Source organism: Numenius arquata, chromosome 12 (genome assembly GCF_964106895.1).
Source record: "Numenius arquata chromosome 12, bNumArq3.hap1.1, whole genome shotgun sequence".
NCBI lineage: Eukaryota > Metazoa > Chordata > Aves > Charadriiformes > Scolopacidae > Numenius > Numenius arquata.
Genome location: NC_133587.1, coordinates 112,209 through 182,541, shown reverse-complemented (window position 1 = coordinate 182,541; position 70,333 = coordinate 112,209). Strand labels below are relative to the sequence as shown.

The following is a 70,333-nucleotide window of genomic DNA, read 5'->3' as shown; positions in this document are numbered from 1 at the left end:
AGGAAGACACTGCAATAATTCATGCCTGCTACAAATGATAGGAGGCCGCCTGCTCGCAAAAGAATATCCTGATCTTTTTGTCAGTAATAAGAAAATATAGTCTCTGTTCCTGCATTAAGGCAAATAAGGCCTGTAAAAACTGTGAACAAGGGAACCATGGGTTTTTGGGTTTTTTTTTCAGTTTCCAAAATGTAACTTCTGTTGCAGTGACACAGCCTGTGCTGTTGAAAGTGCTGCCACCATGATACCAATGCGAGGGTGTCCTCGCTCACAGGGGAGTGAATTGGTGTCTGGGATAGGTACACGGAGCGTTAAATACCTGCTGCTAAACATGTATGAAACAGAGGGCTCACAGAACAGTGGAGGTTTGGGATGTTGTGTTTGAGACTTTTTTTTGTTTACAACTTTAGTTTTGAATACTTGCTTAGTTTTGTAAGATGAACTTAGTTGTTTTTAACATGTTACCTCTGATTTTGAACTCACGGTGAAAATAGGCTCATTGAAGACCTCGGTAACGGTGTTCAGGAATGTGATCTGTACATTTTAATGGACATTATGGAAATGGGAGCTGCAGACCCCCCAAAACACATTAGGGTGGAATAGAGAGAAAGAAGACCTGAGCCCATCACGCTGCAATGTAACAGCAGGGCTGACATGCAGCTCACCTTCTGCTTTTTCATGTGCAGCAGGTAACTGCAAAACTGGCATCTGCCAGAAGAATTTGTTAGCATACCTGAATACTTGCACCGCTGGTTCCCCCCGTTGTGCTCCTGTCAGGAGAGGTACAAACAGGTTCACGCCTGCTGTATGGCTCCAGGTGGAAGGAATGCACGTGCAAATTTGGCAGGTAGAAATTGCACTCTTTAAATTAGACTCCACTTCTTGAAACCTGAGCTCTCTGCTTTCCCTGCCTGCTGTTCTATTTTTCACTTTCTTCTTGCAATGCCCATATTAAAATGAAGATTTTTTTTTTTTCTTAATGTTTTTAGTTCACTTTCATGGTGGAGCTGTAACCGAATCCAAAAATCACGCTTTTGGGAATCCAGCACCAATGTTGTATGAAGGTTTTAAAGGTGCGCGCAGTCTTTTCTATTGCTCCTCTAATTTTACTTTCTCAGTAATTTTTTTGAAGTGGGTTTGGGCTTGACACAACGGGCACAGTTTGGGATGTCATGACTTCTGGTTTATTTGGGTGGTGTTTAACCATTTGCTCACCTTTCTCAAGTTGTAGGTTCACTTTTAACTGAAAAATCTCATTTTGAAACAAAAAGCCCTGAAAATCTTTTGATTCAGTATCACTTAAATGCAGTGCTTTATTTCCCTATTTTTTTTTCAACTGTTTTTCTTGGCTTAAACCACTCACCAGATTTTTTTCCAATTTAATGAAAAATTTTGGCATTCTGAAATGGCATCTTTTGCAGGACTAAGTGTTAACTGAATGTTTTGCCCTTGTAATGTTTACTACACTGAATTTGTCACGTCAGTGCAAACCATGGACAACTTTAGCTAGCCCTATATATTAGGGTAGTGAATTTTCAGTCCTCGTCAATATGCAGACCATTCAAAACTTTCCAGGGAAAAGTGTGGATCCCTGTGTTGCAAATTCCAGGCTGCTAACAGCTGAATACCTTTTCTCATGTCTCTGTGGACTCCTTGAAGTCCCCAGGTCCCCAGAAGTTCACAGAACACGGGTAGAAGCTGCTTCATGTTCGCTCCCACTTGCTCACATAACGTAGTAGTTTAGCAAATACGTGCTGCCCCACTGGTGTTTCTTCAGTGGAGGTAGTCTCAGACAGAAATAAAGGCAGGGTCTATTTTTTTTCTTCTGTAAGTATGTTCAAAACATGAATTTCCATGAGTTTCCAACATAAGACCTATATCTGCATGGTGAGTAGAGTCACTTTCACTTGCAAATGAGGTTGGATCTGCTAAAAAATCTGCTAATTTGCAATAAAAATAGCATACATCTTTGCTCTGCAAATATAGCCGCTTTGAAAACGGTCCCATTTTTCAGAACTGTAGCAGCTTGTAGGATGGGAGAAAGGGGAAGGAGGGAATACCTTGCATTTGAAGTCACTTCGTATTTCTCCAGGACTATTTCACACACCTTTAGCCATTATGTTGCCTTTTGCATTGTCACATTAATTTTCACAGCAACAGACTGATATGAACAGTGTGACTGTGCTGCAGAAGCAAGGGAAGCTGGACTGATTGGGAGGGAGAAGGATTTGTTCAGACATAAATATCTCCTGCCATATTGAGGGGAGTTTAAAAAAAAAAAAAAAAAAAAAAAAAAAAACGGCCAGCCAAGAAATTGCTTTTTTGTAGGAACGTTCTGTTTCTCTCTCTTATCTTTTTTTTTTTTTTCCTTTTTTTTTTTTTTTCTTGTGCACTTCAGTGTGAGAGACCAAGAACAAGGGGGAACCAAGTGGCTATTTAATGAGTCTGGGATGCTGAATTCAGTTGCTCTTTCAGGTGGGTGAAACTGCAAGGAATGGAAGACAAGGAAAGTGAACGTGTATGCAGAAGACAGTATTAAATAAGGAGGCCTGGTCATGTAAGGTCTTGTTGGGGAAACTGCTGACTTTCTGAAGGTTAAATGTTTGAAGGAATTGCAGAGTCAGGCTCCAGGAAAATGAGGGCATACATCAAAAAATGAGCACCTCAGCACAGAAACAGGTGAAAATACCAGGTGCAGAGAGGAAATCCAGAAAGCCTTCTATCCCAGTCTTCCTGCACCCAGTGAAGGATGCAGAGACTGCATAGAGAAGAGCAGGTATTGTTGTACCTATAGAGCAATGCCTACCTGGCAACCACTTTTATTCCTGATGTATTCAGTTGCTATATGCATGTCTCTAGGGCTCCAGGCTTTCAGAAACTTCCCATAAGGGCGGGATGAGATGGATTTCCTGCTATATAGTTTCCTGTCTCACCTGTTGGTGATGTTTCCAGTGAGGAACTCTGGGGACTAGGAAATGTGTGGCATGAATCTAGGATTTCAGGGTAGCACAGAAAAAGTCAGTAGTATCTTCTGAGGTCACATTTGTAGGACTAAGACCTTCCTCCTCCTAGTACCCAGGTCTGCCTTGTTTGGCAATGCTGCTTTTGGCTTGCTGTGGCCAGTGTGATGACACTTAGTGCAGGCTGGAAACATTCCCTGTGCTCCCATGGCTTTTTCTTTAAGGGAGGGGCTGAGAGACGCCTCAGCTTCCGAGCTGCTGATTTGAGTTCTCAGTTGGCACTATCATTCCTTGAATATTTTGGGCTACAGCTTGTGGACTGGTGCAAGAAAGTAAGTCTGCCACTAAAGAAGTGTGAGGAAAAGTCCCAATATCTGAGCAGAGGTTTTGCCAATAAGGATGGGGGGGTTGCAGCTCTGAATGCGTTATTCCTCCCACTTCTCCTGTGCTAAGGCCAGCTGTGATGGGTCACACTGTGCTTCACACAGCGTCTGAGCCTCGAACTGAGGTTTCCACTTGGTATGTCCAAGTTTCTGACACCAAAAACCGTGGGTGGAAACTTGCTTATGTCTGGATGGTTTGCAGCAGGCAAGGCTCTTGAAAGAACTGCTAATCGCATACTCATAATGGCACATAGAGTACTTGAGAGAAGGCCTTGATTTCTACTGTGGTTGATCTGGAAATTTACCTCTGGCCATGTTCAGCAGCATCTGTCCCCAGTCTCTGAAGAGCATGGATCATGAGGAGCTTTTTGGCCTTATTCCTCTGAGAAAGAATCACTAATGTCTTCAGTTTGAGCACATTGTTATTTTTTTAACAAAAGAATATGATACAGCTCTATATACCAGTTGGAAGCAACACGATTTGTGTCATGAATACTAATATGCATTTGACAGTATCCTAGAAATTCAACATGTTTTGAAGAGTATTAACAAGAGTTGTAGGAACCATACTTAAATTCTTCTCCTACTTTTTTATCAATTAAAAGAAAAGGAAGCTGGTGAGAGTCTGTATTTGTATCCAAAACAAATATGGCTTGGGTCATGGCAAGACTTCTGCACACTGTGCTAGACCTGGGTCTACAGCATATTCATTGATTTTTGTCTCCATGAATCACCCTAAAGCTATAGGCAACAAAAGCTGAAGCTATGTAAATGTGCTTTCTAGTTCATTTGTTGTTCATTAGAAAGATTTTCTTTCTTTTATTTGCGGCACCCCTGCTGCTGCATGTTCATTAGGAGAATGGAATGTATTCCAAATATTTCCTAGCTCTGGCAGGGCAGATGGTGGAAAGTAATTTTCCAAACTCTTCTGGAAAAGAGGGGAAAAACCCACTCAAATAACTTCAAGCCACCCCCTGCACACCAGAGGAATCCAGTATTTCTGAGTGCAGACGTGCTGTATGCGTTCTGTCTCTTTGGTTGTACAGTGCTGCGTGTCGGAGTGGTGGGAAGTGTATGAATGGGAATGTATCACATTACATGTGGGATGTTAGCAAGGCTGGGATTTTTTTCACAGGAAACTGCATTTGCAAAGAGCACACAGCAACATGCAGTATCCTAAAAGATGTGTGTGAAGGAGTGAGTGAGATCAATTTCCCTCAATCTTCTGGGCAACCCAATGCCTAAGGTAACCCCAGGGAGGGAAGCCAGAGCCTGAGCCATGCTCTAGTTTCTCCATCCAGCCCTGTGCAGAGGCTTGAGGCAAACTGGAAGCTCCTCAGACATGCTGTCCCCATCCCCTGCCCTTCACCGGCGCGGGCAGAAGGATGTCCAAGTGCACAGACAATGGTGGAGGAAGCAGCTCTGGCTGCGTTTCCCTTCTGCTCCCTGGGGAGTTGGGGGAGCACACAAGCCAGGGCCAGATTTAGCTCTTGGATCTACATGAAACATCTCTGTGCCGACTGCTCCCTTCCTTCGTGCTCAGCCTCTTGTCATGGGAGTGGAAGTCGCGCACACACACATGGGGAACAAAAAAGCCGAGTCAATATGCAGCAGGCAGAGCCAGGAACACAATGAGGGGGAAGCAAAGCACGGGGCTGTATTGACTGCCTTCCCGGTGGCATTCACCCCTTGTGCTTGGAGCTGGTTTCCTCTTTTCATGAGCCTCTTGACCTGCAGATCCCTCTTGTCAGCAGACAGACCCCAAAGCCCTGTGGCTGGATCCTTATTCCTCTTCAGATCAAACCAGCAAAACACTTTGGACATAGAGCCTGAACTGTGTGTTTGCATCAAGGCCTTAAGCTCCTTGGCGCTGGCACCTGGGGCTCCTTTTTGTTTTCCAGCTCCTGAGGACAGCAGTGGTGCTCTCTAAGTCAATACAAACAAACTAAGAGAGGCTTGAGGCAGCGCGGCAGAGCTTACCAAGTGCTGCCGTCCCTGGGGCTGTGACATGCTGTGGCCCATGGAAGGTGCCTGTGGCGCTGATTTGGGCCAGCACCCCCAAAACCTGGCAGAACAAGGAACTTCCTCAAAAGAAGGGCATCAATTGCCCTGTCTGTACTGCCTGGCTTTGGAGGGAGGCCCTTTGGCAGCTGCTGTAAAACCCCATCAGATGTTCAAAGCCTGCAATTAGCGACAGATTGTCAGTCCCCCTCTTTCTGCAGGCTCTCTGGCGTCGCAGAGCGCGTGGGTGCAGGTGGAGGTGTTGGTTTATTCTCACTTGGTTGATTTCCACAGCTGGGCCTTGGGGTGCAGGTGTATGAACAAGTGGTTGGAAAGGCAGGGAGAAGGGGAGGCCCCCCATGCCTGTGTGCAGCTTTCGGGCAGCTCTGTCCCCTAGCACCCGACCTTTCTGGGGGCGCAGTGAAGCGTTGGTGCAGTCACGCTGGGTGCGTTGTGCAACAGCTTTGCGGAAACAGCGTTGTGAAACGGATGCTTTCTGTAGCCGCTGTGACCTTAAAACCCATTGCTTGGTCACCCAGCAGAAAAAATCAGGAGAATTCCTTCTGAAGAGCCGAGTGCCGGTGCCGGGGCACCGTCCGTGTCACTGCCTCTGGGAGCTGGCTTTTCCCCTTTGGTGAGCCAGAGCTGCCGCCAGCCAGGACTGTCTCACCATAGCATGTCAGCTGAGATTCAGGAATTTGTCTAAGCTACATCTAATACTTAAAGACACATTTTTCACAGCCTGACAGAGTATTAAATTCATCTCTATCAGCTATGGCCGGTAGCCTTCACATATGAGCAGTGACTATAATTGATTCATCAAGACTCCTGTTCATTTGTTTTTGCTAAATTGTAGCAATATATTTGATTCCCAGTTATTATGCTCTTGGAGTCAATCTTCCTTTAGGTAATTTACAGTGTAGCCTACGTATTTGTAAAAAAATTTATCACAATCATGTTTTTAATTACAATGCATACGATAATATCAAAAGGAGAGAGGGGGAGGAAGGCAGGGAACCCAAACTAAGTTTTTAATTGTTTTAATAGTGAGATTTGGTTCAGTGAGAACAGGGCATATTGGTTTCCTTGGAAACACTGGCGATGTATTAACTGTATAAAATCTAGCATAAAAGATTTGTGAAAGTGAAGCCTTTAGGTTTTAACTGATATTACAACTCTTTTCATTTGGAAAATCAGATTCACACGTGGCCCCTGGAGTCCCAAAAAGGTGTATTTTTTGTCTTCTCTCTTAAGACTTAGAATTAATAATTTCATAGATTATCAGAATCATTAGAAATCTAAAGCTGCAATAACAACAACAATAAAAAAAGCCCTTCAAAAATTCAGTATCCCTGATTCATACGATTTAATTAGATGTGCCTGTAAGTTCTCTTTGTGCCAAGCAGTACCAGGCTCAGGCAAGACTCCACGTGATTTGAGAAAAGTACAAAAATTTGGCTTTTTAAACGTTCCAATAAAACTAGAGATTACTGGTAACAGACAGGGAATGGGGATTGCGGTCAGTCCATTACACGTTGTCTCTCCTGCTCCTTCCTCCTCAAGGGGAGGGCTCCTGCTTGGGCTCCTCTCTCTATGAGGGTGCAGGTCCCGCCAGGAGCCTGCTCTGGCATGGGCTATCCATGGGGTCACAGCCTCCCTCAGACGTGCACCTGCTCCACCCTGGACCTCCATGGGCTGCAGGGGACAGCCTGCCCCACCGTGGTCTTCACCACAGGCTGCAGGGGAATCTCTGCTCCGGTGCCTGGAGCACCTCCTCCCCTTCTTCTCCACTGACCTTGGTTTTCTATATAGTTGTTTCTCTCACTCCTTTCTCCTGGCTGTTGTCATGCATGTTTTCCCCCCCTTCTTAAACATGTTCTCCCAGAGGTGCTGCTGCTGTCACTGATGGGCTTGGCCTTGCCCAGCGTTGGGTCCTACTTGCTGGTGGCATTGGCTCTATTAGACACAGGGGAAGCTTCTGACAGCTTCTCACCGAAGCCACCCCTGTTGCCTCCCTCACCCTGCTACCAAACCCTTGCCACACAAACTCAATACATGGAGTCTTCCATACCTCTATTTTTCCTGGTGTAGGACCTAGGAAACAAGAGTACCCCCAGACAGCCTCATCCCATGGGTCTCGGGGGTACAAACACCCCAAAGCACCACAGGAGATCAAATGTATATTTTAAGGTTGTTCTTATCTAAAGTTAAAATATTTTCTTTTCATTCACTTTGAAAATCAGGCTCTCAAATTACCTATTTTGTCTCTTTTGTGTTAGAAAACAAAGACTTGTGAGCAAGGATTCAGCTCCTTGCAGTCAAGTGGGATTGAAACAACCAATTTTAATATCTGTGATTCACCTCTGAGCCCAAACTGTGATGATACAGTGCATCTGGGGATCAAATGCTGCAGAAACTCTCGCTGTTAAACAAAAGAAGGAAAAAAAGACTGCAGATAAGAGTACCAGATGTAGGATTTTGGACTATCAGAGAAGAGAATGGATGGTTTGGTTTTAGCATGTAAGACTAATCACTCAGTTGAAATCATTTCAGCAGCTGAGTAAATAGACTTACGGAAAAGGCATTTATGGGAGCACTGGTGTTCCAGGATCCTCCCTCTTTCCTAGTTCTCCTGTTTCTTTTTCTGTCTCTTTGGCGTCGAAGCTTCCCATTTAACAGGTTTATTAGCTAGCGATGACGATGTCAAATGTGCAGCCGGTGGAGTCCGAGTTCAGCAGCACCTCGCCCACGGGCCTCGGCCGGGACACGGCTCAGCTGCGCCCGGCTCCCACCGCCCGAAGCTGCGAGCCCCACCTCGGCCCGCACCGCGCACTCCCCAGCGGCAGCCCCGCCGCCTCCCAGGGCGTTCTTGGTGGGTGTTTTCCCAGGTGCCGCGGCAAGGCGCGGAGAGGGTGTGCAGTAACTGAGGTCCGAAGGAAGGCGGGGGTGCGGTGCCGGCAGCGGGGGTGCGGTGCCGGCAGCGGGGGTGCGGTGCCGGCAGCGGGGGTGCGGTGCCGGCAGCGGGGGTGCGGTGCCGGCAGCGGGGGTGCGGTGCCGGCAGCGGGGTGCGCCGGCAGCACCCCGTCGGGCCCCGCGCAGGGAGCGGGTGAGTTCACGGGCACTGGCCAGGCCCAGCCGCGGCTCCAGTGCGCCTGAGGGACGAGCTACTGCCCGGCCCAGGACCTCCGGCCCGACACCCGCGGCCCTCCGGGCGCACGCCGCCTCCGGGCCTGGCCCTTTAAGGCGGCGGCGCGGGAAGGCGCGAGCTGCGCCTTTATCGTGGGACCGGGTCACGGCGCGGTCACGGCCCCGCCCCACGTGGAGCTGGAGCCCACGCAGCCGTGCGCGCCCCGCCTCCCTCCGCTGATTGGCTGCTTCGCGCCCCGCTGCTCGGTTCCCCCGCCTCTGATTGGCTGGGCCCTCGCGTCGTTTACAGGCGGGGGGCGGGGCAACGCCGCTCTGTGACACTGGGCACCGCCCGCGGGGCTTTAAAGGGGCAGAGCCGTTGTTTTTCGCCCCCCTTTTCGCCCCCCCCCCCCCCGCCTCCATCTCAGCGTGGGCCGCCCGGTTCCCGGTATACGCCCCGGGCGTGGTCACGTATGCGTCCGTGGGTGCGCGCGGCATCACGTACTGGCGAGGCGACCCGCGCGCGGGCCGCCGCTCGGCCCGGAGTCGCGGGGGTGCCCGGTGCGGCGGGATGGGGGGGCCGGGCTTGTTTCGTGTTTGTGCGTTTAAAGCCACCCCCAGGCCCTGCCGTGTCCCCGCGCGCCGGGACGTGGCGCACCGCCAGCGGGGCAGCGGGTTCGCACGGTGGATTCCTGTTGCCGGCGGCTCCGCGGGGTGTGGGGCCGGTGGAGTCTGCCCAGGGACATCATCCAGGGCCGTTCCGGGCCCCGAATGACACAGAATGGGCTGGAATAACAATTCTGGTGCTTTCGGTAAAAATCTTCATCACAAACAAATACTCATTGACTTTTCAGCCCTCCCGGTTGGGGAGAAAACCCCCTAAAGGGGCCCAGTGCAGCCCTGGTCAGAGCTGGCGGGGAGCACCCGGGGTGCAGCTGAGAGATGCCCGGGGTGGTGACGGCAGCTCGGGCCTTGGGTCACCCTGGGGAGAGGGCAGGGGATTTTGGGGCCTTTTGGGCCGAATGTTGGTTGAGGCAGGTTATTGACTCTTAGCAAATGGGTTGAAGTCTCAGAAGGAAAATGCTGCTGCTGTTCCAAACAAGGATGAAGGCTTGCCTGCCTAAGACTTAATTCACGCTATCTGGTAGACTTTAAATCACATCTGAGACATTTAACAGGCAAACGAGCCCTTAGCTAAAACTGGTGAGCATCCTGGTCCCTGCGCAGCATTGTTCTCCTGTTGTGGCAGAGTTCGTTCCAATTGTCTGGGAGAAAACTCCAGTTTCTGGTATCAAACAGTTTTAAAAAATACACTTAATTTAAGAGGTTAGTCACCAGAAAGTGGAAAACATGTCTGGAATTGTTAGAAATAAGTCTTGCTTGAAAATAAATATAGAATTATTCACCATGGTGACTATTGCCCTATTGTATTAGTGCATATCGATTTAACATTAATCCAAAGACTAATGCTGTGAAATATTTGGTCTCTTTAATGGACAACTGTTTAGTTAACAAAGCTTTGGGGAGTTGTGGAGTTTTTTGTTTTGTTTTTCCTTAGATTGTCTCAACCACTTTTGGAAGAAAATGATGTGACTCTTAGGATTACTTGTTTCTCACATGGATCTCTCTTTCTAATTACATTTTATGAATCTACCCGTAGTGCTGCACTATAATGATTATGCGGAGTCGTTTGAATCTTTAACTAATGCTGAAGTGTTGCAGTGAGGAATAAAAGGAAAGATTGAATTGTGACTGCACAGGCAAGTGCCTGACTTCTCGTCTGGCCATGAGGGAAAGAAATTACATTATAGTCCAAAACCAGCCAGAGCAGACTGAAGCGTCCACATCGTTCAGTTTGTCTAGTTCCTCAGGTATTGCTGAAGCTCCCGTGTGGGCCCTGGTCACCCTGAAATTCTGTGGCAAAACCAGGAAGCGAAGGGAGATCTGGCAGTGCCAAAGTCATCCTGGAGCCATTGGAGGTGTCTCCAGGGAATATAAAAAGCAGCTGAAAAAAGCTGATCAGTGACAAAATACAGGAGCCAAAATCAACAAAAGTGTATTCTGGGAGAATCCCGCCAGCTGAGCTGTACTTGCTGCTGGTAGAGAAGAAACTCTGACAAACAGCAGTGGGCTGGAGGGTGGATAGCGTTATTACAAAGAAGAGGGTGAAGCATTTAAGTTAGCTGATGTACTTTTAATTTTTACAAGCCCACCTGGGATGACTTTAATTTTTTGTTCTTAAATCATGGTGGAAAAATGCTGATTGTTCTTAAAGCCACGAGTCGTTCAGATGAAATTGGGATGGTGGTGAACAGTGCATTTTTAAACCAGCATCAACTTGCAAACAGTTATTTTTCTTTTTTTTTTCTTTTCTTTTTTTTTTAAGGAAGGTTAGGGAGATGTGTGAACTTGCAGCAGCCTGCACCTGAAACTGGAGCCTTTATCCACCAAAGCTTTGCAAACTTGTAACCTGCCCCAGAAGAAGCTGCTGATTCATGGGGTGAGGGTGGATGCTCTTCCATGGCTGAGACGCAACTGGGTCACCGGATGCCCAGCCTGGGCCTGCATGGCCATTGCTGCTGTTGGGCTCTGACAGACGCCTCCACTGAGGCTGCCTCTGCCCCAGCGCCTGTCCTGCCCACCCCATGCCCCCCATCCCTGGCCCACAGGGGATGCTGTGCCCGGCGGCAAGAGGCAAAGCCACCCGTGCTGCCGCAAGGAGTGCTGAGACTGTCACCCACCAGTCAAGGACCCGGCCACAGAAGAATAAGCTGCGTTTACTTGCTTGAAGAGCATTTAAGGATGTACCATGTCTTAAAATACAAGAATTCTGAATTAAACACAAACTATGGCTGCCCCCATGCAGCCGAGGAGCCTGGGGCCTGGCAGCGGTGGCAGGGTGGCTGTCGGCTGTTATCTTGGACGACAGGAGGAAGAATGTAGTGTTCACCGTGACTCATTTATGGTGGTTGAAGTACAAAGGACTGTTAGTGGCAAGCTGGTGGGCTCACCTGAGCTTGCAGCCACCTTTTCTGGCAACTCAGGCAAGGTCCATTGGAAGAGGGTCTCTAATATTCAGCTGCCAAGTGTCTCAAAAAGAAAAAAAGTAGATTTCCAGCTAAATAATAATAAAAGTGGGTTGATTGATAAAGCTATCTGAGCTGGCATTTGCCTTCAGAGTTTTGACTATGCATGTGCCTTGCTTCAACTTTTGGGCTGGCCTTTCTGGGGCTTGTGGGCTCCCACGCGCCCAGGCCCGTGTCCCTGTAACGGGTAATGTTGCTCCACGTTTTCATGGAGCATTTCTAGGAATTTGCCTGGCACAAAAGAAACTGAGACTCCAGGACCAACCTGAAGGAGCAGGCCAGAAGGCAGGTAAGAATTACCCCTCCTGCGCTGCTGATGAGGAAACTGAGGCTGGGATCAAAATATAAAAAAAAGGACTGGAAATGCTTGATTTCCAGTTCTAGTGTAGGTATTTTTTCCAGGTAATTGTCCCTCCTCTCCCAGGCCTGTGTACTACCCCCATGCCCCTCCTGCGTTTGGGGAATGGCACTTGTAGAATAACTCAAGTCTGCTCAGCCCTGGGAGCACAAACTTTTCAAAGCTCGTTTCTGTCAGAGCCACAAGAGCCTCTTCCATGTTTCCTTTGGATTAGTAACTGTTGGGAGTTCCCATCTGTTGGGTGGCAAAGAGTAAACGATTAAACAACCCAGCGATTCCTTGTTCCTTCTCTTTGAGCATTTTCACAGGACTGGATGGGGCCACAGGAGTAAAGCGCAGGCGTGTATTTAGCATTAGTTTGGAAGTGGTCATGTACAAATAAATTCCGTTTTTTTGGGGAAAATAAAGGCGGCACACCTTACCACTGAGTGCCAGCATGACTGGCCCTGACTCTCGACACCATCCATCCTGTGTGGATTCTACAGCTCTGTACGTTTTGGGTTGGTTTTGGATCACCCCTCTCGGTGCAATCTCCCTGGCAGCATCTCTCAGGAGCACGGGCCATGCTGGGGACTCCAGATCCTTCCAAGTCCCAAACCGGAGCTATTGAGAATTATGGGAAAATATACTTTCTTAGAAGGTAACTGAAGCTGTCTTTATCTCCCAGTAACAGGATTCACCAAGTATTACAGCAGCTACTTCGCACCACTATAGTTAAGCTTGTTTAAGCATTTTTCATTATAAACCTCAGTTTTCACAGGTTTATTTCCCAGGAAAAAAAAAAAAATCTGTCTCGACTAAAACTTGGCACATTGAGCACTCGGGGAAGAGATCGGGTTTTTTCCTTTTACCTGACTAGAAAGCGAATGGGGTCGCTCCATTTTAAAGTGGGCGATTTGGGACAGAAATGGGAAATAGTTTCTGCGGTTTGTAGAGGCGGCGGCACCGGGCTCACCCGTGGCCGAACCGGCACCTGCAGGTCGTGTCGCCCCCTTCCCCCCCCCATTTATTTTCCAGTCTTTCCCGTTTTTTCTTTGAAATGCTGCATTTGGGCACGCTCCGTGCAAAGAAAGCCCAAAGCTCCGCGGCTCTTGTGCCGGCCGGGGCGGGGAGGGCGCCGCGGGACCGAGCCCGCCTGGCAAGCGGGTTTCCCGCAGACCGGGCAAATCCGGGCGCTTTTGGGGCTGTTTGCGGAGTCCCCACCGGGGCGGGACGGGGGCAGGGGGGTGCGGCGATCCCGACCCGGCGCCCGCCCCCCACCCCGGTCCTCGGCCCCAGCGGCCACGCGCGGGGCGGCCCTGGGCGCGCGCGGCGGCCGGTCCCGCCCCCGCCCGGCGGCGGCGCGAGGACAGGGCAGTCCCCGTCTGGCGCTGACGTCACGCAGCCCGCCCGCGGCGGGCGGCGGCGCGCGGCCGCGTCCCCGTGGCCGTGAATGAGCGCGGGGGGCGGGAGCGGAGCGGGCGGGCGGGCACCGCGCTCCCTCCGCGCTCCTCCGCGCTCCCGCCGCGCCGCGCCCCACAAAAGTGCGGGGCCGCCGCGGCCCGGCCCAGCCCAGCCCAGCCGCTTGCCGGGCCGAGGGGGCGCGGAGCAGCCGCCGCGCCCCGCTGAGCCCCGCGGATCCGAGCCCCGCCGCCCCGCTGCGGGGGGGCGCTGCGCCGCGCCGGGCTGGGTTTTTTATTTCCAATTTTTGATCGCAGCTGCATTTCCCTCCCCCCGCCCCCCCGCGCCGAGGAGGAGCCCCGGCTTTATGTGGTGCTGCCCGGAGAGCGCTCGGCGGCCGTGAAGTTCTTTGTGTCGCCGTCGCCTTTTTTTTTTTTTTCTCCTCCTTTTTCGTGTTTTTTTTTTTGTTTTTTTTTTTTTAAATGTATAACTTCATGGGTCTGAACAGCACGGCCGTAGCTATTCAGCCCAATGTGTCCTGCACATGCAACTGCAAAAGGTCTTTGTTCCAGAGCATGGAGATCAGTAAGTACTCCTCCTGCCGCTGAGCGGCCCGACGCCGCGGGTGCGGGTGCGGGAGCGGGGGGGGGGGGAACGGCGGCGCCCCGCGCCCCGCCGCGGGCGGGGAAGTTCCCGGGGGGGCGCGGGCGGCGCCGGGACCCTTCGCTGCGATGCGCCTTCTCCGAGCGATTTGGGTTCGATTTTTCCCCCCGCTGTGCTCGCTCATCTGTTGCCGTCGCGGTGTCCGGATCGGGTGTGACACGGCGCGACAGTGCCCGGGCCGGGCCGGCGGCTCCCGCGTTCTCCGGCCCCCCCGCGTCCTCCCGGCATCGCCCTGTGAAATCCTGGCTCGTCCCCGCCTCGGCTCCGTCGCCACCCGCATCTCGCCCCTTTAGCCCCCGCGGTGCTCCCGCCGGTGCGGCCGCCCCTGCCCCGCGCCCCCCCCCCCCCCCCCCCCCCCCCCCCTTCCGCCGCGGGGTGATGCTGGGGGGCTCCGGGCTCCGCTGGGGGTCTCCACTAGTCCCGTGTAAATCCCCCCTCCTCGCCTTACCGGGGGTGGGGAAGAACTGCGGCGTCCAAGTGGGGCTTGTATTTGGGAACCTGTTCCGCCCTGCCTCCAGCCCCTGGGGGCTTCTTGTTACGAAGGGCTGTTTGCCTTTTTTTAATAACATTTTTCAGCCCTCACGGAGTAGCAGTGAGTTCAGTGCCTGACCTAAATATCCACTACTTTTCTGTTTGCTCTTTCCCTCTTAGAAATGAAGTGCATGGAGGTGAGAGCGAAAGAGAATTTTTGCCGAGGAAAGAGAAATGAGTTGGTTTCTCTGGCAATTTAAAGTGAATTGTATTTTCTGTAAAGGGAAGATTTTCAAGGCATCCCTGGCTGGGTGGGTTGTTGGGACTATGCCTCACTTAACATCTTGTTCTGTGCCGTGAAATCTAAACCCTACACAGACTAATGCAAAATGGCCCAGAATGAAAACTTGGGAAAGAGTCTTGATTTTGCATATATTCCTGGCACTGCGACGGGGCAGGCTCGCACTCGGTGTGTGTAGGGGAAAGTCAGCTGAGCTGTGCCTGTTTCTGCTAGCAAAGGATTTGCCCCGTTACTTCCAGCGGGGCTGCAGAGGAGTATTTTAGAGCCAGCATCTGTCCCTTGGTATTTTGGATGGCTTTTGTCCAGTATCATCTGCCTTTGCCTTCTTCAGTTTCATCGTTGTTTAATTCAGGTGTCTTAAGTCCTGGGGAAGGACTGTAAGCATTTGTATAATGAGTACTAAAATGTGTTCATTCTGAATTTTAGCATAAACCATACCCTTTGTCCTGTATGCACATTTAATCTTGATTTCATCTCATTCGTGTTCAGACAAAACTAAGCTGGATTTGCCTGATTTTATTAACACTACCAGTACTGAATAGACCATTATTCTTTCCTGACTTTAACAGGCTGGGCTAGATGCGCATACCAATAGCAGTGTATAAATAATGAAGATACAGTTCTTTTTTTGTGTCAGCCAGTTCGTGAACATAAACCGTGTCCCACAGAATTGCAAGGATGGGAGACTTCACTTTGTGTCTGATTGAGGTTCATGGTTATGATAAGAGTTGTGAATTAAAATGTGTGATGTCTTTTGAAGAAAAAGCTTCTCTTCCAGTCTAATTCTTGGCACGAGGATTTGTTGGAACAACTCAGGCTTTTAATTTAATTCCTTGTCTTCTTAGAAACAGCATATTTTGCAATTTTTTTCTCCTATTTTTTTCAGCATATGAAAGGCTTGGTAGGAGGCAGGTGCCAGTTATGGATGGGGGGGGAGTGAGAGGCTGGAGACATTGAGGTTCACTGGGGGACACCTTGCCCAGGGTTGGACTGGTGTTGCGGGAACCTTGTGCCTGACGCCATGTGGCCCCTGCGGTCCTTCTCCGGCTTGTCCCCTGCCAGTGCTGCGCCTGTACCCCCTCTCAGTACTGGGGTCCCGACACACAGGCACTGAGTTCCCATTACCTCCTGGGAGCTTGGATCGAGCTCCCTTAATGGTTGCCTTCCTTATTTCATTTTCGGCTAGGTTTCTTTATCACTGATGTTATTGATTTATTTCCCACTGACGGCCGGCAGCGTTAGCTCACCTCTGCTGCGGGAGGGCTTTGGTTACGCTGCAGGGGATGTTACCCAATCGCGTCCTCCACCTGGGTTCAGTGGAAAGGATGGCATTGAGCATCCCTGAGATAAATTCATTTTACAGCTTTTTTCCCCCCTTCAGTGGCTTGATTTTATTTATCTTTCTAATATGACTTTGAGGGAACCTCATAGCAGTTACCACCAGATGCTATTTAATTTTCTAGCCCAAAGTTACCATGCAGGAATGCTTCAGGAAAGTGGCATAACTGTAAACTCTTTTAATTTAACTCTCTAATTAGGCTAACTGTACAACTGATCCCCAAAAATATTTCTTTGTAGGCATTATTCCATATGCCAGGCTGCGGCGCTGCAATGGAGGAAGCAGCTGGTTTCCGTGTGTGGCGCTCCTAGATTAGGATTATAAAAGGGCTTTTTGGGGGTGGGGGCATGGAGTCTCGCCCGCTGGGGTGGTGGTGCCGATATGCCGGGCAGCCCTAAGCAGCCAGACATCTGTGCCAGTGGTCTCTAATCGCTCCGACTGGGCGAAAGAGGTCAGGGGTGATTGTCGTGGCGGAAGAGCCTGTAAATAACTAATTATTTGGTGCAGGGAGCGGAGCGGGGCTGTGTGCCCAGCTTCCCCGCTTGCTGGCCCGGGGCAGCTGGGCTCCTGTCGCCGGCTGGGTCGGTGCCAACCGCAGCGCCTGCTGCCTGCTCCAGCCGGCACCGCCGCCTCACGCCCGCCTTGCCCTTGCAGGGGCTTCTCCCTGGGCTCTGGGTGCTGAGGATGGGGACCCTCCCTCTGCCAGGCACTGCGTGTCCCTGCGAGGGGGTGACGCAGGGTGCGAGGGCAGGCGGCTCTCGGCAGCGGCTCCACACGCGGTAACGGCGGCTGAAGCGGCGGGGAGGTGTGGAGGTGCCGTTACACCAAGGCGAGGCGGGGAGGCCGTTCCCGCGGCCTGCAGAAGTTCTCGAGGCTGGTGTTGTGGCGGCATCCCTGGGCTGGGGCAATCAAGCCACGAGAGCGGGCATCTGTCCGAGCAAGGACTTCTAGGTTTTCGCATTCTTTGGTTTAATAACAAACCAAACACAGATGGCTCAACCAGGGATCACCTCTCCTTTCCACTTCAGACTGCTTTTTTGGCAAATATGTTTCTTTCTTGACACTGTGTCAATGGCAGTGGCTTCTTCCAGGGCAGAGTAGGTAATAGCCATGTACTTCTTGATTCCCCTCCAGGTTTTCCTCCAGGAGGCAGGGACACAGAGGGAAGCCAGAGCTGCTACCAGTGTTTCAGCAAGCCAGAGAGTCTTTACACAGAGTATATCCAGTTTGTGGCATCTCTGCTCGGCTTCAGCCACGCCGGCGAGGTCCCCATGTCTGGCTCTGGCCATGTCTCTGTGACAAGTGCTGCTTTTTGCCACAATCAGCATCCCAAGGCGCGCCCCAGGAGGAGCAGAGCATGTGTGGCTTTTGCTTATGGTGGCCCGAGGACTGTCTATGCATGCCCTTGGCCATCCTGGGGACCCTTGCAGTCTGTGGTCCCAGCTCTGCGGGTCCCACCTCTCGCACTGAGGGCAGCAGGGAAAGTCCTAATTCCCTGAGCCTAGAGAGCATGAGGGTCATAAAATTACAGTTTATTTTGTGCCCTCAGGCAACGATTTTAATCTGAGTGTTTTATACTCAGTGTTGAATGGGAGAATGAAAAGACACAGAGGAGGAAACGGGAGGAAAATAGTGAAACTTCGTATCTTTCCTCTGGGTGAACACCTGGATTGCATTGTGCTGCACAGCAGGACCGGCACACACACGGCACCAGAGGTGGTCCTATAGAATTTGGAGGTGATCATATATAATGCAAAGCAGAGACAAGACATGGCTAATTCTTCTTTTTCAGTCGGTATCAGGATATATTCAGAGGAGGATGTTTGACCTTCTGCCATGAAGGCACCCTCTGCCCGCTGAATAGGCCTTTGATTTGCAGTCATTTTATTTAGTAATATGTTTTCAGACCTGGTTGTGAGAGGTCCGGCACTAAAGGGTGTGTGGGAAACAGCAACCATATTCCTGTCCTTAAAGCCAGGGATTCCCAAGGTATGGGCTGGGTTCATCTGTAAATTTTCAGGATATTGAATTAGCTGAACTACGTCTACTTCCTTTGCAGATGGAGAGAAGAGTACCAACAAATGTATGTTCTTACTTATTCTTATTTGCTGTTGCTCACCAAATATGCTAATGTTTTTAGATTTCCCAGGCTGAGAGTTGGTGGCTAGTTAAATCCAGTTTTAGAATGAATTTGTAAACCTAAATTATAAATGGATAGACGTGAGGAGACCTTTCCAAGGGAAGTACCAAAAAGCATGGTGTCACTAATAGACAGTAATTACAATCCAGCTTCTTTCCTGAGTAACTCATTGTACAGTCATGTCTGTTGGGCTTGTTTCAGGTAATAGCAACCGTCAGAATTTGGTAACCCTAATTATCTCAAAAAGGTCATTTATTTGCAATGGTGTTTCGTGTAAAAACTGACTACCAGTTTGCTTCCTGGAAAGAAATCCCATCCATGGTGTGTGGTTTGTCTTACCAGATCCCTGAAGTTCTCCGATACGTGATGCATCTGTTGTTGGCGTGTTTCATCAAAGTAATAAAGCCTGGCTGGAAAGCTTGCGAGGAGAGAGGTACAAGGGCCACTTTGCCGCAATTAAGTGGAAACTTGGTTCACACCATAAGCACACTCCCAGACGTCCATAAAGTAAAGGAATCATTAATGTCGACGGGGATGTTTTATGTGGTGTTCTTCCTGTCTGTGTGGCTAAATTGCCGGGTGATTATTTTATAATTACTTTGGGTGGCAGAAGGTAGGTCACTTCGGCAGATCCCAGGTGAGGAAACACATCAGAGACCTGCTCTGGCCACGAGCAGCATGGCCAAGTCAGGCCCCGTTGAGGAGCAGGGGGGATTTCGGCACAAGGCTCCCCTCCATGAAAGCAGGACCCGACCCATCTTCTCTGTCCTTCGGAGCTGATGGTGCACGGCTGCTGCTTCCTTGCTGCGCTGGACCTAGTGGTGGTCTTGGAGCTCCCTGAGGAGCGACGGGCGAGCGCAGGGTGCAGTGGAGCAGTGCCAGCCGTCGTGGCAATGCCAGCACTGGGCACGGTGCTGCTGTGGCAGGAATGGCCGCCCGGGCTGCCGGCACCGCGGTGGCTGTAGGTGTCTGCACCTCGGAGAGCTGACGAGTTGTCAGTACTTGAAAAAGTATGGGGGTGCTGTCTGTGTGTGTATACAGGTATAAACACACTTGGGAAAGTTAATTGATTTAGTAATACGGGAAGGTAGTTCAAAATGAACTGGTTAATGAAGTAGTTGGTAACCAGAGAAAGGAGTTGTGGAGTTTGGGTTTGTTTGGTTTGGTTTGGTGGTGGTGGTGGTGGTGGTGTTGTTTTGGTTTGTTTTGTTTTTTAAAGCAGATAGATTTCAGCTGTAGGAGTTTATAATCCAAATCAGTAGATTTGGGGAGCTATTGAGAGTAAAGAGGGCTTTGATGATTTGGCAAGGAATACAGCTTCTAAGGCAGCACTTTGATCTGCATTTTAAATGCTTCTTTGTAATGACAGTTTCATAATTTCTTTTCTTGTTTTAAGTCAGTTTTGCAGAGGTATGTTTCTAGAGAAAATAGTAACAGCACACATTATTCTTGCTGGCTGCGGAGGCAGCTAGAACTTGTAGTTCATCCCAGATCTTTTGCCTACTATGGTAATTTTATGATTACACCAAAAAGGAAATTAGTAGAGATGTTAAATATTATCAAAGCTTTGCAAATCTTTTGAAATATCTCCAGTGTGAAACCTAAACTTGCATTAGCATTTTTGCTGTGGTGTGTTGTACAGTGTTTATCTAAGTATCCACCTAATATTGCAAGTTCCTGATACAGATATTTATTTTTTTTTTTTCCTTCCAAAGGACACGTTACTGTTTAGCGCATGCATCCTTTTAGTCTTGCTGAAGACCTTGATTCTAGTGACTCGAACGCCCTAAAGACAACCTGCTGCTGCTGCAGTGATGCTATTGGGAACCTTTTTCTTCCCGTTCTATCTACAGCACAGATAGATAAACTCTCGTTGGAGGGAGAAGGTCGTTGTCACCTAAATATTCTTGTACAAGATAGCTTGTTGCATTTGTTTATGTAGTATGGGTAGAGTAGGAGAGAGAGCAGGAATTGGGAATGTTTATTAAGGTTTTCATTTAAATCTTGCATAGCATCTTTCCTTCTTGCAACCAGTTTGGGGCAGAGTTTATACCTCTCTTGGGAAATCAGCAGCCTTAAGGGTGGGGGACAAAAAGGCAAGTTTTCCCAAATTGATTTAGAGCTGTGTGGTAGCTCTTCAGGTGCTGTTTGTGGCCTCTGCTGAGCTGTAACTCTAAGTTGTACCAGGCTGGCAGTTCTTCGCTTGTGGACCAGGTTCAGCTGGTGTGTAGAATAGGGCACACATCATGTGCAAGCTAAATTAGCCCATGAGGTTGGGTCAGCAGTGACATGTAGAGGGTAGCATCGCTGGACGGCCTTAGACAAATAGCATCATGTATACATTTAACTTGCATACTTTTCCAAAATGTCAGTGACTTTGTTCAGTTGGACTTTATCCCTGTTATTCTGCACATCTCTGTGGTACAGGATGCTGAAGTGAAGTGTGTGAGACTGCATGGCCGTGAGACTTGTAAATTCAGCTGTTACGCTCAGAGATGCTACAACCAATGCACGGATGCATGCTCCAGGCTCAGGTTGGCACCAAGTCCCCCTTCACCTTTAGATTTTTTTTTTAATTTAACTGTAGTTTGTTTCACTGCATACAGCAAGATAACATTGCTATGGGTGTAATCGATACAGTATCTCCTTTTTTCTCCAAGTATTCAGGCTTCCAATTTTTCCTTGATACAAGGCTAGGCTTATGCTCCGTCTAGAAGAGGGAGTGGTTTTCCCTGTGTGTGGTGTGTGCTAGTGTTGTCACAGGCGGTACATCCTTTGAAACTTGCCTCACAAGGTGTCGGTGTCGGTGGATGGCCACAGTGCTTTCGAATGGTTCACACATTTGCTTTCGGTGTATTCGGTCTCGCACATACCTTTAATAAAATGCCTCAGACTGGCTAATTTTTCGTTTGTGGTGTATGTTCAAAAGTGTGCGTTTAGAAAGGCGAGTGCTTTTGCGCGTGGAAGCTCTGTGCTCGGTTGAGGAGATCCCACTTGTGCCCGTGGTGGTTTGCTGGCCTGAGGTGTGCGCACTCAGCAGTGGCAATAGGATTCTCCGTGTTTGCAAACTTGGCCCAAGCAACCCAGCAAAGAAGAATTTAGCCTCAGAGAGTGAAAGTTGATTACCCACCAGGCTTGGAGCATACCAAGAATGGAAAGAGGTCCTTGCACAAAAATCAATAGTACTTTTAAAGAATATCTGCAGGACATGGTGTGGGGATTTTTTTCCATCTCTTCATTCCGTCCAATACGTTAAGTAGCTGGTTTGTTACTCTAACCCCCTACAAATGTTTGTCAGTAATAATTCTGTAAAACTATGAATCAACTCTGCATGACTTTGTGCAAATAGACTGAGTAATTTCTTTGTTCTTTTCTTCTTACTTTGTAATTGGATTCTGTAAAAGCCCAAAGGTTTGGTCTTGTGGAAAGCATGATTCATTTATTGGTGTCTGTGCCGACTAGTTATCTTTCAGTAATTCCAGAGTGCTGCTACAAGCCAAGAGTGATTCATACATGGCTAAGTGCACAAACAAATGGGGTCATGGCCATCTGCAGAAACTTTTCTAATCTATTTATGGTATCAGAGAAAGAAGTGGGTGTATTAAGGATGATGGAATAGGTGTCAATTACATTAGTGAGTATAACTGGTTAAGTAACGCTAACCATTACTCAAAACCACATTTGCTCATTGCTAAAGATCATGACAGTAGGTCCTATTTAAATGTTAACATAGGTCTGATATGAGAGATGAATTGAGTGTCTAGCTTGCCTCCTAAGGAGCTCACCATCATAACTGCTATGGTAGTCTCTTCTAAATTCCTTAAAATTTAGAGATTAACTTGCACTATAAGTAGTTGTGGTAGCAAAGTCCAGCTCTTTGCTGTTGCAGACCTCAGACATTACGTACTTTACATGCAGAATTTGGCTTAATACTTAATTAACTTGCTGTTGACGATCAGTGTTAGGGTTTCTCATTTGCATGTTGGGCAGAATGGCGGTACACTATCTTATTAGAGACAGTGGTGGTCAGCTGAGTCGGTTTTCCTTCCAAATGCATCTTCAGTGCTTTAAAATCTCAGGCGGAAGACAACCTGCATCTTAGAAGGTAGCCTTCCTCTGCCTCTGTCTCGTATCACTAGTGTGAAAGTTCATTTTCTCCTTCGTAACTCCACTAACAAAAGCAGCCCTGGCTGCAGCCGCCTCAGAATTGCTTTGTTCAGGTTTTAGTCTTTTGCTCTGGGGGAGACAGAGTTTGCCCCTGCCCTGCTCGCTATGGGGGGACTGGGCTCCGGGGCTGGTGCTTGGGTGCCTGAGTGGATGGTGCAAAGGAGGGAGCTTGGGAGGAGCTGGGGCAGGGAGCGCTGTGGGGTGCAGGGTGATGGAGCCGTGGCTGGCTCCGTCCCGTGTCCCACCAGTCCCTGCCGGCTCCACACCTTGGCACTGCAGCTGGGCTTCATCCCTGGGAGAGGGGGATCCAGCCAGATCTCACAGAGCACAGCGCTTCAGAAACGGCCCACGTCTGCATGGTGGACGAGCGTCACTCCAGAGGTGCGCTGTACCGGCGCCGTGAGGTTTGGGGGTGGCTGTGGACCCATCTCCCCGAGCCTGCGGGACTCATGTGGTCACTGCTCATTTGCGTTTCATTTCTAAAGGACTCAACTGGACCACAGGGCTCACAGACTCAATTTTCTGTAAGTAGAATTTAAGCATCGATGCTGGCCAAAAATATGGAGAAATTGGGCAACATGTTGTTTGTTGTCCTGCTCCTGATGCTCTGAAGGCTGTGCTCTCACGGAGGCGGACAGGCCCCCGGCCAGCAGAAGGGGACGTGACCCAGACTTCTGCCCAAAGGACTGATGAGCCTCTCCTGATGTCTGAACAGCTTTCTTCTTATGCCCTTGCTTTATTTAAGTCAACAGATTGTGTAAGCCACATGCTAGATTTACCTGCAGGGCAAGTGGGAAGGAAGCAGTGCGTTTGGATGGATTCCCAAAAGACATCTAACTGCTGAGCATTAAGACTTAAGATTTCCAAGGCCGAGTTTCCACAACCATCCTGCCGAATCTGCTCGCTGCCTCCCCCATCCGTGTGCAATGGACCCGTGGTTCCGGCTGCCGAGGACAGTCCTGGGGAAGCTGCTTGCTGCGGGCTGGGCTCTGTGCTGGGCCACTACGGAAATTCTCCCCCTTAGTGGTTTCTGTTTAATATTATGATTAATACTGTTATTTCTAATAAAACAAAAAACAGCACTCCCAAAGTGAAGCTGTGCCCCCATCCTCCCGCACCCTCCCGTGCCATTTCCCACCGTGCTGGGGGCTCCAGCTGGCTTTTGGAGCCGCGGGGATGAAATCTACAGTGACCCAGGGTTGGGCTTGTTCCTGGAGCATGCTCCAGACTTGAAACCAGGCTGGATTTCCTTATTCTCTTCACAAGTCTGGGTGGGATGAGACCCGGTTCCTGAGACTCAGAGAGCATCAACGACCCTGGCGCTGGCCCAAGCTGCAGGGGCTCAGCTTTGCTGAAGACAGATGTTTCTGCTGCTTTCCTGGAGGAGCAGGTCCTGTTCTTTCCATGTTTTTTTCATTCTTTCCATCATTATTCCACCTGACCAAAGGTGGTCTCTTGGCTTCAGTAACTTAGACCGGCATATACAGATTAGGCTCTTTAGGACTGAGCTCTGAAAGTACCTTGGCCTGTTAGATGCTTCCTTTAGGAGACTTCAGGGACAACATGATTTATGGACATTTGCTTCACACAAAGTAAAATTATCTTAATTTGCGATAATATTTCATATAATAAACAGGAATCTCATTTCTGTTGTTGCACTTGTATTGGTGTAATGAGACTTTGCTTGAATTGGAAGATGCGCTCTTGAGCTGTGTCTTCCTCTCCAGCGTGCTCAAACACACACACGAGGTGTAGCGGTACTGATCACTGGCGTGTAATGCAATGAACGTTTTATATTTCTCTAGTGTGACTTACTCATAGCAGTTTATACAAATTGCACCTTTTCCAGATCTTGCGGGGAATGCAGGTGATGGCTGTGCTGTTGACTGATGTGCCAGAGATGGGCTCCAGAATGGGGGAGGGAGGGAGGCAGAAGTCTCAGGGGGGTTCCTGCCTGCTCCCAGCGAGGCACAGAGCAAACTGTGGGGTTACAAACGTGTCCTGTCTTGCTGATAGGTTTTAATCCTCATCATTCTCATGGGTTTTACTGATAAATACTTCTCAACATCCATTGACTTGCCATCCGGGCCTGAATTGTAAGGAACAATAATCATAAAGGACAGCCTCAATTTAATAGATTCACTATAAGCTTTTTATTAGTGCAGCTTCTTTTTTTTTTTTTTTTTTTTTTAAAAAGCAAAGTTGACTGTATTTATTTAATTTAAGCTCAGAAAGTAGCTCTTTGACACCTGAGGGAGACATGCCTGCGTGGGCTCGGTTCAGCCTATGTGGTTGTGCAGTGTGGGAAGGATCTGTCCTGCGGGTGCTGACGTCTCTTGGCTGGGTTAACAGCCGCCTGTGGATTTTGAGGAATTTCTCTTTTGACTTGACCACAGGGTTTTGCTGCTCTTCAGACCACAAGTGCACTCCAGTCTCAGCAGGTTCACGGGTTTGGAAATGCTTTTCATCCCCTCCTGTTCTTTCTGTTTGTTCGGGAAGGGATCACGCTGTATCTTGTAGCTGTGTGTCTTCCTTGGTTACGCTTCTAGAGATTTGCAGACCCATGTTAAGTATCTATTAAATTAAGCAAAATGGCCTTTAGAAAGCTACATTTCAAGTGGAAGAAATGCTTTATGTAACGTAGGGGTATGTGAGGGGACCTAAATACAAGCTTAAATTGGCTCTTACGAAAATAGGTATAATTGGTTTTTTGCACAGTGATTTTACGGCTTCCTAGTTTGATGTTCTGATGAAATCCTGCATCCAGTCCATGCGCAGCCAAGGAGATGGGGGTTGAGGGGCCTGAGTAAAGGGAATGGTTCTAGGAACAGCCTTGCCTTTGTTTGCAAAATCAGACCTACCTGTCTTTGGGGGCTCTGCATTGTGAGAAGGGTGTCTGGAGTGGGGGTTTGCCCCATGGTCTCCCCCCTGCAGCACTCAGTCACCCGGGGCTGGGGCCGGACATGGGACGGGGCATCTCTGACCATGGTTGTAGCTGCTGGTGGCAGGTGAAAGGTGTGGAACTCTTGCAGCTGTCCTCTCCTAACTGTGCACATGTCAAGGACTGCAGCTTTGTTTTCCAGCCCTATCAATGCAGTTAGGTTAAGTCATTGGGTAATTTAGTAGCTGGAGGCACTTCTGTGGGCTTGGCCGGAGCAGCTGCTTCGCTTCCCTCCAGGGAGGGTTTCCCCCTGAACTGGGGCTTCCCCGGTTGCAACTGGGGCCAGGAGATGCTGTGGGGCTGTCACCCAGCCGCTCTGGGACCAGAAGCCTGAGGAAGTGGAGGACACCACCTTTTGACCTTGCATCCTCATATTAATCCAGATAGTCTTTCCTGTTTCTCTATATAAAGCCTTTCCATTCTTCTGTCTGGAGAGGTAGAGCACTAGCTCTCTTGGATAAAGACCGACCCATCTTCTTTTGGAAGGCTGGTCCTCAAATAGCTTTTCTCCACAGAAAACCCGTCCTGCTCATTGCAGGATTGGACTAGATGACCTTTAGAAGTCCCTTCCAACCCAAACCATTCTGTGCTTCTATGAAAACTCTATGCTCCTCTGAATCTTGTTGGCAGGAACTGGAAGAAATTTTTTTTTTTTTTTTTTATTTGGTGTATCTTCAACCAGTTAGGACTTAGAGCTGGTTTTCCTTCTAGCTTACTAAAGGTCTTGCAAGGATGAAAAAACTCTGTTGCTTTCCTAAGAGTGCCTTAGCCAACACGTGGGAGGAAAGCCTGGCACTGTGAGACAGGGCAGAAAAAGCTGAGATAGGATTTGCTGCTTCTTTGAAACTGTCCCTTTTTTAATTGTCCAAATAGTGTTTCAAAGAAAATCTCTGCTCTTCTCTATCTTCTTCCAGCATTATAATTCTATATAATCACTTTTCTGTCTCAAAAAGAATAGGGCGTGATTTTTTTTTTTTTTTTTTTTCAGAAGAAGGGAAGGATAAATTCCAGATGTTGCTGGGATACACTTTTTGCCTCTGTTTAATGTTTAGTGGCTTTCAGTAAATAGGCTGCGAGAGGTGGGGCTGATGTATTTATGCCAGAACGAATCATCTACAATAAATCCCATCTGCTGGTGGGGGAGCATATCTTTGGTGTGACTTGGTGCAGTTGGGAGCTGATCCTGGCGTTCCTGCCTTGCAGAAAGGCTGAGGCTGGCCTAAGTCCTTTGGGGTCTTTGCTCGTGATCCTTCAGGGTGTTTGCCCTCCCCTTCCCACCTCGCTACCCAGCTCCAGCTCCGTAGTAGAGAGATGTGGTGCAATGGTCCCTGCCCACGCGGACCCCAGCGTGCGGCACTGGGAATGAGCATTTCTGCTCTCAACTGGCCCAATGCATTTTGGGGAGCAGCTCTGACCCACAGCCAGCCCTGGGCAGGTGGAGGTGGCCCTATCCTGCCACCCATCCTGGGTGGGGTGGCTGGTTCTGTGGGACTCCTGGCCACGCTCTGTTGGTGCTGGTGCTGTAGCCCAGCAAAGAGCATCCCTGTGCCCTGCACCAGTGTGGGGCCTGATCCAGGAGCTGGGCTCTGGGGACGGGCAGTCATCTGCCCTCCTCCCACACCGAAGACTTGTCTTTTCAGTGCATGCAATGCTTTTTCCTACTTTTGGAGCCTTCTTGCGGACCAAAAATCATTTTCCGGCATGTGTTGCACACAGGTGTTGTGGGGCAAACGTGGCAGCTCCATTCCCTGTTTCATGTTTTCACCTGTTTAGACTAAGTACATCTTTGTTTTGTTGGCAGCCTGTTTGGTTGCACAAGCAGTGTAAGACAAAACCACTGACAGGTGTTGGTCCAGCCAATGTAATTATGGTTCCTTGCTGCTGTGCTGGTGGGCAGACGGTGTGAGCCACCCTTCGCATGGAGACGTCTGGCAGGAGTGGGCTGTGGCAGGGCTCCAGGCACTCATCCACAGGGAATACGCACCGACGGCTCATCCACTCCTGTATCTCTTCCCTGCTGCTGATGGCATTAAAAAAAGAAGTTACGCGTATATGGAGGAAGGGAGGAAGGCCGAGCGTCAAGTTTAAAGCACTGACTTTAAGTGCAAATGCTCGTTCGCATTTAAAAGTTGGCAAGATGCATGGATAAACCGAAAGGGCAAATGTGAGCAAGTGAGAGCCGGGCAAGCCCCAAGAGGAGAGAAGCAGTGTCCTTGAATCCTGCCTGACTCCAGAGGGTTCGGGCTTGGTTCTCCTGCGCGTCCCAGGCCATTGCTGGAACGTCCTGGGTGAGCCGTGGTGTGTCGGGAGACGTGCCCCTGTGGGCAGGGGGCCTCGGGCTGGCTGTGGCCGGCGCGGCGTTCCCTGCGCTGCCAAGCGGCGCGGGGAGAGACGGTGCCTTCTGGAAGTTTAAGCAGAGAACAACTGATTGTGATCCAGCCAGCTGCAGCCACAGAGGCTTCTTCTCAATCTCTAACTTTCCTTTGGACTCCCACAGCTTTTGTGCCTCCCAAGCCTTTTTTGGCCTCTACTTTTTCTCAGGCTCTACTTCTCTCTTGGCCTCCCACCCCTTTCCGGGCCCTGTGCAGTGAGCTGGCTGCGGAGCAGCGAGGAGGAGGAGGTCACAGCTTGTTGCCACCCATTGGTGTTTGGCTCAGCAGAATCCCTTTCTTTCCTGTCCCGTGAGGGTCGGTGTTGGTGTTGCGCCCACGAGGGTTGGTGTTGGTGGTGCACCCGCCGGCGGAGGCTTTTGGCTCCCGTGCGAGTGCAGGTGATGCTACACGTTTGCACCGTGACTTTTGGATGCCTCCTGTGTGCAGAGCATTGATTTGCGATACATCTGAACTCGTTCCTCTAAATCAGCCTGACTTAAAATCAGCGAGTTCCAAGCCTGTGGAACCCAAGTTATTTAGCTGCTGCAGTAATTTACAGCTGCTCTCTGACTCTTAATCTTTTCCTGGAGTGAAAAAGTTGCCTATCTCTATCCTCTCAGATGCATGGGCAGTAACTTTTTAAAACTTCATCTGGGAGGAATGATGTGTTGCTGTAGTGCCTGGAGCCGCCTGCCTGCTCTCCTGCTCCCGCAGCATAAGGAGCGGGTGGTGGGCGAGCACCGGGGGCTCCGTGTCCCGGGAGCCTCCCTGTCCCCCGGTAAAGGCCACTTTTACATGCAAGTATGACTCCTTTGGCATCAGACTGTGGCAGGTGCTAATCAGTACCAATTAACCATTATCAGCAACAAACAGTTCTTATGGGCTTCATAAAGGAGCCCCATACACAGGTTTTCTCTGGTGAAATCCCCTGCGGGACTGCAGGGCACTGGCTTGGCCTGGGGTGGTGTTGGGGAGGATCTGTGTCCCGTCACTCCATCAGTTTTGCAGCAAGTAATGCCCTGCTCGCTGATGGGCCAGAGAGAAGTCATCGGTTGTCTTTTATTCCACACTTTTTGATGCTTTGTTCCTCACTTGAAAATACATCTGCTGGGCATTGCATCTGGGGTTTTGTGCAAGATTTTGCTGTGGGTCTTCCCCTTCAGCACCCCATAGCCTCTGCCCCCCCTGCTGGGACGGGGTGTCAAGAAACCTTGAGCATTTGCTGGGGCTCGGCAGTGGCTGGGGCTCCTGCATGGAGGAGACGGCACAGGACACATCGCCCAGCACAGCACTGCCGTGGCCATGCCCAGGGTCTGGCACTGCGGGACGTGGAGGGAAGGTCTTGGGGTGGGCTCAGTGATCCCAAACTCTTCGGAAACCTTTGTAAGGTTTCAGCATGTCATCAGGCGAATTGGCCACGAGTGCTGGAGGAGAGCAGTCCTGGGGAAGTGAAGTGGCACAGCTGGAGAGGAACAGGACCTTGTGCTGCAACTTCTGGTGTGGGAAAAGCATGTGGGGTCGTTACCGGGGGTTGTTACCAGGAGCAGTGAGACCCAGCTTGCAGTGCGTTAGGTACTCCTGGCCACTGTGGAAGTCGTAGGCTTGGGTGCAGATGCCAGCCATGGTTGGCTACAGGGGTCTCCTGGAGGGTGAGTCCCCCGGACGGAAACTGGGGGGTGCTGCAGCCGGTCAGAGGTGGCTCACATCACTGATGGATGCTTTCTGTTTTTCTTTCAAATGTCTCCAGGCATTGAATGTTTAGGTCACACCTTTCCAGGTAAACTGGGTAAGTGAAGTATTTCAAGAGCTGCCAAGATCTAATTATGAAGGCTGATTGCATGATTGCAGCTGCTGTACTATAAACACCCCGATTACTCCCTTGGCAGAACGGGTGGTTCGTTGCCTTGCCCCAAGAGCGGCAGTACCTGCTGCTCGGAGTGCAGAGGGGGATGCAGCGGTGGCTTCAGAGACTGATTTTGCAAACCCAGTATTTTTTGTCTATCGATAGTAGCTGCACTTGGGTAATCCTGGGTGGAATTTTTTTCTTCTGCTGTTCAATGTAGAAACATGTTCAAAACCTGAAAGTCTTTTTAAGCGCAAGTACTTTTCCATTTGCTGTTATTCTGGCAAACTAATGAGCAGCATTACATCGAGAAAAAAGCTTTCACTGTATTTTGTGTATTTTGTTTGACCACCTGAAGCTTTTTAAGTTATGGCATGACAGACTCCTGTTGAGTGTGGCCCATGCTCAGGATAGACGAAGCCAAGCATCAAGAGCCCTATTGAACCAGGCCGCTGGATTTGAGCTGAACCTGTTTGCAAAAGAGCCTTTGCTGGTTTAACATTGTCGTAACATGTATGGGTCTCTCTCAATTTAGAACTGAGTTTATGTGAGAGTACCTCAAAAGGAAGGCGTCTTTGCTCAAATGTGGTGTCCTAAGCCTGCTGGAGAGCAAGTGACTAAATAAAGTGTTAACAAGTGGTGAATAAATTATTTTAATAAATAGCTAGTCAGTTGTTACAGAGCCTGAGAAGTCAGTAGAGCTTATGGCCTTGGCTTATAACCACGCTCAGATCTTTAATGTGCTTATAATACCTCCAAGTCATTCATTAGACTTCTATCAAGCATTTGTCAGTATAAGTCATAATCTAAAATAAAAGACAAGAAAGAATTATTTCAGTTGCTTTATTTCGAGCCTGGTGGCACAATCTGGTTGTACAGCAAAATAGTCCTTGCTTATGCACAAAAGCTGTTAGACCCCAGCAGTCCCACCGGCAGCGTTGCTGTGGTGGGAACATGGGGCAGGGGAACAGCAGGAGCCGAGGCCAGGAGCGGAGCGTTCGGGGCCAGCGCAGCCCCGCTGATGGGACGGTCCTGCAGTCCGTGGGGGAACTGTCCTGCAGCAGTCAATGATTTATTTATATTTATTTTATATTAATGCCTTAAGCAACAGATATCAGCAGATATGCCGGGTGGGCAGAGGGAGCCCCAGTGTCACACTGCTCTGAGCAGCGTAGCTTGGGGCGTTTTCGCTCTGGCAAAAGTGTTTGCTGGTGCTCGACTGTAGTAAAACTTGCACTCGCTTTCTTGTCCTGTGATTTAGGAAAGCATGCAAGCAGGGATATTACAGCTGTGCTGCTCTTCCTGCTTTCCCTGGTCTTCCCTGTCCCATTTTGTGTGTATGTTTGTGCCTCAGGGAGGGAAGCAAAGATGCAAGTGAAAACGTGGTTTTCTTAGAATATGAATAACAGAAAATTAAATATAATTTTTTGTTGTTGTAGAGTCATTCCCTGCAGTCTCCAGTTGCTTGCTGCTTTGCCACAGTCTTGTACTCTTTGGGGTTTTTACTCTCACTAGATGGATACTGTTTGGAGTACAGCGTAGGACACTTTAGCGGTCTTTCTGCTAGCTTAATGGTGCACCCAGTGAGGAGTTGTGTTTGCAGACATCAGTGCGTGCTCAGAAAGTCTCCCCATGCTTCTGAAAGCCATGGTCTGCCAGACAGGACTGCCTCTGTGGGATGGCTTTTTGCCTCGTCTTTGTTGTCTGGGTCCTTGTCTGCAGCTACAGCCGGGGCTGGTGTTACCAGACATGACCACCTCCGACAGCTGCTTCCTCCCGGAGTGCCTGGTCCTGGCTGCGGAGCCGGGACCCCTGCGGAAAGATGCCTGGGCCCATCCCCGTGGCGCCTGGGCTAAAGCCCTGCACAAACCCTGGGCAGGGAGCATCACTGCACCCGAGACTGACCCAAGGGAGATTTATTTTTCATTGATATTCTTTCTTAGGTTTTTAAACTGTTCCACTGTCTTATGGTAACTCCTGGATGTCAGACATCTGGTGTGGATGTCAGACCCTTTTAATTTCTGTTGTGGATCTCCTTTGCCTGCTGCAGGGGGTCATTGGATCGTGTGACACACACACACAGAGCTGTGTGCTGGGGCAGGCACTGCCATCTGCCCCATGGGCAGTGAAAACGGTGCAATTCCTGTTGGTTTTGTGTTGGCTCTCTGCTCCTCGCAGAGGATGGCTGGGAACCGGTACGGAGGGTGAGGAGGTGGAGCCTTCACCAGGTAGCCTCTCATCTGACTTAGGAGGAGATGCAGTCCTTGAACTCTTTAAAATCAAAGAGCAGGGTGGAGGGTTTGCGCAAAACAAAATTCACAAGGCAAAATATGTATTTAGATGAAAATGCGTGGTCTACTGATTTCTTAGAGGTTTGAATGAATTCTGTCTGAGTGGACATACAGACCTCCTCTGTTTCCTAGAACCTAGGTCGTGCTCTGTATTTGCTGCCACGCTCCCCTGTGAAAATGCCCTCATGTATTGTTCTATTGTTGGAAGTTTGGGCATTTTGTTGTATTAGTCTAAAAGGGTTTGTTTCAATAACTGCATACTGCTGATAAACTCCTGGAGCAGGATCTGTCAGTCTCCCTGTGCCTGTGTACCAACAATAAATCACAGGCAGTTGTCAGAAGATGAGCTGCTGCCATGGCTGGTGCCAGGCTGCGAGGACATTTGGGCTGGACCTCACCAAGACCACAGGTGCGTGGCACCAGTGCCACTAATGCCACCAGTGCATCCTGCTGCAGCTCCCGGCTCTGCGGGCAGTACCAGCCCAGAGCACCTGGGCAGGAGTTGCTGCAGGAGCGATGATGTTTTGGAAATGGGGTAGAAGGCAATGGAGGCAGGGGGAGAAGAAACTCCCTGTCCTCACCTTTTCTCTAGATAGAAAGGTATGGATGTGGTGTAGGGTGTTCTGAGGAAGGATTGTCATCAGGTGACTACTAGGGTAATAAAACTTCAGCTGTTAGTATTTCGCCTCCCATTAGAAGGGGGTGGGCTTTTAATGGCTACATAAACTATCTCAGCTCTTGGGAGTGTTTTTAGTTGGCTTCAGGCTGTAATCCTGAAGGCATAGCCTGGGAATGGACCCGTGCAGCCAGCCGAGGTCCTGTGCAGAGCAGCAGTGGGTGCTGCAGGTGTCCAGGGTGGTGCCACCACCTCTGGGCAGGTGGGTCCCTCTGGCTTCAGTGTCTGTACAGCTGATGTGGAACAGGTCTTGTGACAGAAAACCTAGCTTCTGAGAGGTAGTCTTCCCTTCGGGAAGAGTGAAACTAATTAGATTTTTGTTTCATGTCAGTTTTGCTGAAAGTTCTCAGGGTGGGTTGTTGACAACGGTATGTTTCAGTGTGGGACCAGCCCTGCTGTCAGCCGGGAGTGCTGGGGAAAGGGGCTGCTCCTGCCTCCTCTGGTGGCCCCGGAGCGTGGCTACCGGTAGGGCTGGGGCCTGGGAGCACCCTGGGAAAGCTCCATCCTGGGGGTGCATGAGGCGGCTGGCTAGGGGGGGTGTCTCTGCTCTGCCAGGGCATCCCTACACCCCCAAGCTGCTCTGTCTCCTTTAATGCATCTTTTTGAGTACTGGGTAATGGTGTTTTCCTTCTGACAGAGATGAAGGAGGGCTTTTAATAGGTCTTTTGTTTTCTCTTCGTGCTTAGCTCTAGCATTTATTTAGAATATTTGTATTTTTATACATGGGGACCTACAAGGCAGAGAAGCCAAAGGGCTTGCTCAGGGTCACACAAGCAATATGTTCTGGAGCTGGGTCTCAGCTTCAGCTTTTCTGAATGCTGAGCTGATCTCCAGGCTTGGCAGAGAGGGAAAACCTTGGTTCATCCACTTTTAACTGAGACAGACAGGGAAAGCAAAATATAAAGGCTCTGTGGAAGGAAGCACTTGCTTTGTTGTTCTGTCCTGCTGTTGTGCTGAAGATGGCATGGCTGCATTCGGGAGAGTAAGGATGGTATGTGTGAAATGTGTGGAGGCACAGGGAGACTCAGGGCTGGTCAGGATGGAAATCCATTGAGCTCCTTGGTCCTGTGCTGGCGAGGAAGGGTGGGCTGCATGTGGCTCCCCTGTCCCCGACACGCCAGTGGCTTTTGTTGCGATGCCCAAGGATGCTGCAGCTGGGGTTTGCGTCACTGCTTGGTCCCGTGGCACGTCAGTGCCTGCCCGGTCGAGGCAGCACAATGGTCGCCTTCACTCCCTCAGACTGCGGGTCCAGATGCTCTCCCTGCCTTTTGTCAGGGGGTCACAGGTTGGGAGCGTTCCCAGCATCTTTCCCTCCACTGGTCAGGATGCTTCCCAGAACTGGGTGCTGGGCTTGGGACAGCAGCAGGGACCTTCTGTAGGGAGTCCCCCTGCTACCCAAAGACATTTTGATTTAAAATTCTTGTGGCAGCTCCCAGAAAGAAATGTGCTTTTGAAATGCAGTCTGGATCACCCCCACTCCAGTTCTTGCAGGCACAGATGCTCAGCTGACACCAGCTAAATAGAAACCTTTTAGCCCCTGCCAGTAAGTCTAGAGCAAACTGCCAAAAAGCATCGAGGACCAAGATACAAAATGAAGTCAGGCCTGAGCAAAGTACTTACACATGAAGGATGGAACTGATGTGCTCTTGATTTCTAGCACGTGAGATGCTTCAGTCTCAGGGTTTTGTTAAAATACAATGGTGGAGTTTTAAAGGTTTTCAGCAGATGCAAAGCAAGTAAGTCCCCTAGCAACAAAGGAAAGTTTGGGTTTTTTTTTCCCTTAACGCAGACTTTTTTGACATGAAGCATTTGTGAAATCCCTGCCCCCCCACCGCCCTTTAAATCGAAGATGAGTTTTGCTGAAGGAGACATTTTTAATGGCTTTTAGACATATTCAGAGATAGGATTTGAACCCTTGATATGCATCTGCAGTCCCCCCTGCCCCAGCCTACCCTGGCTGATGCTCCTGCAGCCACAACCTTTGCCTGGCCTTTGTGCTGCAACCCCTGCCTGGGCTTTGGGGGTAAATGGCAGGGGGGTAACTGTGCCATAAATAAGTTGGTAGGAAGTTTCTTGCATGATTTTTTTTTTTTTCTTCTTTTTTTATTATTAGTTTTTCTTCCTGGCAATAAGATGTAACAAAAAATTGGCAGGTTCATACTTTTTGTTATGGAATTAAAATCTATTAAATAATAAGTGAGCCAAAACCTGAAATCGCTACCAGGCAGCGCTCTTGGTGACGTGAAAAGCAGAAGGGAGCCAGATCCAGAAGCATTTTGTGTGTATGTGCATGTGTATTATGTGTGAAGAATGAGTGTATGAAGCTCAAATAGAGGTTTTAAATAGAAATAACACTGGCAGCTCTTCCTCTGTGAATCCAAGGTTATTATGTGTCTGGCTCTTGCCAACATGAATTGCCGAGGAAGTTCATGTACACCCACCCCATGGCTGATTTGACAGCTGTGCAGCCGTGGTGAGTTCATGGCCTGGACGCTGTTGAGCAGAAGGGATGACATTTCTCTGTCTGGTGGTTTCCCTCTTTGCAGAGGATGAGGGGGGACCGAGGGAGCCTGTTCCCTGCTGCGGGGATGGGCAGTAGTGCCATTGGCCCTGCCCTGCCAGGTTTGGTGCTCCCATGTCTTGGCAAGGGCTGTCATTCTGGAGTTGCTGAAAGCCACGACGACACGGGCACGCAGGGTGATTGCACCCGGGTGTTCATCCGGGACCGTTTTTATCCTTATGGCAAAACCCACGAGTTGCAGTTGGGTTGAGGCAGTGCAGCAGTATGAACAACTTCCCTGAAGCTTTATTGGTGGTCTCGGTTACTTCCCCTCTCAGGGGAATGTCACCAGCTTGCGCTGCCTGGGGAACATGGGCTGTCCCGTTGCAGTGGTGGGGACGCGTCACTGGGCAGGGTGTCAGCCACCGTCTCCTCCCCTGGGATGGGGGGCTGCCTTGGGGCTCCGCTCCAGCACCCGTGGAGGGGCTGCTCTCTGCAGCCTGGTGGGTTGGTGGCCTAGGGCCCTCCCAGCCCATCTGCCACCCCTGGAGCCAAACCTGGGCTTTTTGCCCCCACGGAAATCCTAGTGTCATGCGAGGAGCAGAGTGCACCAGTGCGAACCCTGGCAGCGGGAACAATTCAGGTTAATTCCTCGGTGAACCTGCGATGCGCTGAATGATGGTGCTTTTACAGAGTATGGGGGGAAATAATCTGAAATTAAACTCTCCGTAAGGGAAGAAAGGCATCCAGCCCCATTCTTTACTGCTCATTTTAGTAATTTTTTCCAGATAACCTACACATCTGTGTCAGTGCAATTAAAGCAGAAATTCTGTCTAATGAACAGTTGTAGCCCTTGGGCTATTGCGGAATGAGTAGTGAAGTTGGAAACAGTCTTATTAAAATAATAATTAAGAAAGAAGGGTGCGGAGAGAGAGGGAGGTGCAGACGAGGTGGTGGTGGTATGCTATTGGGCATGGAGCGGGGAGGAGCAGCGGTCAGTTTTGAACTTGCAGGGGTGACCCTACCCACTGTGTCCCCCTGCCAAGAAGCAGCTGTGTGGAGCAGTTGGACCCAGGGCTGGGCATGTCCCAGCCCTTTCCCTCACCAGGGGCTTCTGGTCATGCCATGTCACAACAAAATCAAGTCTTGGACTTTGTTAGAAGTGGATGGCTGTAGACCTGCAGGGCCCTTGCTCCACCATGGGCAGTGCCAGCCATCCTGCCAAGCCAGAGCAGCTGTTTTGCATATAAATATTTTTTGAGATTTCTCCAATTGCTGATAAAGCTCAGGAAGGGAGGAGAATGTTTCTTGTGTTAGACAGGATTATATCTCCTTTTACTTTTTCCACTAATCAATCCTTTCTTGGTAAAAAAACGTGCTGTGTGTACCCACATAGTTTGCTTTAACTTTTTTTCCTCTCTTGCTGTCCTGAGGACAGTGACTGCCCAGGCTGAACTGTATCAGTGATGGAGACTGGTCACTTTCTGTCCTTTGAGATAGCTTATTCTTTTGCTTTTAAGTAAATAAATAAAAAGATCCTTTTCAATGTTAACCCTTGGAGTTTTAATATTGTCTCTCCACAAGTCATTGTTTTATGTCAATAAATCAATTAATACTTGGAGCTGGCTCTTTCAGGCTTAATACTTAATCAGGCTGTTTAGAAATGTATGTGCTGCAGAAAGTGATATCTCAGATTAACAAAATAAAAAAATAAGCAAATGTCACTTAAAAAAAAAAAGGCCAAACAAATTCCACTGGAATGATACACTGGAATGATTTTAGTGGGATTTCTATCATTATGCTGTGGGTTTATTGTGTTTTTTTTCTTTTGAAATGGTTGTGAACCAGAATGATTACTTATCATTTTCATTTTAACTCCATCTGACAAATCGTTTTAGATGGAAAAAGCAATACTGCATCTTTAAATGGCTACTCTGTCAGCGCATCTTGCAGGGCTTTAAATGCCCTTTGTTATTGCAGTCTAGACAGGACGCAGGCGGAATATTTGATATGTTATAAGGCAAAGATTTGACAAGGTTGGATTAATTTACTGGCTTATTTAAAACAGAATTTAAAAATATTTTTCCTTACAAACTTGTATTTCTCTCTCTATCCTATATTTTTTTTTCGAAGTTAGTACAGTATGTTTCAACTGTTTAGACTGGGAGAGGAGACATTAGCTTACTGCAGCCTGCAGTACTTTAATTGCCCTTTTTATGACTGTCTAGACATCATGCAGATGCATGTTTGTGGTGAAAAGACATTTCCCCCTCTGGTTATACGATAGTCTGAAACCTTTACATTGCCTATCTCCTTACCCCCTCTGTCTTAGAATGTGCTTTACTTCCTCCATTTCTGAAAATCATTTTCCCCTGTTTTTATTTTTTGAAGGACACTTCAGTCCCCCTTTTTCTGTTCTTTTCCGTCTGATTATTTGCAAATGCTAATGCTTTCTGGTGGAATAAAGGTATGTGGAGCAAATCACTCTTGGAGCCTCACTGGCAGGTCACGCTGCTGAGGGACGGCTTCGTGCACTGTTTCTGTGAGTACCTGCACCTCTCCGCACCTACAGCAGTACCTATGGATGGCTGTGTTTGTTTGGGTTTCCCTTGCCATAAGAGCACAGCCTTGCAGGCTAGGTTTAAGAATGAAAATATCAGCAAGGTTTGAATGGGTTCAGAGTTTTAGTTATGCAAATTGGATGCATTAATTAACCCCGTTGCTATAGTTACTGCTTTATTGTTAAATGCAGTGAAAAGGGCAAGCTGTGTCCATGGATAATCCTCCCCTCTGTACTCTTCCCCGCTTCCCGTCCTCCTGACTTTGCCCTCTGCCCCGGTGCGAGGGCAGCTGCCGCCTGAGCGTCCTCGTTCCCAGGGTGCTGTGGCCTGCAGAGGTGGCTTGAAAAGCCAGGATAGAAATCAGGTCTGTGGAGGGGATGGGGGAACTGGGGGCCTCTCCCCTCCAACCACCCACAAAACATTGTTGGGGCTGACCTTGTGGGTTGGCTCTCCACCGCTGTTCAGTGTCATCAGTCTGGGGGCTGCGTGAGGACGGGATGGGGTGCTGGGGACAATAAGGTGGGTAGGAGGGATGAAGATGTGCCAGGGGATGGGGATTGGGGTGGGGAGGCTCAGCTTGTCCCACTGCCGCCAGGCGAGGGGAGGGCATGGGAACCCAGCCCTGTCCTCGGCTCCAAAAAACATCTCTGCTGAGCAAATGCTGCTGGGTTTTTACGTGGGAGAACAGCTTCTCTTTTTGTGTGTGTTTAAAAACTCACAAACGCAAAACACTATGATGAAACTTAGATCTTTCAGCATATCTGCTGTAGGAGTTAAACCCTTTCTCAGGCTGTTGCTACAGCTGAGGTAGAAGTAAACTTATTACCTTTAATTTTGTCAGTTTTGGGGCATTTTTACTCACCTCCCCCATTTGCTTTGGTGTGTGTATATAGATATACAATTTTTTTTCACGTCTGTGTGAGAGTGTAGACATGCATTTGCTCCCATCTGGTGGTGGTCAGACCAGTTCAAAAACTGAACTTGACTATTGCAGTGACCAAACAGCAGTGTGCGTGTCTGGGCATTTGCATGCATTTTGCATATTTTGTTCTGCAATGCATAATTATGTCTAACTTAAGATTGTCCTTGTTCCATGGGAGTGCCTTACCTTGTGAAAGGTCACTCCTTCTGTAAGCAAAAGCTGCAAAACAATAGAGACGATAACAGCGCTTGAGGAGGGGTGGAGACCGGAGAGGTGTCCTGCTGGATGGCTCTGGACAGGGCTGAGGAAATCCGGTCGCAGTTACAGCCCTGCCATGACCTTGTGAGGCTTTGGCCAGCTTGCTCAACCCATGTTTCGACACCCGTCTGCGAGCCGCCCGTGGGGGTGGCCGATGCAGCACCATGGCCTGAGCCCCCAGGGAGCTGCAGTGCCGCAGCCTGGGAATGGGCACGGGGGGTCCCCACCACAGCTCCCAGTGCCAAGGGGCTACAGGATCTGCGCCGGGTGGGTGAGTGAGGCTGTACTGATTCACACAGGGAAAGTGCTGGAGGAACGGAGGTTCCCTGGCCACAGCTCCTGGTGTTTCCTGGCTTCTCTGTGCCACAGCCCCGGGCCAGTGCTGGGCACCGGTTGATGGGTGCTTGTCCCCGTGGTCCCCCTCAGGGTGCCCACGCTCCAAGTGCTGGTCCTACAGGACCAAGCCTGTTGGGAATTGGCTGAAGAACGGTTTTCCCAGGAATAAGTGGAAATGGAAACTTTCTAGAGGACAGCTAAAGTGGAGAGGGAGGACACTGGGGAGGGACACCTGGTAAAACTCGCTATACACTGCATTCAGCTGGGAGAGGCTGTGGTCCATGTTGATGGCATCCATAAACCCCCCATCTCCGCACCCGTGCACCATCACCACTGGCTGTTGTGTGGTGGGGTGTCCTGCACGGAGCGGGAAAGACTACATCTTACTGCTTTGCAGCTGGAGAATGCTCTGCTGCCACCTTCTTCTCCGCACATAGAACAAGTGCAGCGTCATGGATCCTCGTCACCTGCGGAATTAAAGTGGCCTTGTTTTGATGGGCCTGGAGCCTAATGAAATGTCTGTTCCTGGGTGTCTTAGCAGAGCAGGAGGGGTCCGGCCGTGGCACTGCCAGCAGCAGTGGGTGACGGTGCCAGCGGCGTGGCGAGGGGGTGACGGCTGAGCGCGGGGCTGCAGGTGCCTTGTCAGTGCGAGGCAGCTCTGCTGCAGCCGGAGACAAGGCTCAGATGGAGCTGGAATCAGAAACCCAATCCCACTGATTGCTGTTAGCTTTCTGGTAAGGTGGCAAAGCCCTCCCTGGATGGAGCACTTGCTCTCCTCGGAGCGTCTGCAACTGGCAATTTGTCTGTCGAAACAGATGTGGGCAGCAACAAACATCTATTTCTATAACTAGAAACAAATTTGGTAATTGCCTCTTTCAACAGGACTTGCTCAAGCAGGAAATGAAATTCCTAAATGGCAGTTAGCAAAAGTATTTATAGCTAAGTTCATAAATGAGATGTGCTTTCCTTTGTCATGAGTTTCTGCTGGGTGGAAGGAAAAAAAAAAAAAACCCTCTATGGTACCAAGCCACATATTGATTGGGAGTGTTTCCAGTGTATATGAAAATACTTATTTATTAATGTGTTTATTTTTACTAGCTGTAGAAATACCCCCAACAAACAAAATCTCTTTGGCCTTTCAGGGTTGGCTGGTAGGGCTTGATCCGGATATTGTGTACTGTGTTTTTTCACTCATTCTTTGGTAGGTTTTTTTTCTGGTTCATGCTATTTATGATTACAATCTATAAGCTCTCATTGCTATGTCCCTCTGGATGCTCTTGTTCCAGGGGCAGGGGACGCACTGCCCTTGCTCCTGCCCCAGATGTTGTCCAGGCTGATGCTGTCGTGCTGCCTCTCAGGGAGAAGGAGGTGCTCTGGTTGTTCTCAGCTTGGGGGCCATGAGCCTTGCTCAATGTTTTCTAGTGAGCAAGCAAATATACCTATCTTTTAAGTGCAAAGTCAAAATTACTTTATTCTTTTAATCTAGTTCAGCTGTCCTTACCCTTGGGAATAACTTCAAAAGCAATGTACTCCTTCCAGTCATCTCAGTAGGTTGGGATCAGGCTTACTGTGCATAAAATATGTGGTCTCAAAATCCTTGAAATGGAGAGGGTGAGAGAAATAGGCACAAAAAGGGAGGGACGCGGTTGGCGTATGCAAGATTTTAGAGGCTCTGAGTGTCCCAAAGAACCTCGTTAGTTCTCATTGCTCTGAGGTTAGGAGTTTCTCTAAACAAGTCTCCAGCTGACAGGTCTCTGCCCAGAGCCAGGGGGTGTCCCAGCAGAAAGAGCTGATGACCCTGGCTCTCAGGCTGGCAATTCCCTGTGTGTGAAGGCTGCATGCAACTGCGTCAATCCTGCCTTCCTGGTCCTTGAATGCCAGTCCCACTCCCCGCAGCTGCCACCGAGCCATGCTAGCTGGGGAAGGTCACCTTTTAGAAACAGGGATGGCGGTGTGATCCAGGGCAGTTACTGTGTTTTAAGAACTCAAAAAATTTTGAGGCACAACCAGTCTAATATTTCTGTGTCTATAAGCATGAAATGGGGCTTTTTCCTTTAAAACAAACAAACAAAAAAAAGGGGGCGGGGGTGCAGGATGAGGCCATCATTTGCCAGTGACTCAGAGGATGTGATGCTTGATTACCCAGGGTGACAAATGAAGAAAATGCACTAAATTATAAATGCATGGTGATGGCCCAAGGATTGACATTCTTGGGGCTCCATCATCCTTTTTCCAACAATGTTTTTTCTCAAACTGACTCCTTTTGTGAGTCCCACTTGCTCTCTGCCCTCCTACCCTGCTCTCAGCCTGCCGTTGCTAGCTCACATGGCATTATTTCTGCTTGCTGCCTCAGAACTGGCCATGTTGAATCTGGAAATGCAATTCAGCTGTTAACTGTACTGATGATGCATGAACCCAATCCAACAGGCTCTTCCTAGCTGTCCTGCCTGTTGTCATGGGCCAGATCCTGCTTTCTTTGATGCCTTGGTGTTGCTGCTGCAGCTCCAAAATGCTGCTGATCAGTGCCCACACTAGCAATATCAGGATCATATTCTGTATCTATCTCCAGTACTTCCTGTGCTGCCTTGTAAACAAATGCAATTGTTGACAATATGGTGGGGCCTTTGTATGTGGTTTTATGGAGGTACTATTTAAAAGATAAATGTAGCAGATGCTAATACACGAATATTGCAGTAATGACTTTGCCTGGTGTGATTGTTTCGAAGCTGACCTAACAGAGAAACAGTGGAGGGTGAGTAATCTGCCATCTGAAGTTCTGTGTTCTTTCATCTCATCTTCCCCGTCCACAGTCTCCGAGAGGGAGAACGTTGGTCTCTTTAATGAGTGGAGCTCTGCATCTGGTGGATGAAATGGCCTCTTTAAACCAGGAGCAGCGTTGGGTGCTGCACCCTCTCTGGCAGCCTTTGGATTCCAGCTGTTGCCTGGAGCTGTTTGGTTCTTGCTGAAATTAGAGCAGTTCAAATGTAATGTTTAGCATAATGGGCGCATCCCTCTTCCAAGCAGGACGGGGAAGGATACTCCAGAGCAGAGCTGCTCCCACCGGGCTGTGTTGCTGCCGTGCCAGGGTATTTTCCTCTGTGGCATGCGTATGAACAGGGGAGGGCGAGGGGCCGGGGTCAGACACGGTCCCAGTGCTGACACTGCTGCCTCTCCCGTGGGACGCTGCGGAGTCCAAGTCCCCGCAGCTGCTTACTGAGGAGTTGTGAGTTTATTCTCTACTAAAATCATAGCTCAGAAGGGTGACTAGATTCAGATGGCTCTTCTCAAATTTACATTCTTTAGCCCCGAGTAGAAAAAATGAGGTCCACTCTTTGGCTACATTGCTTAACCCACATCCTTTTACAGAGGCTTTCATGAGCATCTGGCATAACAATGGCACTTCGGCTGGACTTGATTCTGCTGAGTTTACCCTCGGGTCCTTCCAGGGAGCCACGTGCTGCTCCAAAGTGTGCCCAAATTTTGCTGTAACATCTGTCCCCTGCTCTTCAAAAGCGTGCTCGCTGCCAGCAGGCACAAATGCGAGCTCTTGGGGCAGGCAGGGCTCTAAAGCCAGCACAGGGGCCAGGCAGATCTCAGGCCAGATCTGTGGACCCCGCTTTGGTCCAGGCCTGCTGCAGGCCAGCTCAGTAATGCCAGCTTTGGCCTTTCTGGTTCTCTGCTTGCAAAAGACAGCTTGTCAGTATGGGTAAGGCAAGGTGGTGTACGGGGCGTCCTTAGCTTTCATTTTCCAAAAGTGATAAGGACTTGTTTTGTACCCTAATTATTGGGGCATGCAAGGTAGTGGTACACTCTCAGCTGTTCACGGCAAGGACTGTCCTTGTGTGTCTCCTTGCTCTCGATGGTGCCTCTGGGCACTGCCAAAGCTGTGGTGCTCTGAAATGTCAGTGAAGACCGGGGAGGGTAGTGGGTAGGCTGTAAAGAAGCTGACAGAATGGATAAGGATGTCTCTCTCCCTCCTCCTCCTCTGCAGCCTGCTGGTGCCCAAGCGCCTGCCCTTGCTGCTGACTTTGGCTGGAGATGTGGGCGCTGAGGACGGCTCAAAGTCAGACGTATGACTTCTTGTTGAGGGCAGCGTCTCTGGGCAGTGACCCATTGGCAGTAAATTTTGTGTGAAGAAGGCAGCCCAGATCTGTTGGAGAAAATGCTGGGTCATATCTATCTTCTGCCTTTCAAAGCCCCTGGGAGGGTAGGGGAGCAGACAGGGACCTCTGGACCAGTGGTGGAGAAGGATGCTTGCTATAGGATGCTAATGAAGCAGCCCACATTTCGGGTGCTGCCAGGCACTTAATGATGCTGGAAGGGGGGGGGAGGGGGGACGCAGCTTTGGTCTGCCCCTATTCCAAGACTTGTTTTCCATTTGCTCTTTAAGAAGTTGCACAAGCTTGTTGAGAAGCCTTTAAAGTTACTGGCCTGAAACCATTCTTGGCTGAAATCCTTGAGCATCCCTGCTTGGTGTCCCACAGAGCTTGTAAGTGCAGAATTTGGGGAATCATGGACAGGCATGAAGGATGCATGGATGCTTTTCAGCTCCAAGCTTCAAGTTCTTGCTGATATCAGTCTGATTTGAACTTCCATTTCTCCCCACCACCTTCCTGGTTACTCTTGAATAGCCTCACCTGCACATGCTTAGTCGAAAAATAGCTGTACCTTTATTTATGTCTTTTACATGCTTTTTTTTTATGTAACTAGAACGCTGCCATCAAGGGCTACAAGGAACCTCTTCAAACAGAAGGCGCCCAAGGGTGGGGGTGGATGAAAAGATGAGAAAATTGGGAGGAGAGGGACCTGCAGTCAGGGCTGTGCACATCTCTGCTGCGTCTTACTCTGAGTCATGCAGCCAGGGCAGCTCTGTGGATATCAGAGGTGTTAATGGAAAAATCAGGGATGAAAGTGATTGCTGCAGATTTGTGAACACTTTTCATTAATTCATCTGGTTAATTTTGCTGTGTCTGGCAAGACTCAAGGGGTGTGTGTGTAGAGACCTTCCTTTCCAGGGTGTGCATGGGGGTGCATGGAGGATGGAGTGTTGCAGTTAGTTGAACTTAGCCTAAATCCCCAAGGATTACAGAGGAAGCCGGGACATGAGGTGTGACATTACAGTGCCACCATATTTAGCTGACAGTGGGCAGCAATTCATTTGTGGGTTTTATAAGCTTCAGGACTGGATGTGGCCTAGCTGTCCCCTGTCTCTGGGGCTGTGCTAGAGGGTGGTGCTGCTCGCCGGTTGCTGCTGTGGGACGGTCCCCCTGAGGTGCCCACTCCACATTGTTGTGGGCTCTTGGCCCAGGTCTGTTGAGTCCCAGTGCTGTCACCCAGTGCTATCGCCATGGCTGCCCAAATAACCCTGTGAAGTGGCTGTGTGTGGCGAGGAGCGGAAAGTGCTGCTTCATTGTTGGAGCAAGGGCTCTGAGGGCAGAAAGCAAGATGCTTTTCTCAGCTCTGCTTTCTCTAAGTATCACCTAGCTCTTTGTCATGGTGCCAACAGGTATCCTGCTGCGCCCCTGCAGGAGGCATGTGCTTGCCCAAGGGCCAGTTGCTGGCAAAGGGCTTGGGTGTCCTGTGCCGGGGGTTTCCCGTTTATGCCAATAGGTTTGTGCCCAGTGATTGCATCCTGTTGCTGTTGAGCACTTTGGCTCCGTGCCTGCACCAAGGGCAGTGCTCCTCCTGCGGTCTAGGTGCCTGGCATCACGGTGAGTACTCCTCTGCTCGCTGTGGTGCATCTCCCATGCCGAGCTTTGCTCTGGCTACTTGCCCTTTTTGACTTCCCCAGGACCTTAATTGCATCGTTCCCCACCGCCAGCCCTCTCCATCTGCATTGGCTTCATCCACAGGCTGTGGCTCCACTGCCTGAGCGGGGCAGGAGGCTGCCAGGGGCGCACGCTGTGGGCGAATCCTGCTCTAAAACCCTGTGTGGGCACCTGCAGGCCCTGCTGGGGTGGTCAGGGGTGCTGCAGGGGCAAGACAGGACCAGGGAGCTCAAGCTACCTGCCATTAGAAGTCATCCTTAGCCTGGGTCGTCTTGGATGCTAGAGAGGTGCTGCCTGTGTTTGTACAAGACCTGATGACATCTCTTTATACTTCAACAGGGAAGTTAGAAAAGTCTCAGTCTGTTTCTGCCCACTTTATTGAGGCTTGTTAGGCAGCAGGAGGAATCTCTGTACAAAACTATCCCATTCAGTCTTGGTGTGAAAGTTGTAGTAAGTGTGCCAGAGAAAGCGAAGACCAGAGGTGAAGGCACAGTGTGCAGTGGGGGTCCTTGGCTCTTCCATTAGGTACTTCTCTGGGAACATAAGTTAAATTTAATTAAAAGTAGTCCCTATGTATGGTGGAAGATGGCCAGACTGGAAATATCCATACATCTAAAACTAGAGGTGGAGGGGGAAGGGGATAAAACCAAGCCCACTGGTAATGAGCCTGGGGGTAAAGGGCCAAGGATAGGGGTGAAATCGGGAGCCCAGCTCAAGTGCATCTACGCTAATGCACGTAACATGGGCAACAAACAGGATGAGCTGGAAGCCATTGTGCAGCAGGACAGCTATGACATAGTCACCGTCACAGAAATGTGGTGGGATGATGGTCATGACTGGAATACTGTGATGAGTGGCTATAAGCTCTTCAGAAGGAATAGGCAAGGAAGGAGAGGCGGGGGTGTGGCTCTATACATTCGGGAGTGTTTTGACTGTATAGAGCTAGAGTCCAGTGACGACGAAGTTGAGTGTTTATGGGTAAGGATGAAGGGGAAGGCTAACAAGGGGGATTTTGTGCTGGGAGTCTGCTATAGACCACCCAACCAGGATAAGCAGGTTGATGAAGTATTCTGTAAGAGGCTGGCTGAAGTCTCGCAATCGCCAGCCCTTGTTCTCTTTGGGGACTTCAACCTACCGGATATCTGCTGGAAATATAACACAGCAGAGAGCAGGCAAGGCTAGGAGGTTCCTTGAGTGTATGGAAGATAACTTCCTTACACAACTGGTAGGAGAGCCTACTAGGGGAGGCACCTCGCTAGACCTACTTTTCACAAACAAAGAAGGACTAGTGGGAGATGTGGAGGTCGGAGGCCGTCTTGGTCTTAGCAATCATGAAATGGTCAAGTTTTCGATTCTTAGCGAGATAAGGGGTTAGCAAAACCTCCACCTTGGACTTCCGGAGGGCGGACTTTAGCCTGTTCAGAACCCTGGTTGGGAGGGCCCTTTGGGAGATAATCCTGCAGGGCAAAGGGGTCCAGGAAGGCTGGATGCTCTTCAAGAAGGAAATCCTAAAGGGCCAGGAGCAGGCTGTCCCCATGAGGCGCAAAATTAAAGGGTGGGGAAAATGGCTGGCCTGGTTGAACAAAGAGCTTTTGATGAGACTTAGGGAAAAAAGGAAGGTTTACCACCTTTGGAAGAAAGGACAAGCAACTCAGGAAGAGTACAGAGATCTTGTTAGGTTATACAGATTAAAAATTAGGAAGGCAAAAGCCCAGCTGGAACTCAACCTGGCCATTAATATGCCATTAATATAAGGGACAACAAAAAAGTTTTTATGAATACATCAACAAAAAGAGAGTCAGGGAGAATCTCCATCCCTTACTGGATGCGGGGGGAAACATTGTGACCAAGGACGAGGAGAAGGCTGAGATACTTAATTCCTTCTTTGCCTCTGTCTTCAATAGTCGGACCAGCTACCCCCAGGGTGTACAGCCTCCTGGGCTGGAAGATAAGGATGGAGAGCAGAACAACTCCCCCTAATCCAGGAGGAAGTAGTTAATGATTTGCTTATGCACCTGGACACGCGTAAGTCTATGGGGCCAGATGGAATTCACCCAAGGGTACTCAGGGAGCTGGCGGGAGAGCTCACCAAGCCTCTCTCCATTATCTATCAACAATCCTGGTCAACAGGAGAGGTACCAGATGACTGGAAGGTGGCCAATGTGACATTTATCTACAAGAAGGGCCGGAAGGAGGATCCGGGAAACTATAGGCTTGTCAGTCTGACCTTGGTACCGGGAAAGATCATTGAGAGCTCACTCAGGATGATCCTCTCCTGGCAAGTGCAGGGCAGCCGAGGGATCGGGGCCAGCCAGCATGGGTTTATGAAAGGGAGGTCCTGCTTAACCAACTTGATCTCTTTCTATGACCATGTGACCCGCCTTCTCGATGCGGGGAAGGCTGTGGACGTTGTCTGCCTGGACTTTGGTAAGGCCTTTGACACCGTCCCCCACAGCATTCTCCTGGAGAAGCTGGCGAATCACGGCATAGACAAGTGTACTCTTCACTGGGTAAAAAACTGGCTGGATGGCCGTGCCCAGAGAGTTGTAATTAATGGGGTGAAATCCAGTTGGCGGCCGGCCAGTGCTGTCCCTCAGGGCTCAGTCTTGGGGCAAGTCTTGTTTAATATCTTTATTGATGATCTAGATAAGGGGATTGAGTGCGCCCTCAGTAAGTTTGCAGATGACACCAAACTAGGTGGGAGTGTTGATCTGCTTGAGGGTAGGAAGGCTCTACAGAGGGACCTGGACAGGTTGGATCAATGGGCCAAGGCCAATGGGATGAGGTTTAATAAGGCCAAGTGCCGGGTCCTGCATTTCGGTCACAACAACCCCAGGCAACGCTACAGGCTTGGGGAAGAGTGGCTGGAAAGCTGCCCAGCAGAAAAGGACCTGGGGGTGTTGGCGGACAGCCGGCTGAACATGAGCCAGCAGTGTGCCCAGGTGGCCAAGAAGGACAACGGCATCCTGCCCTGTATCAGGAACAGCGTGGCCAGCAGGAGTAGGGCAGTGATGGTGCCTCTGTACTGGGCACTGGTGAGGCCTCACCTCGAGTGCTGTGTTGAGTTCTGGGCCCCTCACTACAGGAAGGACACTGAGCTGCTGGAGGATGTCCAGAAGAGAGCCACCAAGCTGGTGAGGGGTCTAGAGAACAAGTCATATGAGGAGAGGCTGAGGGAACTGGGCATGTTTAGTTTGGAGAAGAGGAGGCTGAGGGGAGACCTCATTGCCCTCTACAACTGCCTGAAAGGAGGTTGTGGAGAGGTAGGTGTTGGCATCTTCTCCCAAGTGAATAATGGCAGGACCAGAGGAAATGGTCTCAAGTTGCGGCAGGGGAGGTTTAGATTAGATATTAGGAAGAATGACTTTACTGAGAGAGTGGTCAGGCACTGGAACAGCCTGCCCAGGGAGGTGGTGGAGTCGCCATCCCTGGAGGTATTTAAGAAACGTGTGGACATGGCACTTCAGCGCATGCTCTAATGCTCAAGACGGTTGGTTTGCATCTGTTTGTGGGTGGGTGTGGTGTGGGTTGTGGGTGTTTGGTTTGGTTTGGTTTTGGTGTTGTTTTTTTTTTTTGGTTTTGTGTTGGTTTTTTGTTTTGGTTTGTTTGGGGTTTTTTTGTGGCTTTTTTTTTTTGTTGGTTGGACTCTATGATCTCAAAGGTCCCTTCCAACCAAGAAGATTCTGTGATTCTGTGATCTGGGTTGCAGAGTAATGTCCCAGCAATGACAAGGACACTGTTCTCTTGGATTGCAGGTGTTTGTAGAGGGTCTTCAACAAGAAGGTCCTTGCACTGCAGTGGGCTAAAACCCCTCTGCCCGGTGAGGAGCGGTTGCCGGGCAAGTGCCTGTGTGGGCAGCAGTGATGCAGCGGTGCTATTTCCACAGTTCTCTGAAAACTTCTGAAAATCTGTGTTGTTCTCAGCCCCTTTTTTAGTTTCCCTGACTCTTTCTTCCTTTCGGATTTTTCTACTGCTCAAATTCACATCAGTTTCTAGATGAGGGGAAACTGCTGGAGTTAAGCTTTCATTTTAAACCCACTTTTTGGTCTTTTCTGTGACTGGTGATATTGCACATTTTAGAGCAATGTTGGAGGTTTCCCTGTAGTGGTGAGGCTGTGATTGACACTCCCAAAACCCGATGAAGGCTTGGCCTCTGTTGCCAGATGTCCTCTTGGTCAGGCACATGGAACAACCTCAAAACAGGGTTTTAGGTTTATTTTCCCAAAGAATGCTAATAAAATGAGTGATAATGGGGCTCTGATGCTGAGGGACAGTCACAGCAGCATCCAGAAGCTGAGGTGCATATACCATCCATCCTGGGTAAAAAAATAACTCGTGGCTTACTAACTTTGAAGAGCGAGGCTTGCTCAGGTGGTCTCTCATCCTGACTGGGGTGAAGCAGGGTTTTGGGTTGCCTCACACCAGGCTGATGTCCAGCAGAAGATGAAATCAGCAGCAGGAGTTTGTTTTTTTTCCACACCCTTAAGAGCATATTTTTGATAGTCTGTGAGCTTGTGACCGGACTCATTGTGCTTGAACTGTCCCAGCAATCTGTTTCAAGTCAGAACTAAGGGGTTTTTAATGATAAGGAATAATGAGGAAGTGAAAATGAACATAGGAGAAGCAAAGTATTCTTCAGGGGATTCTCTGCTTGCTTTAATTTTGTCTCAGCAAAACAGACTTGGGTTTCAGCACAGTGCACCACAGCATTTATGATGACTGGCATATTTTTTAAAACTTTTTTCTTTGGAATTGTGGCTAGTGCAGCTACATTTATTCAGCTTAGCATTATCTCCTGAGTAATTTCACTTCTTCTCATCACTTCTTTAAAAGTGTGCAGTTCCAGTACATATAGAAATTATAATTGAAGCTTACAGATAACTGTTTTGACCTGCAGATGTGTATTATAGCCGGCTGCAAGCAAAGGTCATCTTGGCTGACACCCTGTCTGAAAGCTGTTCTGTCCTGTTGTAAGTGATAGCTGGAGTAATTGCTGCAGCAAAACGCAGGTGCTTTTTTTTTTTTTTTTCCCCCCCTCCTCTCCATACTTGCCAGCGTTTTGGAGCGTTTGTCTTCAGCAGTGATACTCATGTGGAAGGAAGAGCATTAATAAAGTTTATAGTAAGTGTTTTATGAACTGTAGTATAACTGTAAAAAGTAAGGAAATGCATTTAAAGTATATCATAGCCTCACCTCCCCTGTGGCTCTTGTGAGCCGTGTGTGTGTGGAGAGGCTCAGCGCTTCATCAACTCAAATAGCTCTCCCTCCATACAAAAATATTTATAAATTTTAAACCTGTGGGTGCTGAGCATTTTGTTGATAGGCAGTTGAAGGAGGTCTCAGTTGCACCTTTCTGCAGCTTTTATGGATCCATAGATGTGGTCTTCGTTGGGAGGAGCAGGGCTAGGTGCCCCATCAGCCATGTGTATAAGTTGGCTCCGCATCGGCACCGCCTGCAGCCACCTTCCATTTTCATACATTTCAGACATTTTAGAGCCTTATCATCTTAGTGGCTGGGCAGCAAGGGCACTGCTGCCTTCTTCCAACAAGGCCTCTGAGCAGAGCAGCCTGCGTGCTGCAGGGTCCGCAGGCTTTGGGAAGCAGTGGGGTCTCCTGGTGTTCCTTAATGGAACGCTGTCATCTACTGTGAAACCCTTATTCAGGGCCATGTGTGGTTTAAAGTGGCAGGCAAGTCACAAACTTGAAGAATGGGACATGACAGGTGATTTTACTTGATCAGGAATATCCAGTTTCAGGATTGTGAGAATCTGGGGGAAAAACACTTGGTTGCAAAACAGTTGCATGTGTGCTGATCGACTTCCAGAGCTGCAGAGTCTAGACAGAAAAAACAGAAAAGCAGGTTGTGTCACTTAAACATGATGTCTGAACCTGTTGGTTTGAAATGTATTCTGGAGTAAAAATTATGCAAAATTAAATTAGTGACCTTATTTTGCATTTGCAGGCTGAATATGCCCATGTTGTAAAGCCTAGTGCATTTATAACACTTCCCTTGGGGAAAATTACAGAGAGAAATGGAATGAGGTCTCTTCTAATTGAAAAGTGACAATGATTAGGAAGACAAATACAGAATGTGTTGAGTATTTTTTTCTTGTTTTGTTGCATGTGTGTTTTTAAGAATACCAGTGGAATTATAAATTATGTGCTTTGCAGTTTGTCTTGCTTTTCATTCCCCAAAGGCTTTTTATTAGCATAGCAGCTGAATTGCACTTGCATAATAATGCATTAAGTCCAAGTTTGGGTTTTAGTGATCTTTCTTCAGTAGTTTGACTGAGCTGCTTGGATAAAATCCTACTGAGTGTATCCAGCTTTTCAGTGTGTTGGGTTTTTTCCCCCTCCTGCAAATGAAGCCCATGAAGAGAAGTTAAAATAGAGGGAGAGTTGGCTGATACTTTGGTGCCTCGAGTGGGTATGAGTCTCTTGAAAAGCACAAATTGAGTGTTTTGTTTGGGTTTGATTTTTTTTTTTTTTCTTTTTTTCTCCTTCCCTCCTCCTCCCACCCCCCTCCAAAGGCCAGACCTGGCAACATGAATGTTCTTGGGAGTAAAGTTCATCCCAAGGTACCTGATGCGTTTATCTCCTAGGCACTGCAAGGCTGGTCCGGGCTCAGGGGGAAGCAGGACTCGGGCACCATGCGCTCTGTTCCCCCCGGAGAAGAGGCTCATGCTGGGCTTGACCTCCTCGTGTGTACATATATCCTGGTTATCTTCTAGTGCTTGGGAAAACTGCACTTTTAGAAGACTCTAGTGTCTGAAGTTGTGAAAATATTTACTTTATAGCCAGCCAGGCTATGTGGGATTCAAGGTCTCGCTGTTTCCAAGGTTAGCCAGGTACAGCAATGAGGAGGAGCGAGGCCTGGGCGCTTCACTCAAGCTGCCGACAAGTTTATTCCATACCACAAACATCACATTCAATATAAATTAAAAAGTTTGCTGCAAGAAGTTCTCTCTCCCTTAATGGTTGTGATCCTGAGAACTCCAGCCCCGGTGCCGGAGCCCTGACCCCTTCCCTTCCTCCCAAAGCCGCAGCGCTCACAGTGTCCCACATTTGCCGTCCCTGCTGGGAGTGCATGGCTTCCTATGATAGAATGGGCTGAGGATAGTCCTTGTGTATTTTATATTGGCATTGGGATCAATACTGGTTCTTTAGTGTTATTAATGTTAACTATCTAGTCTTACTCTATTAAATTTGTTTATATTTCAGTCCTTGGGTTTCCTTGGCTTTTTTCTCTGATTCTGCTTCCCAGGTGGGGAGGGGTCATCGTTTGGCTGAATAATTGTCTGATGACAATAAATTGTTGTGGGTTTCTCAAACTATAAACGTACAGCCCTGGGAAGAAACTAATTTCAGCAGCAGCACCAAAGAAGACATGGGAGCAGATACATTTCTCCTATACGATACTGAAGCATTGGAGCCCTTGTCTGTGTTGCAGGACAAGGATAGGTGTGCTCTGCTGCAGCGACTGAGCTGTTGCTTCCCTACGCTAATGAAGGAGATCAGAGAAGACCAAGGCTATTGGCATGAAAAGGCCAAAGTCCAAACAGGGGGAGCTGATCAGGTTTTATCATTCAGACAAGTTTCACTGAATTTCACTGAATTTTTTTTTAGAGTTGGAAGGGACCATATAGATCATCTAGTCCAACTCCCCTGCTGAAGCAGGATTGCTTAGAGAATGCTACTCAGGACTGCATCCAGGCGGGTCTTGAAAATCTCCAAAGAAGGGAACTCCACAACCTCCCTGGGCAGCCTGTTCCAGGGCTCTGTCACTCTCACCATGAAGAAATTCTTTCTCACGTTCGAGTGGAACCTCCTATGTTCCAACTTGTGCCCATTGCCCCTTGTCCTGTCACTGGGAACCACTGAAAAGAGTCTGGCTCCCTCCTCCTTCAACCCACCCTTGAGATACTTATAGGCATTAAGGTCTCCCCTCAGCCTTCTCTTCTCCAGACTAAAGAGTCCCAGCTCTCTTAGCCTTTCTTCATAAGGGAGATGCTCCAATCCCTTAATCATCTTTGTTGCCCTACGCTGGACTCTTTCCAGTAGTTCCCTATCCCTCTTGAATTGGGGAGCCCAGAACTGGATGCAATACTCCAGTTGTGGCCTCACCAGTGCAGAGTAGAGGGGGAGAACGACTTCCCTCGACCTACTAGCCACACTCTTCCCTATGCAGCCCAGGATTCCGTTGGCCTTCCTGGCCACAAGAGCACATTGCTTGCTCATTGTCATTTTGCTGTCTACCAGGACTCCCAGATCTTTCTCTTCGGAGCTTGGCTCCAGCAGGTCCACGCCTAACCTGTATTGGTGTCTGACATTCTTCTTGCCCAGGTGTAGCACCTTACACTTTTCCCTGTTGAACCTCATGAGGTTCTTCCTTGCCCAGCTCTCCAGCCTGTCCAGGTCTCTCTGGATGGCAGCACGGCCCTCCGGGGTGTCAGCCACCCCACCCAACTTGGTATCATCACCAAACCCATTTACAGAATGTTAATTTGCAGCTTAATTGTCCTCTCTCCTCCCACAAAGCAAGATATTAAAATCACTCTTCTATTGATAACGCCAGTGTGATTACCATAGACTAGATTCCACACTGAAATAGCCCAGTGTAGAGGTTGAAGAGCAAGGTGTGATGCATGGCTGAACACTGCCTGCGCCTCCTGGCCCGGCATCCAGCCTGTCCCGACCAGCAGCTCCAGGAGAGCATTGAGGGAGAGATGAGGCAGGAGGAACATCCCTGCTGGAGGGCAGCATCCCCTTCTTCCTGGTAGTCACACTGGGCCTTGCTATTGCACCTCTTAGCAACTGTTTTGTAATACCCTGGTTGCAGGAGTCCCAGAGCCAGAATAAACCGCATTCCAGGCTGGATGGGGATGGAGGAGATGCGGGTGTATTGTCCCAGATTCTGATGGAATTCCCACCCTTTCTTCTGCTTCAGGCTCTGCTCGTTACATGTTTGTATGTGTGTGCAGGAGGCTTGGCTTACATCGTTTGTAAATGACATGTCTTGTGTCTGTTCCTTCCTAGGAAGGATTTAGGGCGGTGCTTCCTGATTGCCAAAACTTCACCTGTGTCACCAAAGTACTGTGACTAATTTAGCAAGGTTTGGTTCATTTAAAGGACCTCTGGTCCTAGGAAAGGAACTTTCCTTTACAACTACCTTGGTCTTGTTTTTCTTCAGAAATATAACCTCTTTTAACAGAAAAGGAAGTTTTCCATCGCTGGCCTCATTTATATTTTTTCTTGTTTTTTTTTACTGTGGCCAAAGCACATGCTGCATTTTGAGGCTGAATTGACTCATCTTCCTGAAAGCCTTCGTTATTTTTTCTTTTCTATAATAAATTCTGCAAAACGTGGGCTCTGCACCCAAGCTGGGTGACTGCTGCCCATGTGTAGGTGAGGCAGAGAGGCTCTGGTCAGTGCCCCCCCTGGGGTCTGGCTCTTCATGGGGGACCCAGGGATCTGGGGGGCGTCCTGTGCCTGGCTGGGGTGTGGGGCTTCACCCGTGGGGACTGGAGGTTGGTGGGATGCTCTCGGTGCCCTTGGGTGCAGCTGGTACTAGGACATGCCTTTGGGCTATGTAGAGACACTTTCCTACGTAGCGGGGACAACATGGGAAGCAACATTGTGTCTTTTTTTTTTTTTTTTTTCTGTAATGGTTCTGCATCATCCTCTTTTTCCCAGCCTTTTTAGTTTTGGTGTGTTTGTGCATCTGGTTAATATTAATTATGTTTAGAAGAAACGAGCTCCTGTTTCAGCCCAATACTCCAGTACAGGGCAATGTGGCGGCTCTTGGGCTCAGTTGCCTGTCGTTCTGCTGTGCCGCTGCTTCAGGGCTGTACTGTAAATTGTTGGGAATGTGTGTTTTTCCCGGCTCTTCCCCTCATGGTGGCTTTTGAGTACCTTGCTGGGGTTGCTGTGAAAGACCCAGAGCTTCTCTTTTAAGAAGGTGCCTTTAGCTAAAAGGCATTTCTAAGGCAAAACTCCTTTGCAATGTTTGGCTTTTAATCCCTCTGTTCCCACCCCATGTGCAATTTTTCAGTGTAGGGCTGCTGTAAGTATATGGGCTCCAAGTCACTCATGTGTCTACCTTGAAATGACAGATAAGGCTCCTGCTTTCAAGGCATAATTCTGCTTTTTGCAGGTGGTGGGCAGAGCTGGTTAAGCATTTTGGGCTATGGCAGAAATAGCTGCTGTTTAACAGAATGAGCTCCAAGGTAACTGGCAGCACTTACCACCTGAGCTGTTTTCTTGACATTTATTTGCTTTTACTGGCACTTAAATGCCACCTGCCAGGAGAAAACTTTCTATAACAAAAAAAAAAATTAAATTTGCCTGACTCAGCAGAAGACACCCCAGCTGGTACAAATGGCGTGATGCTGTCCTTTGAGGCATGATAGGTCCTCCTATGTATCTACATACATATATATATGTGTGTGTCTGTATAGATGAAATATAGATGGCAGCATCCATGATAGTCTAGGACACAGCTTTCCAAAACTGGATTTTATAGCTGTCCCTACTGAGAAGCAGACACAGTTTAAATCCCCAGAACTATTGAATTTTGCTGGTCTGGCCCCTCCTTTATGACCAGCACTGGAGTTGCTGCTGCCCTGTCCTGGGCATAGTGAGCCCTGGGTGCTGCTGGCACAAGGGGCTTGGTGGGAGTGACTGAGCGCTTTGGGGATGGCATCTGCTCTGGGTGCCAAATGCATGGAAATAATGATCCCAGCACTACATTTGCCTCCAGTACTCGATTTTCCTTAGTCTCAAGGAGATGTGAGGAATTATTTCCTTAGGAAATTTTAGGAGCGGCTTCTTACTGCCTCCTGCCAAGTGTCTCTGGAGTTAACTGGATAATTTGCTGCTTCTTGTTTGGAGTATTTTTGGCAGTTTTCCTTTATGCCAGTACAAGCCACTCAAGCTGCCGCTGTCAGCTGGCCGAGCCCCGCACCGAGGGATATCTGGGGCTCCGGTACATGGCCCCTGTGAGCAGCCATATTGCACCTGTCCGGCATCTCACCGAAGAGCAGGAGGTCTCCCTGCCTGTGCCCTGTGATGGATGGGCTGGTGCCAGGGAGAGGGGGCTGCCAGCACCCGTGCCTGTTGTGCTGAGCCATGGGCTCCCCGTGCCACTGTCCCACTGCCATGAAAGAGGGGACGATGTGTGCCTGGTGCGAGGCCGTGCCAAGGAGGACTTCAGTATGGTCCTCCCTGGAGGAGAGAGTGGGGGTGATGGGAAAAGAATTGCAGAAATTTAGCTTGCATTTAGCTAAATTGTTTCGTTAGGATGAATTATGCCAGCTCATGGCTCCAAGGCCTCGAGCAAGGGACATGAGGCACTGAGATGCTGCTGGTTTTGTACCCGGCGGTGGGGACATCCAGCACACTGCAACTGGGAGGGCTTTGGGACATCCCATCTGCATTTTAGCTTGAAAACACACTGCTCTGTAGATTGTTTTTAAAGATCCCTCCTAGAGACTCTTCTGTGGCACTGAAAAGGTGAATTAACAAGTTTTTTAATTAAGTAGCTGGGCTCAAAGCATGCAGGGCCCAGGTAGGCATGCGTGAGAGCTTTATTGGGGAAGGATGCAGTGGTGTTCTTGCCGTCTCAGACACATTAGTTCTTCTTGAGCTCAATTATATGATACTTCTGGAGGTAAAGTTTGTCTCGCTCTCTTGCAGCGGAGTTGGAGTTTGTACAGATAATCATAATCGTGGTGGTGATGATGGTGATGGTGGTGGTGATCACGTGTCTGCTGAACCACTACAAACTCTCTGCGCGATCCTTCATCAGCCGGCACAGCCAGGGGAGGCGGAGAGATGAGAACCTCTCATCGGTAAGTCACCCCCTGCTCTCTCAACCCACGTCATCCTGCGCTGTTTGCCAAATGATGTGACACTGGGGAAATGTTAGAGCCAAAGGCATTTGTTTGTGTTGAGTTTGCTCATGTGCCACTTGGCAGTGCATGAAGAGACACCCTCCAGGTTGGGTCTTGGCATCGTCTTCTGTCTCTCAGTTATTGGAGAGGGTGTCCTTTTAGGGATGCCTCTGGCTCTTTAGGGTGCTGTATGTTGTAATATATGGAGAGCCCTGCCTTTGCCCTGAACTTTGCAATTCAGACTTTACATTAGTAAAGTAGTTGCACAAGGCTGTTCTCAGCGTGTCCTGTTCCTGAAACCACCACGTACCCTCAGCTGATTGGGGTGCGTATGCCTTGCCTTTAACAGCCCCAAGCTATTGAGTCCTTGGTGGCTCCAGTTGGAGAGTCTCAAGCGACTGTATAAAAACTGAACTGCCTGCCTTGAGAAGAATAGGAAATCCTGAAAGACTTTCTCCAGTCTTCACCAGTGGTGCTGCTATTGCTGTGGTGGAGGGGATCAGAAAACCCTTGTAAATTAGATAAGCAGAAATATCTCCAAGGGGATGCTCGAGGGGTTCCCTGTGTAACCCAGGCTCCCTGCTTCGTAAAAGCCCGAGCAGACACATGTTAATTGTACCTCTGATGGGGACTCAAGGGGCAACCTCTCCAGCCTCCAGGCAGGTGTTGGTTTATGCCATTTGCTCAAATGCAGCAGCTCAGAAAGACTTATAAGAACCTGTAGAGGAAAGACTTCACATTTTCTTGGAGGGTGAGCACGTACTATTCACCACTGCCTACATGGCTCTGTCTTCAGTGCAGGGGTATCTTGTACTGATACTTTTTTTTTTTTTTTTTTAGCGTTCCCCCTAAAGGATCTTAAAGCTCTTTAAATGGTAGGGCTTCCTCAAGGTCACTGCTTCACACTTTCCCCTCTGCAGGATTCCAGGGCTGTCTGAGCACACCAGGGCTGGCTTGTGGTCAGTGTGGGGCTGTGCTCTCTTGTCAAATCCATGCTCGCTTCAAAAAAGATCAAGTACTGGGATTGCTTCCTTTTTTCCTTTTTTTTTTCTTCTATTTTTTCTTTTCTCTTTCTTTTTTTTTTTTTTTTTTTTTTTTAGAGGTATCTGACATCTTTTGTTCAGTAAGTCTTTGGTACAGGGCTGTTGAAGGCTGTCCAGCCAGCAGATGCCCAGGCACGGGCTGTCCCTCTGCTCTGTAGCTGCTTTTTGTCACACATTACGTACAGCAGAAGAAGGTCCCTTACTGATGCTTGGTGTTGAGGAGGCTGCCCCATGGGAAGGGGAGCTGTGCAAACCCCGAGCTTGATTAAACCACATTGTGTTTTGTGGGTTGTGGAGCGCATCCCCGGAGGGTACAGGGTGAGCTTAGCTCATGGCCATTCATCGGTGCTGTGCCACAGGATCCGGGTGCTGGGGGCATGCAATCCTGTGTTCAATCAGATGGGCAAGCGCTGAGGGTGGGCAGAGGCTGCGCTGAACTGGATACAGGTTTATATAATCCATTAAACTTGTGCTGAACTGGTGTTGGGCTTTTTAAATCCCAAACTTCATTTTGCTGTCATGGCTGCAGACAGGCACCAGAGCTGCCTACACACTTTTCATCTTTTGAAATATTAAAGTAGTTCATCCCATGGTCAGGATACTGCTAGGTCTCCTGGAGTTGTCCTTTTTTGTTGTTGTAGCTCAAAAATTACAACTGAAGGGGAAATTAATTTCCCTGAAGGTTGGGTTTTTTTAATGCAGTTTTTGCTAGCAAGGAATTTTTGTATTACATCATGTGTTTTTTCCATCACCATTCTTGCTGTACTTAAACTGTCTCCTTATAGCAAGTAGCTTTATTTTTCTAGAACTTAGAATATTTAAGAAATGCTACTAAAAACTTTGTTGCAATAAGAATGGCACTATTCCTGCACCTTTGGAACACTGATATCCCACTCCCCCAAGACAAAGTGGTTTAAATGCAGTTTCCATGCATATCTTCGTCCCCCAAAATGGAAAATACAGGTCCTCCTGAAGGCTCAAAGACTTCATCTGCACCATGCAGCTTTACAGAAAAAATTCTCTGACATTACTAAAACAAGCAGTTCTATAAAAGTTGAATATTGATCTCTAAAAAGAAATTAAAAAGTAATTTTAGGTTCTGCAGTGAGTCCTGGAATACTTGTGGAGGCTTTTACAGCCATATTGCTCAACAGACAGCAGAATCTCAGCTTTCATTTCGGAAAACTATAGCTTCCTAGAATTCATCTCGATGGCTGAGTCAAGTCCTAAGTATTCTGAAAATCAGAGGTGAGTGAGGAGAGCCCTGAGCCCCCTGATTGTCTTTGTGGCCTCCTCTGGCCCTGCTCTGACAGGTCCATGTCCTTCTGATGTTGGTGGCCCCAGAGCTGGAGGCCCAGAGTGGAGCAGAGGAGCAGAATCCTCCCGCCCCCTGCTGGCCACGCTTCTTTTGATACAGCCCAGGATGCAGGGGGCTTTCTGGGCTGCCAGCATTCATTGCCAGCTGACGTTGAGCTTCTCATCCACCAACACCCCCAAGTCCTTCCTTTCAGGGCAGCTCTAATACATTCTCTGCCCAGCCTGGATTTGTGCTTGTAATGGACCTGACCCACATGCAGGACCTTGCACTTGGCCTGGTTGAACTTTATTCTCTCTCTACAGGTCCTCTTTTAATGGTGTTTCTACTGGTTTGCTACTCTTGCATCCTCTTGTTGCCTGGAGCATCATTCCTGGACCTCATCTGTACAAATAGATGAGTTAATGTGTGAGCCCCCTGAATGCTTAGGTGGGATATTAGGTGCAGGCTTTGGGTGAGGGGGCTCTTAGGGGCAGGGGGTGTTTTGGTTGCAGCAGCTTGGGTAGGGGTGTGTGGGTGCCCAATGCCTGCCATGGCGTGCAGCCCCAGCTGAGCTTGGCGATGCTCCGCGCCCCGGAGAGTGCCGGGCTGCATCCGCCCTCGCAGGAGCTGGCTGGCATCGCTCCCGGGAGAGGGGGAGCAGATGGGATATTGCTGTGGCACTGCCCACTGCCAAGTCAAATATAAAACATCTAGCAGAAGGCAGCGGGGTACTCGCTGCTCAGGAAGTCTGCCACAGGGGCATGGCACAGTAAACATGATTTTTCGAGTGCTTCCTGCTCCTGCCTGCTGCTTTGACGCCCTTCAGGATGAGGTGAAGGGATGAAAACCCTCCCCGTAGCCTTGGTGTCAGCACCGTGGCCAAGCAGGGGGTTTGAGGCAAGGATTTGATCTGTGGCAGGTGCAGTTCCTCTTGGGTCTTTTGGCTGCTGGGGGAATTTGCCTGTAGACTATCCCTGCAGGCAAGAAATACAAGTAAAATGGACCAGACTAAACAGTTGATGCCTGTGTAAACAGTTGCAGTGTGAAGTCTCAAGGTCTGTATAAAACATGGTGTTATATTGCTTAGGAACGGTTATGCAGCATGTGGCTCAACCAGCCTGTACATCAGCTGTAGCACTCAGCATCTCCTTGGAGCAGAGGTTCTGGGCCATCTCATTTCCATATAAATCACTGTTTTCCTTGCACTGGCAACAGGACTGCCTTGAGGTTTATGTGCAGAGCTGAGCTTCAAAAACAGGAAGCTAATGGGATTCTCTCCATATCTGATACTACATGCGATGCCACAAGAGAAAATATATTCCAAAGTTGGGGAAAATAAGAAAAAGGGAAGGGGAGGATCTAATGGGTGGCTCTGCCCACAGAGGCACCCCCGTTCTGTGTGCTCTCCGAGGTGCGTCTGGGGGGAGCAGAGGTGCTGCTCAGCTGCTTACCAGGATGGCCACAAAGGTCTGCAGCAGCATTGGCCTTGCATGCTGCAGCCTGGTATGAGGCCAGATGTGCTTCACAGCTGGAGGAGGTCCAGGAGCACCAGGCAAAATCCCTTCTGACTTTATCAGCGAAGGTGTCTGTGGTGCTGTGGTACCACTGCAGCTTTTTACAGGCTTTCACCAGGGCACGGACTGTCTGGACCGGCACTGCTGTTGCTATAGAAATAGGTATTTTCATACTAGGAAAGCTTGTGGTTTGCTCACCTGAGAGCCCTGCTGCATAGGCTGGGCCCAAGAATGGCCTTTGGATGGAACACATTAAAAGGAAAAAGAAACACCCTTGGCATATTTTTTTTTTTTCCCCACTGATGGTAAATACTTCTGCCTATGCCTGACTTGCTAGTGCCAGAACTGGATACTCACCTGCAGGGAACTGAGAAGTGCCAACTATTCCAGGTTATAATTATGAGCCTTCTGGCTTGTTTTCCTCTGGCCCTGCCTGCCAGAGGGATGTTGCCGTATGTGAATATCAGTGATATTTAAATATTTTAGTTCTTAAGGCTAAAGTGTCTGGGGTGAACTGTGTAGGCTCAGAGTATCACCAGCAAATGGGAAGAACCTTTGTTTTGATCATGAATTGTAAACTAACCTCATGGTTTGGGGGAAACTGGCTTGTGGCTTTCTCATGCCTGGGGTTGTTGGCACCTGGGTTTGGATTGCAGGATCAGGGTGATGTGATGCTTGCAGTGTAAGAAAGCCTCCAGACCACAGTTCCTCAATCTAATCAAAGTTTAGTCCTCAGTTTAATCAAAGACCACTTATCCTTTCGAGGGAAAAATACTCTAGAACCATCCTGTTGCTACAGATTTCTATTTTTTTTTTTTTAGCCAAATCAAAATTAGGCTTAACATTTGGTTATTCACTTATCTTTATTTTCCCTTGATTGTGTGCATCAGAATGTGGGTGTGAGGTTTTTCTTTTTTTTTTTTTTCTCTTTTTTTTTATTAAAAATCTTGTCATTATTTTGCGGAGCATTTTCTGATGTCTTGTGAATCACCCACGGCTCGTGGATCACAAATTGAAAAATACTCCTCTGGCATGTTGGAACCAAGGAGAGCAACATGCTGGGTGCGTGTGGGTGGGAGGGGGGGGAAGTCTGCAAATGTGAGAGCGTTGTTTGCTGGTGTCATTCTCATCATTCATTCTGCAAGCGATCTATTAAATAGAAATGGAGATGAAAATTGAGGGAAATTTTAATTAGAAGTGTTGGTTTTGGTGGTAATATACTAATACCCTTAGCATATCCCCATATGATACCCCCACTAGAGTGAGCTGTCTGCTGTGTGCCCTGCGCTGCTGCTGCCGGGACAGGGACGTGTTGACTGTTGGCGGCAGCATTTTACCCAGGCTCAGGTGTGGGTGAAACGGGCACCAGCAGTTTGCAGGAGCGGAGCCCCCACTGCTGTAGGACTCACTCTGAGCTCTCTTCTCCTTTCCCATGCAGGAGGGGAGCCTGTGGCCTTCAGAGAGCACTGTGTCGGGGACTGGAATAGCAGAGGTGAGGGTGACGCCGGGTACGGGTGCCTCTCCCACTCTGCTGGGCTGCAGCATCTCACACTTCTCTCCTCTTCTACCTTCCAGCAGCAGATCTACACCCCAAGACCCAGCGACCGCCTGGCAGTGCCGTCCTTCCTGCAGAGGGACCGCTTCAACAGGTTCCAGCCCACCTACCCCTACATGCAGCACGAGATCGACCTGCCGCCCACCATCTCACTGTCAGATGGCGAGGAGCCCCCCCCGTACCAAGGACCCTGCACGCTGCAGCTGCGGGACCCCGAGCAGCAGATGGAGCTCAACAGGGAGTCAGTCCGGGCCCCCCCCAACAGAACCATCTTCGACAGTGACTTGATAGATAACTCTGTGTATGGGGGGCCATGCCCCCCCAGCAGTAACTCTGGGATCAGTGCCACCTGCTATGGCAGCAATGGTAGGATGGAGGGACCGCCGCCGACGTACAGCGAGGTGATAGGGCACTACCCCGGGTCAACGTTTTACCAGCACCAGCAGAACAACAACGGGGTGCCCTCTCTCTTGGAGGGCAGCAGACTCCATCACTCACAAATCAATGGCCTTGAGAGCACAACCGCCTGGAACAAAGAGAAACAAAAAGGGCACCCCTTTTAAAAAAAAAAATAAAAAAAGGAAAAAGGAAAAAAAAAGAAATAAGCAGGAAAGTAAATGCAACACTCTGCACTTCTCGGTAAAAGAAAAAGGAGAGAGTGAGTGAGTTGAGGAAGATGAGCAAAGGAAGAAAAAAAAAAAGCCCTTCCCCATCTCTCCATGTATAAATATTTACTTGTTATGTCTGGTCTGAATGCACAAGCCTACCAAGCTTGCAAAAACATTTCTTGAGCTGTGTCTAGACGTTTAAAAAGGAAAAAAAAAAAAAACAAACCCAACTGTAGTCCATTTTTGTTTGTTTGTTTCTAGTTGAGCTGTGTGAATGCTTTTTTTTTTGTTTATTTCACTTATCTTTAAAGACAAAATATTTGCACAAAAACATTTTGTTTAAAGATCTGCAATATAAATATATAAATATATATGAAAAATAAGAGAAAGTGTATGTGTAAGGAGCAGGAGTATTTTTGTATTAGAAGAGGCCTATTCAAAAAAAAAAAGTTGTTTTCTGAACTAGAAGAAAAATGGCAATTTTTTGAGTGCCAACTCAAAAAGCGTGTATTACATTGTAAAAAAACAAACAAAACGACAAAAAAAAAACAAACAAAAAAAAACCAACAAAAAATCAAAGCAGGGGTTTAGAGTTATTTATATAAATGTTGAAATTTTGCACTATTTTTTAATATAAATATGTCAGTGCTTGTGTTGGTCAAAGCCTCTATCATGTCTACCATGTACCTGTTAAGGGACATATGTTGAAGTAAAGAACAAAGTAGCTGGAAGGCAGTGGAAAAATCCTGAAGTGGAGATGCCAGCCCTGGGAGAAGCGGTGAGCGAGACTGCATCTTATGCAATTCCTTAATTTCCAGAATCCTTGCATGTAGTTGCTGACAGTCACGGCTTTATACATTCCCTACAAAGGAAGAGGAGTTGGTGTGTATTTGTATGTTATCAGGTAGGATTGTAGGAGTAAAAAGGTAAAATGAAAACTCCCTGTTTCTGAGAGTCAGTAAAGGCTGAAGCAGACAAAAATTACTTGATTTTTTTTTTTTTTTTTTTTTCTGGACAACCTCTAACTTTTTGGAGGGGGGTGGTGGGATTGAGAATAAACTTCTGTGTCTGAAGGAACAAAGTGTTTTTTGGTTCATTTCTTTTAATGTTCAACTGAAGGGCCCTATTTGGAGTTAAGCAGTGATTGTGGAAGTTCATCTGAGTAAATGGTAGTGTACTCACTGGCTGCCTTTCAGCAGGGGTTTAAATATCTCATTGAAAGTATGAGCTGAAAAGTGTGGTGGTGGTGAAAGTAATTTTCATTTTGTATTAACCTCCCAAACCTTTATTTGGGATAAATGAGCGCAGCCATGTCTCACAGCTCCACCATCCCCAGGGCTGCCTCTAGTCATCGCTATTTTTTACTTTATTATCCTATCTAAAGGGGCATCAGATATAGTAGGTGGAAATGAATCTGCTCCTGTGATATATTAATTAAAGTCTAAAGAAATACACTTAACACTTTAGAAGCAAACCCCCTTTACTTCTTCTAAAATTGTCCTCATCCACGGCAGCATGGTCCCACCTGCCCTCCTGCCTGCCGGGCATTCTGTGACTTCATTTTATCTTGGTTTTGGAAGCATTTTGTCTTACTATGCTATTGTTTACATTTTTATATTGTGCAGGTGTCTGGTAGGTGTTTTACCCTCACAGTGAATTTGTATGTGACGGAGTGAGCAAGTGAGGAACCTGAGTGCGAGAGAAAGCAAAAGGAAAAGAACCTGTTCTGGGTCCCGTCTGCCCCGGCTGGGAGAGCATCTTTCTGAGCGTGAGGAAGGGTCGGTAGGGTAACCACAGAGAGCAATGATTTTACAAGGAGTTGTTTAATTTTTTGCAGGATGCTATCTAGTAGAGTGACATAAATGAAAGATATAAAGGCAATAACTTATTTTTAAGCAACTTTTCTATTACTTGAAAAAAAACCCGCCATGAGAACGGTTTTGAAGTTCTGACCATTTGAAAAATATTAATATATATTTTAAAGATGATACTGAATAGCTGAACTCGAAGTTGGGGGTTTTTTTTGCTTTTTTAATTTTGCCTAGAAATAGTGCAGTACCTTCTCAATATTTCAAATTGTTTTTCCGTAGCTCTTGAAATCTTCATAGCTTTACAGTCATGTAAGCTAAATTTTAATGACCTAAAAAAAAAAGCCACAAAAAAAAAGTAATGCAAAGGAACAAATATAGTTTGTCATGAAAGGTACAAAACTGATGAATTTATAAGAGTTTTTAAAATGTATCTTTCCTTTATGTAACATGTCTATTTAGTGCCTTATTAAAGAAACAGTAACCCTCCCTTTGTGGAGAGGGGAAAAACAAAGTCATCATTAGTGTCACAAGTAACCAGTGTCTGGTCTCTTGCTCCTTTGGACCTTGCATTCAGTGTTCTGGTCCTCCCTTTCCCAGCAGCACTCCCCGGAGCATCCCAGTGAGCCCCTGCTGGCGGCTCCCTCTCTGCTGTCTCCCGCTGTTCCTGGGGGAATTCCAGCTCATTGATGCACATTGCCCTACTGGGGAGGGGGAGGTGGGGGGCAGGAAACTATGGTGGATATTGTAAATGAGATACCAACCAAAAGAGATATAATATCTACTGCCCTCTTGAGCCAAAACATGTGAATAGTGTTGTTGGGGTTAGGGTTTTTTTGGGGCTGTGGGTGGTGATAGGGTGTTCTGGGATCTGAACTCGTTTGTTTGCTACAAAAAAAAACCTGGTTACCTCAGCAGGTTTTGGGTGGATATATGCATCACGTTTAAAACTGAGCAGTGAATAAGGAGGTGTTGTGGGGACTGGAGGTTGTTAAGTAACGGGATTGTCTTGTCATATGGTATTACCTGGCCACCAAACCCCATAGAGAGGTCAGGAGATAGGTAGGGTCTGGAAAGGCACAGAGCGGTAGTGGGAGAGGGTCTAAAAATGCAGTGCCATTAAACCTAGCTCTCATGGTTTGAAGTTCTCAAAATTTCAACCAATTCTCTGGGTTTTTTCCTATTTTTTTTCTCTCTCCCCTCAGTCTGTTCCCAGTGTGAGGTTTTATTTCTCAAACAATCACCGCAAGCATCTGCAGTGAAGTGACCAGTTTGTTGAATTCCTGGGTCCAGTTTCATTTACCTCTTTCTCTAGTTTGGTGAATTTAATGAGTGTGAAATGGGGTGGCTCATCAACACCAAATTTCTATTGCAAATGATGCCTTTCAGTCCACGCCATGCACAAACAAAAACCAAGCTGCCATCTTCCCTGATGCCTGTGCAGGTGCCTGGGGAGCAGCTGCAGCCTTGGTGGGGGGAGCCCTGGGTCCCAGACAGTGGGTGTAACTCAAGTCCACCTCAACAGAGGCAAGTTATCACCTTTTGTCTTTCTTCTGTCCATCCCTCTGCTTTGCAGTCCCGAGAACTGTGTATTTCAAGTGCAGATACCAGATCTGGGGCCCAGATCAACTCAAGTTCTGAATGGGTGTTTAGAAATAATGGTCTGTTCTTTTTTATTATTATTATTATTGTTGTTGTCGTCATTATTATTATTACTACTATTTAATGTTACTTTTTGCCTTGGGGTCCATTTCTTCCTAATTCCCACGTCCCATATTGCCACCAAGGCAAAGAACTTGCTTTGCACACCCTTGCTGGTGTCTCTCTCTATTCATTTCCTTCTGGCCTTCATGCAGCTCAGGAGAGAACTGTGCTAGAAGCTGGACCACAGTCCTGCTCTGGAGAAGTCTCTGGCATCTTGCAGCTGCCAGCAGAGAGATTCAGGCCCCTTAAGAATGAAGAAGCAAGGCATTGCTAATGCTTAGCAGCAACCTCTTGCCCTAGCCTGCCTTTTTGCTCGAAGTTTTAAGAGTCACGTTAGCTTTAAAAGGGGTTGTTAATCCCACAGAGTTTCTTACCTTACAGTATGGCAAACAGCATCCTTAAATTGCCCCCAAATCTTAATGGCCTGGAATGGGAACGTGGCTTTGTCGATCAGGATGGGTTTCGTTTGGGGCTGACACTGGTACAACTTATGTTCCCTTCACAACCCTTGATTTCACTGGTTTGAAGATTCAGCTTTACTAATCTAGTGCGTTGTTTCCATAAGTGTTTCAAAATTAATTCTATCATCTTAAGTGGGGGGATAAGGAAATCCAATTGCTTTCTGGAGAATCACCCTTTTGTATAAAATTGCACTAACTGCTATCATGAAAATTAAAGAAATAAAAGCCCAACATTTTTACTAAGGATCAGGAAAAGACTAAATCCAGATGTGTAGTATTAATAGTGCCAGGCAGAACAGAATGCATTTTTAATCTCTTCTGTCTCTGTATCGCTCAGAGATTTTTCTATATACAACACAAAGCTACAAAAAAAGCAAAAAGAAATTTTCCAGAAACCGCATTTCGAATTTTTGCTGTACTATAGAAGCTCATGAAGGACAACATTAAAGTCCTAATTTGCCTGCCTTATAGACACATTTCATTGTATTAATATTTTCTTAAACTTCCAGTTGCATTGCTTTGGCTTTGGAGTTTGTTATAGGCAGTCCTGTATCCCGAATTCTGTTCAAGTTTAAAGTTATGTAAACTATTGACAGCACATGCAATGCAGTACTTATCTATATTTTGCTGGTTTAGTATGAATATGTACTCTGATGCCAATTTACAAAAATCTGTTGTAAATGCTTATTGTGTAACAGTAACCAATAGTGGCAATTATATGTCATTCTAAAAGCTGCAATACTTATACAATAAATTTTACAATACTTTGGAAAATTTGCCTTCACCTTTTGCTTTGTTACCCAAAAATCAGGGTTTGTCAACACAATGTAATTTCAAAAGCTCTTCCCTATTTTCTTTTCAAATATTGGAAAAATCAGTATTCTCAGTTTTTGATATTTGTGTGGTTTCCTCCTTTCCTTGTTAAGTAGCCTTCTGAATAACAGGCCAACCTCTGTATTGCCACAACGTGTTTTTTCCTGTGAAGCTGTAGCTGGTTCCTGGTGTATTTGCATGCTCGGTCCATGTGTGCACATGTGTGCATGTACAATTCTGTTTTCTTTTGAGTAGATCAGGTGTCGCAGCTTTAATCCCAGAAGAAGCATTCCTGGTTTGCACCAGTATGACCAACACTTGCGATTCTGCCTTTCAACTGAAAAACATCACCGATGGTCAGAAGGTCTTAACTTGAATAACCGTCAATCAACAAGAACTGTGTAGATTGACTTAGATCCTAAGCACAGATAATTTGTGTGACTTTCCTTTCTGAGACTGTGGTCAAATTGCAGTGATCACATTAAAATGATTGAAAACTTAACTGTTGGCAGGGGGTTTTCTTTTTGTGTTTCCAAAGGATGCCCTGTAGATTCACCCAGACCTTGGAGTCCCTCTTGAGGCTAAGCAGTGTGCAGTAATTAATCCCTGGGCTTTGCCTGAAGACTGCCTGCTCTGCCTGAGCCCTCCGTCTCCCCAGCCCTTCTCTCTGGCTGATCGCAAACCTCCATTTAAGGTGGCAGCATTTCTGAAAGTGCCCCCCGGCTTTTACAAGTGGCCTCTCTGGCTGGTTTGGATGGGCAAGTTCTGGACGCTTGGATTTGATGTGGGGGACCCGTGAGCACAAGGAGCTCCTGTGGACTTCAGTGGGACGCCTGGATGCTTTGCACGGTTAGCTACTCGCAACGCAGCCCCAAGCTGACGGGCAGTTGGGAAAATATCACTAGTAATGACTGAAAGCAGCTTAATTGCAGCCCAGGAAGGAGAACCCCAGATCCAGCCCGCTGGCTCTGATCCTGGAACTGTGTCACTCACCTCCTGATTGCGGTTTATTTTGTGGGATTCCTGGTGTCCTCTGTGCATTGCTGCTGGAAAGACCATCTGGGGTGATACAGTACCAGAAAGCAGCTGCCCTGGGTTGGAATACTTTAATTTTTCCCCATGGCAAGCGATTGGCTGCTTTTAACGCCATGCCATTGCCTGGCTCATTGGTGGGGCTCTTCTGGCTTCAGGGAACTCTTGCCAGTCACTGGCCCCAGGGCCTAATGTGCCAAATAGCCAACCAAGTCTGGTTTGGAGCCCTTCTGCCATTAGACCCAAATTACTCAACAAACTCTGGTGTCAGCAGCTGTAATGTGGCTGGGGGGGTGTTTGGCAGGACACTATCCCCATCTGCTCTCAGGGCCCCAGTGAGCGGTGGGGCTTCAAGCCTGTTGCTGTCCCCATGCCCCAAAGGAAGCAGAGGTTCCCAAGGAGCTGGGTTGCTGCTTGGAGCATGAGTGGGTTGCCATGCAGGCGAGGTTCACAACCAGCACTATGGGTTAAATTGCGCTCATTGCCATTTTAGGCCTGTAGGACACTGGCCCCAGCAGTCTGGGCTCGGGGATGAATTGGGAGTGATAATTTGGAGGTGCAAGTGGGCTTCTCAAGGCACCACAGAGCACTTGAGATGATGTATTGGAAGGCCTGAGAATGTGCCGTATGCAGTACTGCTCCATGCTGCCAGCATTCAATGCCTTCCAGTCCATTTCCAAACCAGCTGTTAGCCAGGAAGCCTTTTTTTCCTCTAAATCATATTTTAAATGAGCAGAACCCTGCTGGCTTCATTTTAGCATCTGACCAAATTTCACATGACTCTTTGGAGCTAAAACTTTTAACCCATTTGGAATCAAGAGTGATGGTTTTGTCCCACAGCTGAGCTTGTCAGGGCTGGATTTCTTGTTTCCTTTAGGTGTGGTTCCTCAGCAGCTCCATCAGGCTTGCAGGGAGCCAGGGCCAACTGCTGGGGACTCTGCTATGGGCCAGCTTTTGTGAAGCAAAATCTGCATTTCAGTCTGAGTGTGTGGACCAAAAGAAGTGACTCCATTGTTGCGTGCATTTGAGCAGGTAATGAAGATGTGAGTTTTCTTTTCATTGCAATCTTCATTAGTCCTGCTCCTGCATCAGCTGCTATGTGCAGCTGGGATTAGCCCTCGATACGATGGGAGCTCCACAGGAGCTGACACAGTTTGCGGAAACCAAGGCCCCATCCTGAAAAGATGTCTCATTTTATGCACTGTGAATAACACAGATAAAAATTCAAATGTCTTCCTCGGTGCATAATACTGCAGATGGGAGTCTTGTGGGATGGGGGCTGGCAGGAAGAAAGGTGAAAACCTGTGGTGGGGAGTTGATTTGCTGATGAAGGTGATGCTGTGGGCTGCAAGGGGCAGCGCAGCCCAGGCAGGAAGAGAAGCTCGGTGACTATGGCAGGATGCTGATGGCCCCAGCATTGGCTCGAGCCGCTCCAAACCCACTTTCCTGTCCCACGTGCAAAGCAGCACCAAAATGCTACATTTCTGAGAGGGGGGCAGTGCCTCTGCCCCAGCCTCAGGATCACAAGTACCCAAGTGGGAAACACCCACCTTGTTCCAGGAGTGGCGAGGCAAGGGAAAGGGCAGGGTTTGGTTTGACTGACTGTTTCAAAATGACATTTTTAGGTTTTGGATTCATGGCTGAAATAAATCTTCCCACAGAAAACTGGAACACAGCTGAAACAACATTTTCCAAAGGGAAATTTTTTAAATGAAAAAAAAAAAAAACAAGTTCAACCAGCACAGTGCGTGGGAATGGACAGAG

At 48.4% G+C, this 70,333-nt stretch overlaps 1 protein-coding gene across 4 annotated transcripts; it reads left to right on the top strand.

Annotated features, from left to right (window-relative positions):
• The first annotated feature begins 13,573 nt into the window (after window positions 1–13,573).
• Window positions 13,574–68,031, top strand: PMEPA1 (prostate transmembrane protein, androgen induced 1). Of its 4 annotated transcripts, XM_074157000.1 has the most exons (5): window positions 13,777–13,879; window positions 29,436–29,474; window positions 56,538–56,692; window positions 62,027–62,080; window positions 62,164–68,031. In XM_074157000.1, the coding sequence occupies exons 1-5, from the start codon at window positions 13,777–13,779 to the stop codon at window positions 62,704–62,706; spliced, it is 894 nt and encodes a 297-aa protein (XP_074013101.1). In that variant the 3' UTR covers window positions 62,707–68,031. The 4 variants fall into 4 exon arrangements, with proteins under 4 accessions (XP_074013103.1, XP_074013104.1, XP_074013101.1 ...); XM_074157002.1 differs by lacking the exon at window positions 29,436–29,474 and having other exon boundaries at window positions 13,574–13,879; XM_074157003.1 differs by lacking the exon at window positions 29,436–29,474 and having other exon boundaries at window positions 13,656–13,879; window positions 62,167–68,031.
• The last annotated feature ends 2,302 nt before the right edge of the window (window positions 68,032–70,333 follow it).

Bases quoted from the DNA above. Each gene is read 5' to 3' on its own strand.
- PMEPA1 (XM_074157000.1), top strand. From the start codon at position 13,777: ATGTATAACTTCATGGGTCTGAACAGCACGGCCGTAGCTATTCAGCCC. The intron at 56,693-62,026 runs GTAAGTCACCCC...TTTCCCATGCAG, and splicing joins GAGATGAGAACCTCTCATCG to GAGGGGAGCCTGTGGCCTTC. The intron at 62,081-62,163 runs GTGAGGGTGACG...TCTACCTTCCAG, and splicing joins CGGGGACTGGAATAGCAGAG to CAGCAGATCTACACCCCAAG.